This window comes from Hesperophylax consimilis, chromosome 19, assembly GCF_061612785.1.
Source record: "Hesperophylax consimilis isolate HC1 chromosome 19, BYU_Hcon_1.0, whole genome shotgun sequence".
Lineage (NCBI taxonomy): Eukaryota > Metazoa > Arthropoda > Insecta > Trichoptera > Limnephilidae > Hesperophylax > Hesperophylax consimilis.
The window spans coordinates 13894054-13952749 of NC_142854.1; the positions used below are offsets into that span (position 1 = coordinate 13894054).

Below are 58696 nucleotides of genomic sequence, written 5' to 3' on the forward strand. Positions count from 1 at the left end.
CTTGAAAGAATAATGTACAATTATTTTGATATTTACCATAAAAGGTGCATTATTTTTGTATTCAAGGTGTTCCAAATGGTTTTTCTTGACTATCTCCAGATTTCCGAAAAATTCTAGAGAGGGTTTCCAACTACCTATGTAAATCGAAATTGAAATCGCATTTAAAACTGACAAAATGACAGTTGAACATCCTTGAGTGAAATGTATTGATTTGAAAATTGCTATTTAAATTTTTTTTTTAAGTTACAACCTTCGTACAATGTTTATATAATACATACCTAGGTATTATATGCAGTTGCAAAATTGGAGCACCGAAGTTGGGCTGTATTTTTTATAGATCTCCCCAAAATAAATGAAATTAGAATAATTGCAGTTTGGTGCGAATTCATTATGTTTGGTATCCAAATATTATGAATTAAGGTGATTGGCTATTTTCATATAGATGTCTGTTGTCACCATAGAAAACTAGAAGTGTCTTCTGTACTAATTTGGATAGAAAAAAATGTTCCATTTAGCTCAATAGCCCAAGGCTTACGTCTCACTTACACTCGCCTAACATTGTATATCCCCATTCTGTTTGAATTTCGTAAACACGTAAAGTAATAAAAACTTTCTAATGTATTTTTATTTTTCTCAATTCGTGCACATATGTATATGTATATGAAATATTGTTATTTTATTGTGTTGCTATATAAAATTTCTGTTGTATCTCCAAATAGTATAAAATACAATCGCTATCCACGTCTGTCTGTTTGTGCGCTGAGTTCTTCTAAACTACTCAATGGATTTTGATAGGATTTTCACTATCATTTAGATAATTTCTTACGGAAAGTTTATGTACATAAAACATGCATATTATATTTATAAAAAGTAGAGAAAAGTCGTGCAACGCTGAGTACACGTTGGCCAGTTATTTAATATTGTTTAAGTAAGCGACTGCTGACAAACTGCTAGCATGTACAAATTGTGTGAAATAATATTATACAAATAAAAAAATTACTTATATAAATTGTCGGTAGCAATTTCGTGACCAAAAAATACATACTTACATTATTAATATAAGGTTTTACCCAGAGATGTGCTTTATTTCAAATAAATCCATTTCAAATGGAAATGCAAAATGGGTATTTTCCATTTTGCATTTTAAATGCTTTTCTCAATGCATTTTCCATTTTAAATGCTTTTTTGCAACATTCTTCCTACTGTCTCCACTCATCTTTTTTTCATAAGCCCCAAATATCAATCGGTCCTCAACCTCGCTATGAGAGATAATTTACATTTGTCAAGTTGCTCCCTGGTAGGAGCCCTGGCAATTGAGTGATACCATTACAAAAAATACTGAACATGGAGCCATGACGCTGTAACATTAAATGTTAGATAGAAGTTTCTATGTTTTTACGTTGGCAAAATTAGTCCCACGCAAATTTTTTGTGGTTTCATAATCTGTAGTGGTGTTTTTGGATTTACCATCATGTAATATGTTTGTTCTACATTGATGTCCATTATTAAATGACAAAATTGTTTAAAAATTCTATAATTATTTTGATTGTTTGACCTGAGAAATCATTTTGCATTTTCAATGCATTTTGAAAATAGGTATTTTGCATTTGAAATGCTTTTCTAAAAACCATTTTGCATTTTCAAATGGAAAAGTTTTTACCCATTTCCATTTTGCATTTCAAATGGTTTTGGATACCCATTTTGCACATCTCTGGTTTTACCATAGACATCTAAAATGATAGACTAGCCCTTCAGGGAAAGGGGAACCAACCAAGTTGCACGCTACGCAGAGGGGGCGTGACCGTCTCCCTTTGTGTAGTTTGTCAATAATTATTCCGACAGTATGCATGCAACACGCATTGTAATATCAGCATTTAGTCCATGAAATTAAATTTGCCTACGAATTACTAGTCCTTTTTGCAATTGCGCGCAAATTTGCTGGCTGGCTAAAATTGAATATTTTACGCTATTTAGGTAAGACACTTAAAATGTGTTATAATTTACCCACCTCATTCATTTTTAGCGCCGCTACGTAACCCGATTTCAAGGTGGTCGGTTTTTTAACCTTTTTTTACAAACATTAAGGTTCTGCACAGAATTGTCCCACAATGGACTGCTCTGCAAACTGTTGCCGTAATTTGACCTTTGACGAACTTTACTTTTATGTGCAGGGTCTGGGTAATTTCAATGTGCGCTCTTCGGTGTTCAACGTACGACTGATGTCGTAAATTATTTAAAGCATTCTCGAACCCTCCCGGTGAAAAATATGTTCACGTGGTTTTCCTCCAACTCGTCGAAATGATACCCAGATTTTTTGTTAGGGCAAGTCTATCAAGTTGGATGTCTGTGGGTTTTTTTTTTTTTTCAAATTTTTGCACTAATTTTATTTGTAATGCACCCAATCTTTCACACTTCCTGGCGTTTCTAATGAAAAATGTACATAATAATATATGCTAGTTTTGGAAGAAAGGAAGATATCTCGCATGACAGTAATGTGTGGCATTTTGTCCTCTCTGCATACCTCAGCTGGGACTCTTTGAGCATGGTGTTGCCAAATGTACATATTGTGTTGAGGTTCGAATTAACTGATCGTTTATGGTGGAATTCCATTTTTTGTGAATTTATGATTAAAACCTTTATAATATTACTTAGTTCCACTTATTTAATAAGTCTATATACACTTTTTTTTTAAATAGGTATCTCCAAGTAATATTCTTAGTTCCTAAGTTTTCTTAATTTATTTAAATTATGTATATTTATGTTTTAAGTGTTCATAAACATCACAACACAGCCTCCCCACTAAATGCACATTCTCTACGTTATGTTATAATAATGTTAAAACTTTTTTTTATTGTAAATTAAAAGTTATATTATATTTAGGTAGTGCAATTATTGACTGATTTGAATATTACAAATAATGATGTTTTTTGAATTTGTTAGTTGTGAAAAGATTGATCCACATATTTTTTTATATCTTCGAATAAAGGTTTTTAAAATAAAAACGTTGTGTTTTTTCTTTCTTTTGTCGTTCAACAGTGCTGCCATAGACAAGAATAACCTTGTTTGAAAGATTCTCCGGGAGTGGGCGGAATTGTGATCCTGATGGAACATGCGGAGGAGGCTATTAGCTGGAAGTAGGTTGTGTCACATAGTATTCCTTATTCAACTTAGTGTAAGCAAGCCTAGGGTCGTCTCATTCACACCCTTGATGTAGGATGTACTATTCGAAGCAACTTTTAAATACAAAAACGCCGCCCCATTCTATAGGTGTCTATTTCGCTTATACACACCATATTCTTTGAATGTCTGTCTTTGTCATACATGAACAACATTTGAATTAAGAATTTACTATATTTGTTAGTTGCCACATTTTGTTTTTATTTTGTAAGACAACACATCTAGATGTATTGTAATGTCGTTGTAAATAGGGGCTACATTTAACCTTTCATTGGCCAGTTGAGAAGTTACAATCTCTACCCCCTTGTAAATGAAACACCAATAGAACTTGCAACAGAGCTGTCAGCGGCAGGATTTGGAAGTCAATAAAGCATACATTTCACACTGCATTACATTTAATTCCTATATTACGTAGCTTAGATCATTACACACAGTGTAAAAACAGCGCAATGTGTAACATTTTATTCAATTATTATGTAATATACCAGATTTTATATTAATGAACTTTTTACAGCTTTTCTGTAACAATTTTAAAAAGTATAAATATTGATATCTCTGTTTTAATGTTTTGATTAAATTCAGCGCCGAATGTTTTGTACAATGTTACGAAAAACAAATAACACTGAATCGGCTCATGGAGTTATATCTTGCGCAAACAGTTTTAAGTGATATATATATACATATATTTGCTGTTTGTATTTCAACAATCTAGAATCGTATTATATATAAGTTTGTTAAATCAAATTTTAATAACAATATTGTTTAATTCATAACAGAGTGTGTTGCCTGTCTACCACATAAAAAAAGAACACAATATAAAAAGATCGAAATAACAAGACAATTTGAAATGGCAATGCAAAAAGGAAATTGAGTATAAGTGCATATTTAGCAGTTGTATTATGGTGGCCTTAGGGAAATTCTCCATTTATGATGCAGTAGTGCCACTTGGCAACAGCCTGGACGAGAGTTTTCTTGAATTTCCGAAAGATTTTTTTATTTATTTATCGCGTTTTAGACACTTCAATATTTATTCTTCTTGTAACTGCTAGTGAGTTGGTTGTCTTTGTACCCCTGTATGGGTTCGGCCTTGAATGCAGAGCGCTGTATCACGTCGGGAGTGCAATAGGTCACATTCTCAATGCCGTCACAAGTGGACGTGAGATCATTGTAAGCATTACCGATGCCGCAGTTGAACAGGCGTGGCTTGTTGTTGATGCACATATAATATCTCTGGCAGTCTACTGGGGACCTGTAAATGTTTATTATTGTTTTATTTTTTTTTAAAGACGAACATTCCTGGATTACAAATAACCTGACAATATTTGAAAATCTCCTACTACCACCACAGCAGAGATGTGCTTTATTTCAAATAAATCCATTTCAAATGGAAATGCAAAATGCAAAATGCTTTCCTAAAAACCATTTTGCATTTTGCATTTTAAATGCTTTTCTCAATGCATTTTCCATTTTAAATGCTTTTTTGCCACATTCTTCGTACTATCTCCACTCATTTTTTTTCATAAGCTCCAAATATTAGTCGGTCCTCAACCTCGCTATGAGAGATAATTTCCATTTGTCAAGTTGCTCCCTGGTAAGAGCCCTGGCAATTGAGTGATACCATTACAAAAAATACTGAACATGGGGCCATGACGCTGTAATATTAAATGTTAGATAGCAGTTTCTATGTTTTTACATTGGCAACATTTGTCCCGCGCAAATTTTTTGTGGTTTCATAATCTGTAGTCGTGGTGTTTTTGAATTTACCATCATGTAATATGTTTTTTCTACATTGATGTCCATTATTAAATGACAAAATTGTTTAAAAAATCTATAATTATTTTAATTGTTTAACCTGAGAAACCATTTTGCATTTTCAATGCATTTTGAAAATAGGTATTTTGCAATTTGCATTTGAAATGCTTTTCTAAAAACCATTTTGCATTTTGCATTTTCAAATGGAAAAGTTTTGACCCATTTCCATTTTGCATTTCAAATGGTTTTGGGTACCCATTTTGCACATCTCTGCACCACAGTAAGCGGAAAATGTTTCTTGTGTCGTGATAGAGGACTTAGCCAACCGACGGATTGAACTAACGACGCCTGGGTGGGACCCAAACGTGGTGCCAACTCAGCATTTAACCTTCACCTTACGGTGGAAAAAAAATATGTAGCCGTCTTGTAACGCAGCGTTTCTGAGGAGTTTTCAATCTTATCTGTAATTTTTTTTATACGCTTAATATATTATGTAATTTTGTAAAAGCAAAATATTGATTTTAGCATAAAACTTTAAATATAGCCACACAAGTGTCCCAACTTTCCGAAGCCAATGGGAAATGGCAAGGGGAAGAAGAATGTTGGAAAGTTCCCGGCTGTTCAGATCTCTTCACTAAAGATGTCAAAATACATTTCAAGCATTTTTTTTTCACAAAACCATTCTGCATTATATTCTATTACAATAGTAAAGTAATTTATTATCGTTCTGGATATTATTTCGGACATTAGTTAACATGTATGAAAGATAATATAATATCGAAATCTGGGTAAGTAGGTACAAGAGAGTTATAATTGCACGGGAAAATTAAGTTTAGTAGGTACCTGAAATATGTGTACTCTTGTTGTCCGAAGAAGGGATCAACTGTCTCTTGAGGGCACCGGAATCCAAGGAAAGCTGAAAAAACAAAAATATCTTATAATGAAACTGTATTTTAATTTACTGATAATAATTTTTTTAAAGTGCGATGTTTTAGTCCATCCGCTCATGGGGCAACTGAAACCGGTTGGCAACTGCCGATTGCAAACTGGTTGCCAATCAGGCTTATCTCACGGCGCACAGTTGGCTGAAAATCGCCTTTCATAGACATAGAGACTTGAATTTTCAAGGGTATTTGTTTTGGCTAGAAATGGATTCTGCTGATCATTACTATTGCCTCCGGTGATCTGAGGCTCACTTCATTCCCTAGGGTCTTTGGGAGTGTCTCCCCCCCCCCTCCCCCCATTTACATTTCTTCGAGGGTACTCTCGGAAAACTGGCTAAGGGACGCGGGTGCTTGGGATCGTTGTGGCCAGGCCGCTTGCCACGCTCATTCTTGCCGGGACTGCCCCGTGATAGTGGGGTAAACTGCCCTCGATACGCGGCTTGTATATTTTTATGTTACTAATAATCATGCATGCAGGGACATTGGAGGGTCTAGAATCGTTTTTAAATAAATTTAGCTTCTTTTTACAAAAAAATTAGAGTCCTGACGTGTGCGGCTAAGGAGGTTAAACAATCAGTTTCCTCACACAGCCGTCGGGAAAGGGTGGGTCCCTTCCAATGATCATTACTATGCTATAAAATTTCGTACGAAGCAATTGCGTGTACAAATGAAGGAGTTATCATTTTTTTAAGAAAAATTTGTATGGCACTGACATTAAAAATGAGGCTATCTCTGGAATCATAAGGTTGGCCATTCTATCCTTACACACAGATATACTACTATTTATTTGTATTTTTTTGACATACTTCGCATTGTGGCGCAACTTGCGATTTTTTTTATAAAATCGTCTAGTTGAAAAAAAAACTTTTTTATGTTGATGATTCATTTTAATGCGTAAATACATTTTTATTAACCTTTCCGGGAGTATGGACGTTGAATAGACGACCCCTCGTACGTTTGCCAACGGAGTACCTACGGATATCAACTGACATCTTGCACTTTATAGACTTCTTGATTAATTCAGTTTATTTTTTTTAAATGGTAATGATATTTACCTTCGGCATCACAGTCAGGCACCATATCGGGCCAGTCGCACCTGTAGGTGTCCACGCTGAACGCCAGTCCCTCAGGGCAGTCAAAGATGAAGCTGCGGCCATCCACACAGTTGGTGAACTGGCCGCAATCGGCCGCCGTCTCACCGCGCCTGAAGTAGCCATACTGGTGCGGGCAATCCTCGGTCGGGTTGGGCGCCTCTGCAATCACAACACACAATAAGTCAAAGGGGTGGATTCAGTGGCATAGCTATTAGGCCAGTGCAATTAGCGCCAAAAAGGGGGTCGCGATCGTAATTATTCCGGCAGTCCCAATTTTTTTATATGTTTTATAAACTGATCCCCTGATGTAAACTCTGAGTTTAAGACCTTGGCGCACCTGTGCTCGCGCCGCCATTTTGAAAAAAAAACAGCCGAAATCGCGCCAAAATGAAGTTTTTCCAAAATATCTCATTTTCAATGCAAATTTCGGATAAAGTGGCTTATCAAGTATAATAGAACATAAAATTACCTACAACTTTTTTGAAAACAATTTTCTTCTATCTCTAATAAGTACCGAGGTAGAAAGTCGTAAAGGTGTGAATATTTTTTAAAAAACAAGTTTCTTTGCGCGACTAGGTTTGGTTTTTCGTAAACTCGGATATGCTTTGAATTTATGTGTCATTTTCCAAATTGGAACTGATGTGTGAAGAATTCAGACTATACCGTGAATTTCATGGGTCTGCGCTAATATTTTTGTATTTTCATGTAATGAAATCTTTGAGAAGGTACTATTGTCTTTTTGTACTACGGAATTCCGAGGTCGATGGGTGGGTTTTAGACCCCCTAAACCACCCCCCTTATATACGCCCTGGGTGGATCATAATAGGGAGATATTATTTATAGGTTAGGGTTTTTGAAAGAAATTCAAATGGAACATTGTCAATCAAGTCAACCAATCGGCGCCATTTTGTTTTATTTACATTTGACAGATATCATTTGAACGGTGATTATAGGTCCACTTCAGCTTTTAAACAAATTGTGATCAACAGAAAGGCACAACTGTCATGTTGGAATGCTTATCAGCTAATCACGATTTGACAGAATGCTGAAACAGACCTAGAATCAGCGCTTAACGAGGACTTTTCAAATGTTGAAGAAACAAAATGACGCTGATCGACCATTTGATGTCCCCAACTATAGTGAGAGTCAGTTCTAAAAAAGTTAGTATACTCACGTTTGCCCTCCCTTCCTACGCAGTCGACATCAATGGGATACTGGCAAGGGTAGGCGAATACGGAAGCGTTGGCGTTGAATAGGAGACCATCAGGGCACGTCTTCTGTTCTGCTAGTCCATCCTGGAAAACATATAAGCATTGTTTAAATAGATACTAGGTATTATAAACAAAAAGGACAAGCTACGAACCATTAGTAGTATGAATAGGCGTCCTGCTTTTGTTCCTGTACACCAAAGCGTAACATTCATCGCTTAGCCGCTTTGATAGTCCGTGCAGTTTGGTCGTAGCTCGGTGACATACATCCACTTAATACTATTAACTACTATCTGTAACTCGCCACGCGCTGCTGTGCCTCAGTCTGTCTGTGCAGATACAGAAACAATTGCGTTCTTGCTTTTACATCCAAAATGTAAATAAGAATAAGAAGCATGTTTGTTAAGGTGAGTCATTTAAAAAAAATGATAATTTTAGATTCTGTTAGCGATAAAAGGGTACCAAATGGGTTCAAACCGACGTGTTTAAAATTTTTTAAATTTCTGATACGATCTTCTTCCTCCGGATTCACTTCAAAGTTTTGAAAATTTTCATTTTTAGAGGTATTTTTTAGTGTGTATAAAAGTTACTACGAATCCTTTATACTATATTTTTTGTAATATTCTATGGCAAATATGGTACGTTTTTACGAATTCATTTACAAAAAATCCGAGTTTTGATTATTAGTGGCTCGAGGTAAGGGCGGGGGAAGCACCGATTACACTAAGCGCAGCGACTCTGCGCAACCGACGTCAGAGTTCGGAATCAGTATCGCTACGGCTCTTCAGGGGCGTACACAGGCGTACAACTCCCGTCTGACCTTGTAACCCTGATGGGAGGAGTTATTCAATACCCAAATTCTTATAGACAAAGCTGTTGTGGCTGAAAGCTCAGATCTCATTGGCTCAGAGCAAAAATTGTAGTTTGATCTCTCGCTCTCTACCATAGCGACTTGTGTAACAGAAAGAGAAGCTAAGTATGTGTTATGCTGCGATAAAAAATTAACGGTAATTTCCAAGACGCCATTTCGAGGTTAAAGTCAGTTGAAGTTTTTAGCGTAAATATTTTGACTTTTGAAAATCGTCTAACCCATCTAAAAATAATGTTGCGTGCTAGAATTCTTCAAGGTGATAAATTAATGCCGTGTTGTGTTGAAGGTTGCTCAGACGGATTCGATAATCCGGTGCTAGCAAGAAGCAGCAAGAAATACGTTTGTTTGTGGGTGTCATTTCTCAATTGAAAGCAAAAATACGGTTCTTTTGGGATTAAAAAAGAATGCTTGGCAACGCTTAATCTTCCAGTCATCATATAATATCCTGTCTATCTCCACCAACTGAAAGAAGGACCCGAACCCGTTGATAAATACAGGTACTAACCTCTCGTTCTTTGATACAATATTCCTGATTCCTGAATGTACTTCAGTACTTTTGGCTAATAATTTAATTAATTTTCCTTTTCAGACCTATCCGTATTCCGACGCGATACTATACCACGTATAAGGATGCTAAAACTGCTAAAAAAAGCCACGATTACATCAAACAAGGTCATTTAAACCTCTCCAGAATTGCATCATGTAAGTATTCAGATTTAACCAGCATTTTCCATGATGTTTGCTAACGACAAAGCTGTGGAAATTATATGAAACCCTTGCAGGAGAATTTGAATAACTTCTAGTGCTGTGGCAATAATAATTAACACTTAAATTTGTTGAATATGTATTTTGTGTATATATTCTTGTATTTTTGTGCAAGGTCAAATTAAATCCTATTAAGTTGTTGCAGTAAGACTGGGTTCGATTCCTAGTTGAGACCGTTACTTTTTATTTTTCTGTGTCTTGTTCTGTTTCATGTTTTGTTTAGATATATTAGTTTTATCTTCTACTTCAATGATAAATCAATGCTCAATACATCGGTTGTACTGACCCTGTTTTGTATTACTGTCCATTGTCTTTTTGAAAATAAAAAGTAAATTTATGTGTGCATAGCTGTGGGTTTTTTTTATTTATTTTCCTTTTCCTGCATTCCAATATTTTTATTTTTAAAATATAATTTTTGTGGGCTAGTGAATGAACGATGTTAGCTGGGTGCAGTTATATTGTCTATGTTTGCACTTTTTTAAATGGCCTTGAGATTTATTTATGGTCCACAATATATTTACCTGTCTGGACCAAACGACCGTTTTATCTGTGGTCGTCTGTGGTTAAGGGGGTGACAAAATGGGGCCATACAAAAAGCCCGAAGATATCGATCTAGAGAGTGGTTTATTTATGCGGCTCTTTAAGCGGTAGGTCGCGTTGCACAAGTTTTCGCAATGGAACGTACTCGGAATGCGTTAAAAAGTCCCATATTTGGTGAAATTTGTGACGTTAAAGACAATGTTTTACCAACTTATTGTGATGTTATGAAGTTTTTTGAGTGGACCAGGCATCAAATAAAATTAAATCAAGAGACCAAACTAGAACCCAAATTTCAGCAAATAGAGTGTACTGTGACAGCACGAATTGAAGAAATATGGAGAAAGGCTTCTATTCCCATCGTTACACACTCGCGAGTAGCACGCATGTTGAGGTCATATCATTTTAAATGCAAAAACCTTCTTAAGTCACATCCTAAAATACGTACTACACGAAAAATGATAATAGGAAATGTGGATACCGCTACAACAAAACGAATGAAAACTGCGTTGAAAAGAAAACTTCTGAAGCAAAAATCCTTGCGTACGTCCAAAAAGGAAAGCACAGGTAAGCCAACTACCTCTCTAATCGATATTTCCACGTCTTCTGCACCAAATGAATCCGATTGCAATGATGTTTTCAAACCAAATGTTGTATCTCAAATGCCTCAGAAGCAGGCTGCGGTCACTATTGATTATTCTACACTGTCGAAAACTTGTGATAGATATGGAGTTTCGGATAGAGCAGCGGCAGCCATTGCCTCAGCAGTTCTGTATGACATCAAGTCTAATATTCCAGTTATTGACAAAAGTAAACTACGCAGAGAACGAAAAAAAACAAGGGAAAATATTAAGGCACAACACATAGTTTTACAAATACCCGCATTATATTTTGATGGCCGGAAAGATAAAACATTAATTATCAGGGAAAAAGGGGGGAGGCATTACAGAGAACTAATCATTGAAGAGCATATTTCAATGATAAAAGAGCCAGACTCAATATATTTGGGTTATATTGCACCAAACTCTGGCACGTCGAAAGTTATAGAAAGAACAATTGTCGATTATTTTTTAAAGGAAGAAATACCATTTGAACCATTAATGGCTATTGGATGTGACGGAACGAACGTGAGCGTTGGAAAACATGGAGGTATAATACGTTTGCTTGAAAAACGTTTGGATAAACCATTGCAATGGATAATTTGCTTGATTCACATGAACGAGTTACCATTTCGTCATTTGTTCACACATCTTGACGGTAAGACATCTGGACCTCAAACATATTCAGGGACAATAGGACTAGCTTTAGAAAACTGTGAAAAAAAGCCTATTGTTCATTTTCAGAAAATTGACGGAGAGTTGCCTGAATTATTAACCAAAGACCTAAGTACAGATCAGTTATATTTGTATAAAATCGTATATGCAGTTACGGTGGGGGAATTACCTGAAGATTGTGATGAAAGGCTTTAAATCACAGTGAAAAAAAAAAAAAAAACAGATAAACCATAGCTGCAAGAAAATATGCAAATTATTTATGAAAACGGACATGCTAACGACATCTGGCGGAGAAAGAATTGATCCAGCTTGCTTGCAGTAGACACCTGTAATAGTTGAAATTAAATCAAGGTTCCGGGACGAAAGCAGAGAGGTCGTAAAATCGTCTAGGACGACTGGTACTTCCCCTTTCCTAGGCCTAAAAATAAATATTGAATTTTGTCAACCAATAGATCTGAACAAAGAGCTATAAAATTTTGAGTAACCAATCAGTGAACGGAGAGGCGTACACCAAATACAGACAAAGGAATGAACTGTGGATCGGGCAATAAAAAAGATAATTAACGACATTTCGATTCTCACAGAAATTAGAGGTGAACGCACTTTAGGGTCAACATCGACTTTCAAGGTGACAAACTCCTGGGAATGTTTACAATAACTGAGACATTTATGGGGTATCGAACCATTGAAATCGGGTGCTTGGAAGTTTTACAAGTTGTAAAGCGCACACACAAAAATGCAATGAAAAAAATTATAAACGTGATAGTATAAAAAAAAAGGACGGGAAAAGCGAAGGAAAGTTACTGGCGGAATTTCAACTGTAGTGCAATTATTTATGATAGAAGGAGGGTGTCATGTTCGATAAAAATCGTACTAAAGAGAGGAGTGAGTGTTGGAAACAATGGAAATTAATCGTTATCAATTTAAGATGAAACGGACATATTGGTAAATCAATTTTGAATGAAAAATCTCGCAAAAAAAATACACATTTTAGAAAAGTGCGGCGATCGAATGGAAGGATAATACAGAGATTTTGGACTGCTACGAAGGTCCTAGGGACGTGAAAATCGAGTATCAGAAGAAGACAGTAAAACTAAACATATAGCGATAGATTAGATTCAGGAAAAGTAGACATTTTACATAATTATTAGGTTAGATATATATTAGAGTTACCCAATATTACAGAGGGATCGAAACAAGATAAAAGGTTGGCGGTCTCATGTATATTTTGAAGGATAAACAATCAAAATCCGAACATGATTTTTATTTACGTTAAGGTAATAAACGATTAGAAAAGCGATTAACTTTAACGTTGGGCTTATGAAGTATTTAGATTAGGAAAAAGAGATTAAAATTAATAGGTTTGAAATTAAACTAAATTTACGAGTCTAGTACCAAAATTTTAAACGTAAACAGATGTCAATGCATATGTTTTATGTGAATCCTGGTATGAGAAAGATAGAAAATTGGGCGGAGATTGAATAAAACAATAAAAATGACAGATATCCCAGAGTCTAATTAGGTATATCTCCCATAGAAGTGTGGAAAATTATATATTAATTAATAATAGATGAAGTATGAAATTTTCCTGGAGACCACACACATGGGGAAAAGTGGAGAAAAGATAAAAGGAAGGGTAAAGAACGGAGATAAAGAATAATCCAAGTGGAGAAAAGTGATACAATTCAAATTTATCCGTGAAATAAATAAATACGACTTGGAAAATAACTAGTTATAGAGTTATGAGAAATAACAAAAGAATAAAGAAGAAAACTGTGCAGGAAAACGTCGCGAATAATATAAAATTCAAAGTGAAAGGGAAAATTCGAATCTGCGACTTAAAGAAGAGAAAGTGCGGGTGGAAATGGAAAAGCTCATATAAGTGACAATAAAATTAAGTAGAATTTAAACAAATCGAAATTCTAAACTGCATAGTAGGGATTTCAACATGGATTTAGGCATTTTTCGCACGAGATGCATAAAATTGAGATGTATATATATATTATTGAGGACGGACCTATCGCAAATTGAGAAAAAAAAGGAACACAAAATCATGAGAATTTAACTACATTTTGTATGAACACAGGACAAAGGAAGCTTGGGCGATTAACACAGACTTACCCGATTCGGACCCTATCGATTTAGATTTGTGAGATGGAAACTGACCACCGCCTTGAGCCGGAAAGCAGAACATCTTATGGAAGCACAATCGATATTGATGGAAGGGGTGTTTGGATTTACGAGTTGATAGGAGATAGAATTAAGCATCAAGAGAAATTCAGATACGTCTTTTGGAACCTGAGAGGGGTATAAAAGATGGAACACATCAGTCAGGAGACAGTCGCGCCGAGGATTCGAAAAGTTGTTACGTGGCAGTACTACGTCTTTGGTAGGATTAACAGTGAAAAATCTTTAAGTGTTAAATTTTAAATAATCCCCTGGACTTAGGAAAATTTTGTGAAAAGTACAAGTGCTAGAGTCGGTGAAATTTAATAAGTCAGTTAATTTAAATCAAACAGTGAAAATAAATACAGTTTAAACTCAGTGCTTTAAAAGTAAAGTGTGAAGTGCTTAAAAGTGTTAAAAGTGGATAGTGCAAAAAGTGTTAAAAGTGAATTATTAAAATTTAAAAATAATTATTTCATTCAAAGTGAAAACATTAGAATTTAGTGGAGAGTTTTATCGTTAATCTAGAGTGAACGGGTTCGCGGATTGATATTTAAAAATAGATTATAATTTTGCATCAATCAAACACAAAAAAAAAAAGGATTCAATAATAATAATCGCTCAAACCTTTGTTCTAAAAGTAACAATTCGAAAGAAAAAAAAATAATTGTAGATACTTTAAAATATTGGTGAAAACAGTGAAATTTAGAAGAAAGTTTTAAACAGATATTTAATTTATTCAGAATCGAAATATTTAAAAGTTTGCGCAATTCGGGATGAATTTTCTTATAAATTTATATAAAAAAAAAAATAAAAAAAAATTTAAAAAAGAGTGAAAACAACAAAAATAGTTCGACCTAAATAATTTATAATTTTCCGGCACATCTATATCACGAATTTTAAATATCAGCTAATTTATATGAATCGAGCAAGAATAAAATATTAAATAGGAATAAATAGTCGAAAAGATTAATTTTGAAAATATTTGGAAAATACAGTTAATTAGGTAGGATTTCTTTGACAAGATTTGTTGTGTGGCACCCAACTGGAAAAATCTTGGTGGGGGGTAAGTTTTCCTTTTATAAATAATTTTCAGGACCTAGGAGTGAGGAGATACAGCTGATTATGGTATATCAATTAAATTATTAAAAACAACAAAACAAAGCATTACACATTAATATATGTATATTATGTATTTATTTATATAAAATAAAGTAATATATTGTATATAAAGTGTACTGGACACCTACGCCAGTGACATCGACTGTAAATGCCGGTTTCCTCTCGGGGGTACCTTAGGTAAGGATTTTCAAAGAAACACAACTTGCGAATGTCGTCGGACAACTGACTGATTGTGGCAGTTGTTTGCATATTTATTGAGTTCGAATTGAACACGTGTTAATGTACATCAAATATTCTTATCTCTAAACAGGATGCATGAGAGCATTAAGGAACCAAGAAAAATAACCAAATTTTAATTACTACGGTTAAATCCCATTTGACACATGATACGTGTCCGGTGATAAGCTTCAAAAAGGGATTCGGCGTCGTTAGATGCGTGATAACAGTAAATATTCATTTCCTTAATTATTTTAATGATTATGTCCATCCGCCTGCTGTCCGGTACACCCCCAACGTGAAAAAGTATTTTTCACCAAATAGTCTTCTCGGACAGCAAGGTATCGTCTTAAGGGGTTGAAGAACTAAGGTTTTCACAGAAGGTGTGTTGGTATCTTCCAAGTGTAGATATTCGTTGAAGTTTCTGTCGTTGAGAGGTACTGCTATGTTGTCTTCAATGTCAATTAAAAATCCGTATCTTTTGACGGAATGAAGTGATCGTTAAAGTAATCAGCTTTCATATTTCAGCAGAATGAATGAACGAATTGCCTGTTAAGTAACGGGCGGCCTTCGGTTATGTGACCCACATGTCAAGTGTTTACATGTGAGGTATTTGTTTATAATAAACAAATCTTTCATTTGTAGTTCAAGTTCATGAATCAGTGTTATTGTTATTACTGTCTCTCATGTGACTCTTCTTTAATTGAGTTTATCTGAACCTTATCTGGTTCCTTATAATTTATTCCAATCTTTATTTCAATTACGCTGCAATCGCGATTCTTTGTCCGGTATCTAGGAACCAAGTTGACTTTCTCCATTGTTTATATTGGAAGATTTCTTCAACATCTTCTTCAAAACTTATTGTAGGCACAACTGCCGCGTGCGCAATCATGTTATTATTGTTTATTTTTTCATGGCTTGTGTCTTCGGGCGCCGTTATAGGCCTAACATAAACAGTTTGTTCACTTTTTTCTTGTGGAACAAAGGCATTTCCATTCTCTCGTTTGATTAATATTAGGTGTTGATACACTTCTTGTGCCGCTAGTGTTCCGATTTCACATGGATTAATAGGCTGATAAGTATCACTTGGCAGATTTATAAATTTCGCAATTTTCAAAGATGTCACAATTTTCACAGATTTTACTATTTTTACAAATCTTGAATCGTCCTCGTAAATGGTGTTTCCGGGGCTCCATACGTTTCCGGATGATAATGCGGCATCATTAATTTCACTTTCCATCAGCGCCATATTTTGTGCCTGGTTGTCGACCCCTTTCCTTGCGAGTCGTTTCTTTTCGCTAACATTATTTAGCGACAATGTTTCATAATATTCTTCATTTTTATGAAGCTGCCGCGCAGGGGTTAACGGTAGCTGTGGCGTTTCTATCACAGCCGTGGAATCCTCTAGCAGATCCTGAGGCGAGAACGGTGTCTCCGGTTCCTCAGGCAGTAGTGCGAGGGTGGACTTCCAGCCACCCTGACGAGTTGCACCGTGTGCATTTTCATTTTCTTCATTTTTATGAAGATGCCGCACAGAAGTTAACGGTAGCTGTGGCTTTTCTATCACAGCCGTAGAATCTTCTGGCGGATCCTGAGGCGAGAACGGTGTCTCCGGTATATCCTCAGGCAGTAGTGTGAGGGTGGACTTCCAGCCACCCTGACGAGTTGCACCGTGTGCATTTTCATTTTCTTCATTTTTATGAAGCATCTGCTCAGAAGTTGACGGTAACTGTGGAATGTCCATCACAGCCGTGGATCCATCTGGCGTAATCTGCTGAGATGAGAACGAAGTCTGCAGGTTATCCTCAGCCAATATTGTGAGGATGGACTTCCAGCCACCCTGGAAATCTGCAAACAGTGCATCCAAATACCGTGCAGTCTCCTCTTCTTGTAGACGCTGTGGGCGCCCATCTTCTTCTAGTTGACGTTGTAAGCGCCAACCCTCTTCTATTTGGCGTTGTAAGCGCCAATTCTCCTCCTGTAGTACTCTAACTGTTTCCCAAGAAGAGCGTGAGTTGCCGCTGTCTTCGGGTGCCGGCACTAATCCTCTCTTGGAAGCAGGTGCTTCTGCGCCTTTCCAGGAGCGCAGTGACGGTGTCATGTTTCTTAATTTCTGAGGAACATCCGGCTCGAAGGACCATAAATGTACTGGACACTTACGCCAGTGACATCGACTGTAAACGCCGGTTTTCCTCTGGGGGGTACCTTAGGTAAGGATTTTCAAAGAAACACAACTTGCGAATGTCGTCGGACAACTGACTGATTGTGGCAGTTGTTTGCATATTTATTGAGTTCGAATTGAACACGTGTTAATGTACATCAAATATTCTTATCTCTAAACAGGATGCATGAGAGCATTAAGGAACCAAGAAAAATAACCAAATTTTAATTACTACGGTTAAATCCCATTTGACACATGATACGTGTCCGGTGATAAGCTTCAAAAAGGGATTCGGCGTCGTTAGATGCGTGATAACAGTAAATATTCATTTCCTTAATTATTTTAATGATTATGTCCATCCGCCTGCTGTCCGGTACATAAAGAATAAATATATGAGTAATGTAGTTATATATATGTATTTTACTTATTAATCGAAGCATCGAAATGGTAGCGATTTTTAATACCTACCCGAGGACATATCGATATTATTGAAAAAAGAAAATATGTATTTATTAATATTCAAGACTATGTAGAATCATATATCTTATATTTATTTATTAATATATGTAATCTTACTTAACGTATTTTGACAATCGAGATATGTGTACATATATATATTTATATTATTTTCACCTAATTTCTAGTAAATTTACTAAATTCGGGAAATGAAATAAATAGTTTAACTTCAATAAAGGATTTAAAAAATATTTAAATTAACAATGCACAATAAAAGTAAAGAGGCACAAATGACTTCTAAGGAATTTTAAAATAAACAAATCTCACATTTAGGTTAGTGTGTCAGGAGATGGTTATATTATTTGTTTACAAATAAAGACGTACGGGGAACTGGGTCAACTGCATAGTTTGGAAACGACCTTGGCCGTAACTAGATAATTTATCAGAGTTATAAGGATAATCATCAGGATGTTATTGTGCAATGTGCAGCGATTTGGGTCATTCACAAATGCCTATCGTTCGCAAACGACAATTGAAAAATCACGGGTTAGCCAGATTTATATCGAAATATTACATAAAACATTTAAATATCATTGATTAGATAGTCGCATAGATTTTTATTAATTACCCGAAACAGCTGGAAGATGCGTGCTCTCAAATACTTATCATTCACAATCGACAATTGAAAAATCACGGGTTAGTAGGATTATATCGAATAATTATACGAAACATTTGAATATTATTGATTGGGTGCTCATACAGAACCCCATCAGTTGCCTGAGACATTTGAGAGTCGAGTACTCTCTAATGTGGCAACCAAATACTTGAAACAATTGGAAAATCACGGGATAGGATGAACAAAAATTAATGTTGAACCCTGGAGGTAAAATTTAAAACAAATACAGTTCATCAATAGGAGGCAGTGGTCGCTCCTATAACAAGACCATTAACCAAACCAAATAGAGATGGCGATTCTCTTAAATAAAAACGTCAAAACCAAACAAACAAAAGTCTGGAGTTCGATAGCTCTCCAAAACAAACTATCAAATAATATCTTATTCTACTAGTATTTATTAGTATAACCTTATTCTTACGTATATATTCGGTTACCAATCCTAGAGTTTCGCAGAACTCTTCGTGCGAGATCCGAGCTCGGAATGCGAGGTAGATAGCCTCGTATTGCGAGTTATAAACCTTTCCCAAACTGTATGTATACATATATTTATTTGTATGTACTGTTTACTGGAGAATGCGGACCTGCATACAGCTTGCATTTTAGGTCTTATAGACCACTCTCGCATTTTCTTTTAAACGTGGAATGAGGATTCACGACCCGTAAGTCCACACCAACCGTGAGTATATGATTGTATATAGGACGAAACCGGTTCGCCCTAAGTAAATTGTAGTCCAAGGAGGGGTCGGAATTTGGGGGTATCGGGACTCGAGGGGAAACTTGAAGGCAGTACATGATGACGTGGAAGGCTTTTTGGGACGCGATAACTTAGGTATCAATCAAAGAGCCGTGTCAAAGGATTGTGCAAATTTCTTGTTGACTCACGATCATCTCGTTTACTTGCAGGAGGATTTGGAGCCAAATTATGCCAGCAAATGGGCTATTCCGAGTTCGTCAAATATGCAATTAACTAATTACATTAACCTACTAAATCAATCTTTACATGTACCTTATAGCAGCAGAATCAAAAAGGAGTGGCGCCAAACAGACCCAAGAGTTTACCAAAATCAAATTTACTAACAATTAACCATTTGAGTTATATTTAATTACCTGTCCAAATAAACATGTATAATATCTTTTATCAGCGTTTAACTACGACTTTGTTAGGGTGCAGGGAATCAGAATAATTACAATAGGAAAGTTAGCTCATCCAGAGAATTCATTTAAGTCTAGGTTTGCAATGGAAAGACCAATAAAATTGTGAAACTCAACACCTCGATCAGAACCAAGGGGGTTACCACAAAAATGAAGGTAATTAAAATCCTATATCATAAATAAAAAAAATTACACAACGTTTGATGGAATTTAATTACAATATAAATACGGAAATATTTGCGTTCAAGTTCGTAAATAACGTATTAATTAGTTGAGTACATATGTCTATGAAGATATATAGTACAAGAGAGCTTTAAGTAGCTTTCTGTAGATATCAAAGAAAAGGGTCCAATTTTCATGGAGGCTTATGTGTTGTAGGGGAGGAATTTTCCATCCCTGCGAACACATATGCAAAGCCTTAGAGAAAAAATTAAATATCGGTCATAGCCAAGAGAGAAGAAAATTTTATATTGTTTTAAACAAATAAAAATAAAAGAAAATGGTGAAAAGGCGAAAATATTACAAGATTTAGGCCACAAATCTCCTGTAAAAATGTCTCATGCCAGATGGCTTACGCGTGCTAACCGAATTCTTCGTCTTTATGTTGCAACGGAAGCTCCTACAGAGAATCTTATTATTTTAGCAACGTACGTTGTTAAAGTTTATGCTCCGACTTGGTTCAGTATTAAAACTCATCCCACCTGTAAAGATGGAGCACGTCACCTATGGCAGCTAATTTCAGCGTCTAGATACTTATCCCCTGAACTAAAAAATAATTGATCCAGTCATAGAAAGAAACAGTTACTTCGCACACCCCGAAAATTTACTACTTGCAATGTTAACTGACCCTCACAAGCATATCCGGGAATTAGCTGCGCGTCGTGTTCTAAAAGCACGCAGTAAGAAACTAAGTAAAACAAGGCTGTTCCAACTTCCAAACATAAACCTCGATGCACCATATTACTACGACCTTATTAATTGACAGCAAAATGTAACCGAACCCCCAATACTGAAGAATATATCGGATGAAGATCTTCAATTATTTGTAGCACAGGGGGGAGAAGGTAAATTGCCTCTTCTGCGTCTGCCATGTCATACTCAAGCAGTTGAAAGAGCTGTTAAGACTGTTACTGAAGCCTCGACTACTTTATGTACGAAGTCTGCAAGAGAAAGTCTTATTAAGGCAAGGATTGAGTCTCGCAAAATAATGCCGAAATTTGAGAGTAAGAAGGATTTTGCTGGTATTTGAATACACTGTCTTGAGATAATGTTAATTATAATCATATAGCTTTTTAATAAATAAGTCAGAATATTCTCTCTTATTTGTGTTTTATTGAAAAAAAGTTCATTTTTAATTGTTTATCTAATATTTTTTAGAGATTTAACAAGGGTGGGTTTTTCTCTATTTTGTGAAATTTCAAACTCAATCCGGAGGAAGAAGATGATATCCAAATATTATTAAAAAAATTACGTGATCTTACATCTTCATTTAACACCCTTTTATCACTAACAGACAAACCAAAACAAGTTTTTTTTCCCCCATACAATCGTGACCCGCCTTAATGTTTGTCCAAGAGATGGCGCTATTTTTCACAAAAAGCATGTTTTTACCTGTCACAGGTGACATTTATATAATATAGGTATACTAGCTGACTCGGCAAACGTTGTTCTGCCATATAAATTATTTATAGTGAATATTTCGGTTGGTAAATAAAAAATAACGAATGTATTGTAAGTGTGTGGTGATGGGATCTATGGCAGAAAGATGAATGGAGCACTGAAGACGATAACCGCCGATAAAAACAAAAAAACACCGACCATTCATTTTCTGAATTCAATGTGTTTCATTAAAGTAACGGACATATTCATTGTTCGATATTTTAAAAGTTAAATGAAAAGTGCCTCTTGAGATTGAGATTTACACAATTGAGACATACTCACACGCACATTCTCGGTATCTTGTTGGATTTGTATGTCTGTTCTTTCTGCTCTAATATTTCGCAGGTTAGTTGCTTTATTCGTTCGACGCACAGTGGGCTGAAAATCGCCTTTCATAGACATAGAGACTTGAATTTTCAAGGGTATTTTTTTTGGCTAGAAATGGATTCTGCTGATCATTACTATGCTATAAAATTTCGTACGAAGTAATTGCGTGTACAAATGAAGGAGTTATCATTTTTTTAAGAAAAATTTGTATGGCACCAACATTAAAAATGAGGCTATCTCTGGAATCATAAGGTTGGCCATTCTATCCTTACACACAGATATACTACTATTTATTTGTATTTTTTTGACATACTTCGTATTGTGGCGCAACTTGCGATTTTTTTTTAAATCCTCAAAGTTGTAAAAACACTTTTTAATGTTGATGATTCATGTTGATGCTTATATGTTATTACTAGTGTGATGTATGGTAATAAGTTGAGTATTTAAGCGATAGATGGCGCTAGTCATAAAGCTTACTCCAGAGTCCGACAAATGTCGCTAGAGTGGAACAATTACTTACAGGGAACAAGCATCTCGAACCAGAGAATTACCAACCCTCGGGTAGTGAACAGTGTAGCTAAATCCAAACATATTATTTGTAACGTAAATAAACACAATTATAAGTAGAGCCTTTTACTTTTTAACAAATAGTTCCCAACACTTAAATCTGCAAAGTAAGGCAGATATAACAACTAGTGGACTCCGAATGCGTTGCTATTGCATTAACTACTGTAAACCACAATGTTACTGTTAAAAAAACTACATTACATCGACTTTCATTCTACTCCGTATCTCATTATCGTGCAGAGATATTGCGTTAAGTATTTCTCGGGCGTCCCCGACTTCTAATATCATTCAAACCACTATCTAAACACTCCTGACACTAATAAGAACAAACTTTTAAATATTCAGCGATATCGGTCGACTAGATTTCGAGTTTTGCGAGAACAAACATACGCATAATAATATTATTACTTTTACTAAAGCATTGAATTACTCTTATTTGCAAGTTACCATCACAATAAGAGCATTTACCTAGTTTGATTGTTCGATTGCTTAATACCGATATTTTGAAATACATTTCCAAGTGAGAAGGTCAAACTATTGTATGTTAAAAATCGCACACTTTCGCAAGTAAATATCACTTTGTTAATTTGTGTTAGGTATACTCTATACTCGTAGTATACTTGCGGTACGTTTCAGAATGGTAAATACTTTCAGTATCGCCATGATGAAAGACCATAATTGAAAATCGAAACGTAGCTTTAGACGTATTTGGAGACCAAATTTGAATAGTCACTTACTTCCCATCCTAACTCTTCCTCATCTCCTTACCCCCCTACCATAGTCTGGTATATCTAAAGAGAGACCACGAGAGGGCTTATCTCTAAAAGTACTATGGTATAGGTAGGTATATATTTGAAAATTGGCGACATTCATTTGACAAATTTCCTTTGACCACGAGCAAAGGAAACAATCGTAAAATTTCAACGAGTGAGCAAGAATGGAACCTCTTTTTGATTAGAATTAATTAATTTATCAATCTTTAATTATTGAAGACAATATTAGCGATTTCTAAACGAAAATCTGAAACAGAAAAGGATACGGTCACATTTAGGACTCGAACCCAGGACCCTTGCCTTGCCGAGGCACCGCTATACCACTGAGCTAATGGGACCCTATCCCCTTCGGTCACATTTAACTGTATCATACTTCGAATAAGAACTTCCAACATTGTCTTCATTTTTCTTATAGGGTCCTGGGTTTGAGTCCTAGATGTGACCGTATCCTTTTTTGATTTTTCTGTTTCAGATTTTCGTTTAGAAATCGCTAATATTGTCTTCATTAATTAAATATTACAATTTGAGGTTTTACTCAATAAATTTATTCAAAAAAAAAAAAATTTATCAATCTGTATTGTCCCACACATTTTGACTTATAGTGCATGCCCAAACAGTCACAATTTTACCCTGCACTCATAAATATAATAATTTAGTGCTGAAGTTACCTCGCACTCCTGAATACAATATAGTGATAAAGTTACCCTGCACTCCTGAATATAACATAGTGATGAAGTTACCCTGCACTCCTGAATATAACATAGTGATGAAGTTACCCTGCACTCCTGAATATAACATAGTGATGAAGTTACCCTGCACTCCTGAATATAACATAGTGATGAAGTTACCCTGCACTCCTGAATATAATATAGTGATGAAGTTACCCTGCACTCCTGAATATAACATAGTGATGAAGTTACCCTGCACTCCTGAATATAATATAGTGATGAAGTTACCCTGCACTCCTGAATATAACATAGTGATGAAGTTACCCTGCACTCCTGAATATAACATAGTGATGAAGTTACCCTGCACTCCTGAATATAACATAGTGATGAAGTTACCCTGCACCCCTGAATATAACATAGTGATGAAGTTACCCTGCACTCCAGATAGGCGTCGCACTGCCCGCTGACTGGATAGCGCGCGTTGTTCTCCTTGCAACTGCCAACGCCCTGGTTGCGACCCGGTTGCGGCTGCTGCTGGTTGAAGCTGCTCCCGGGCGGAGGAGGGCCTTGGAACCGTTGTGCTAAAACAAACAAACATATATCATCAATTTAGTGATGATTTCTTTAAAGTTAAACCAGCCTTCAGCCTTATACAGCCTTCCGTGTTGTTAGGTACACCCTATGTTGGGACATCCTAGTCACAACCTTTTGCATTGTGTTGATATTGCTATGTAAAGCAATTTAAATGGTTGCAAGACTGTAAGAGAACGTGGGTCAAAACGCATGAAAGAGAAAACTAAGTATAAATGAGATAACATAAAGTGAATATGCTATTAAAGCATATGACTGCTTTGTTCCAGTCTTTACCACACAATCTTCAGAGCTTGATTTACGAATAATAACAGTTAATTTTCGACCCACAAGATTAAATATTACATACTAGGTTATTCTAACAAGAAATTTTTTGATCAATCGCACATATTCTAAAACATGCAAACTGCATGCTGCTCAGATGCAACAACTGTCTGCATACAAGTTACTATGGACACTTCGCTGACAAAACTTTGAACTCAAACCTGGAAAAACTCGTGGTCACTGGTAAAGTGTTAGCAATGAGAAGCAGATGAAGATCATCGATGCATTTAAGTGTTAAGTATCAGGGGGTCCAGAACAGTGAAAACGATAACTATACAATATTGGATCGATAGGCGTGACTACCGACGATTTTATACCGGTTTTTACGAGCAAGGTTGCGATGATTAATACCCAGAGCAACGTTGCTAACAAATTACAAAATAATAACACGAATACAGTAAAATCATAGACATATGAATATTAGTAGACCTGCCCTAAGTGATTAAAAGCGTATTATCCCCACTCCCCATACCGGTTCCATTGGAGCCGGCTGTGCTCGCGTATGGCCTCAAGTGAAATTTGAAAACGTGACGTCATCATTCTTCTGCGAACTATGGTCGAGGCATCATCGGTTCATTTTACGAAATAACACGGCAAAATGTTGACTTGTACTATGAAAAATAGATTTGAAAAAGAGAATAAACCCAATTGTCGTATTACATTCCATATATAAGCATTATTTTACTTTATTTTAAGCATATTCACATCGTATAATATAGATCAGTTTTAGAAACATATACTATCACATCGAGAAACGTCTGGACGCGAAACACAAAGCTGGTTGGTTGCTGGGAAGTAAATTATGAACATTTATAAAAGTGTCTTAACTAAATACTTAAACGAAATATTCGACTCTGAAAATAGAACCGAATTTTTTTGCCGAATTTGGACTTCGCAAATTTGTTCATAACGTGGCGAGTAATTTGCGCTCCCATGTAAAAATGTCTATTCATTCAAAAGCAGATTTTACTTTTAAGAAGTAAATGGTGATATTATAATGCGAAATGCCTATTTACTTTCAGATTGATTTACTGACAAATCACAGTCAGCCTTACTCCCTTCGTTCTTCAACAGTTGATTTTACCCCTCGCCATTATCTTCTCGTCTATTAATTCCTATGTCTGTGAGTAAAATGAAAAATACAGGATTAGACAAAGGTACATGAAAGTAAAGACATAAGGCAGATATAATATAAGAAAATAAAGTGACAAGTCGAATCAAGGGTCAGGACCACAGGACACTTATAATATTCCGTCACTTGTTTAGCGACTGGCAAAAATCATTCAGACTTATCCCAAAAAAGTTAAGTTTTTGACTTGAGTTGACCAGTCTACACATTCTGGACAATGGTGAATAATATCCATAATTTGTCGAATGATGGTTGAGGAAGAGCAGTTCATTATTTCTTTAGAGTCTGTGCGAGGAGATATTGAAGGGAATGAGTTGCAGTAGAGTAGGTGAATCAATAATGACATTTATAATTTTGAAGAAGCAAATGAGGTCATTTCTTTCCCGACGGACTTCAAAAGGAGAGAGGTTTAGAGTTAGTTTAATTTCATCATATGAGTATTTGCCTTTTTCTAATCCTAGCCTCCTAGCAATTCCTCTTAAGGCGATGCACTATGTCGTGTAATATTTTAAATTGAGCCGCTATCAATAACAACCCTTACGTAGATGGCGATAAGGTTTAAATTCCCGCTTAACACCAACCGCCTGTTTTGATTTATGCAAGAAAAAAACATGGCCAAAAAGTGCCTTTTATTTCAGGGATAAATATATAATTTTTTTTCGATCATTTTAAAAAATAACTTAATTTTCCACACTATACAATAAAATCATAACCGAAAATGGGTTCGTAAGTAGGAGATTTTGAACTTTAAAGCAGTTTTCATAGGGCTTTACATTATTTTTTTCTGGGCTTATTAAAAAGACTTATCTAAAAAATACTCGATTATTTCAAAGGCTAAGATGTATTCTACTCGCAGTATTTAATTAAAGCATCTAAAACATTTCTAGGCGACCAAATTTTCAAACCAAAAACACATGATTTTGCATTACTGCGTATGGCATCGCCTTAAGAAAAATACTACATTATCCATATACACTGGCGCATCTCTCTACAAATCTACATTCCTAAATCTCAGACGATAAAAATACTAATAAATTGACAATTTCCACATTTTTAATACCACTTTATTGTATATATTTTCATATATATAACCAACACGATTCAGTTCAACCTGAACCTTCATCAGGGTCAGGTGTACTAAGCCACTGTGCTACGTCAGCTTATTTTTACCGCCAAATAAAGTCCTTGAAATATCTACAAAGATACCTACAAAATGGAATTCGTCATTCTCTCATATAGAAGTGAAGATGATATTAAAATAAATAAAAACAGACCTGTTGTTAAAACGAGTTGAGATCGCAGCAAGACAAAGCCGAAGGTTCTCAGCATTCGCAAATTTAAATGCTACGTAACATGTTTATATTATTTATACTTGCATTTAGGTAGCTGCATTGTGAAGTCATACATTGGTGTTGGGATTCAACCGGAAAAAACTCAAATTCTCTATCCATTGAACGTGTTATTGTAAACTATTCGGATATGAAATAAATCTGGGATAAAATTTTACTTACGACTACCAGACTTAATACGCATTATCATAAAAAATCTTTTTAATAAAACCAATCTATGATCCTGAAAACATATTTAGCGAATTATTCTTAGTTTGGGTTTCACAAAAAAAAGAAATATGGCTGCCACGGACGCCTGCAAGGAAGTGAAATAAGAGTATTGGTTGATAAAAATAAACCCGTAAAAATGAAAAAATATATATTGTTTGGCTGAGGATTAAACCTTCTTTGACAGCGACCGTAGTCAACCGTGCTACCGACCTTGCTAGATGCCGATTGTGTAGGACTGACATTTATTTTGTGTATTAACTGGTGTGTGAACATGATTGACACCAAACTTTGATAAATTGCATTGTCATCTATAACGAGTCTTTCTGCTAAATTTCAGCTCGATCGGATGTCGGGAAGTGGGTTTATTTCCGCTTCTAAGATTTGCATTAATTCATTACTATTAAATTCCATGTACCGACTAGGAACACAAGACAAAATGTAACATTCTTCTGCAATACATACACAACCAACTAGACTAATCAGACACACTCACTAACCAATAGGATGCATGATCTGGGCAACAAGTTTGGGGGTACTATTTATATGTTTACTGACTCAATTTTTATAGAACTAAGCGTAATCTATACCAGCATCAAATTGAATCCTACAAATTAGAGTAGCTTTATAATCCACGTAAAAGTCAAGATGGGCGTAAAACCAAGTAAAATAAAATAAAATTACCGAAAACAAAAGTGAAATACAAATAGAAATCTTTCATGAACCGAAAAAAACGCTCATTGTTGTCACAGAAGGTCCACCTCACTTACGCAATAAATTTAAAATTACACAATTTTTCCGTGTCAAGCTGTACCTACATTTACACACATTCCATATTGGTTAATATAGATATTATTGGGAAATTGCGAGATGCATCCAGTGGCGATGTACCCACGCGACAGACGATACACACCTACACACTTGCAGGCTTCTTGTAGCAGGCGTATACAGTCATTATGTCATGATAATATCTGTGTTCGCGTGCTCAATTAGATTACTCATTACCAGTGTCGGATTATCAAAAAAAATCCCATTCTGATCATATCACACCAATGAGCATTCCTTGCAATATCAGTGTGAAACAATGTTTCACATTCCCGTGCGGGAAGTGGCGGCTGTTGATGTCGCCCGAATCCTTCCGACCTCGAACGAGGTCAACGATCGAGTCAAAGGTGACCGGAGGCCGCGTGCCGCCGTGCTACACGAGTTTTTACGATTAATAAATCAATTTACACGACTACTGATTATGAAAGGTTATACCATGGTTTTCCCTATATTTTCCAGTACCACTTGTACAATATCTCAGCGTGCATGTCGACATTTTGAAGTAGAAGCCGGAGAACTCTGCCCGGCGAGCGCTTTTAACCGACTGATTTCCGAAATATCTCACATCGGACGTTGATCGGATGTGCGTGGACCGTACTTCGAACGCTACGATATCTCAGTGTATCACAAACAGAAAAGCGCCGCAGAGAATTGTTTTCTTAACTCAAACCAAAATACATTCGAATTGAAAGTTATGTGTTTCCATGCAGAAGTTTACGATATGTTTTTATTTATTTTATTTCTTTTTTATTTAGGAAGGAAACAGTCGTACAGTAAAAAATTATAACAATAAACATTCATATGTTCTAGACCAAGGCTGCCCAACCTTTTTAACAGTTGGGCGAAATTGACGATTTTGAATCACTGGCGGGCCACTGAATACCTGACGGTTCCTATTTCCATGGGGGGGGGGGGGGGTGTTAGAGAATTTCTATAAAACATAATTCCCCACAAAAAAAATTCAAAATGAGTGCTCCCCACAAAATATTTGAAATCCATGGGGGGGGGGGTTGTTACGGAACTTCGCTGAGAAAAAATTCCGCGCACTCAAAAACATCATATGTGATTCCCCAAAACAATTTTTCGAATTCCATGGGGGGGAGGGGGTGGCTACAAGATTCCATTTCGGACGCAAAAAATATTATATCAAAAACCGGTGTATTTTTGTTTAAAAAGTAAGTTCAACAGGTTGGATTTTTTCGTCGCTGATTCTCGTTCTGAGTAGCCTAAATAGCGATAAATCGCCTTCGTTGGCAACACTGGTGACCGCGCGCAAGCTGCATTGTTTGTTTTACCGCGGGCCCGCGACACTTTTTAAAATTGGCGGGTTTTTTGAAAATGGTTCACGTGGGCCACTTATAATTCGTTCACGGGCCACGATGTGGCCCGCGGGCCTGGGGTTGGGCAGCCTTGTTCTAGACCAATTAAGTTCCATCGATTTAAATGTTGATTTAGTATTTTTTACCTACACAACATATTAAATGGCAAAACAATAAACATAATAAAGAAATACATAAAATTAAAAACAAATAGAAAAAATACAACTTTTCGCATAGCTATACTATTACGGGTAATAATAATGTTTTTTTCACAACAAAAAAATCGAATAAAATAAAAGTATTTTAATTTATTAATTTATTAAGCTGAATTTTATATGATATAAGTTATGGTTGAAAATGTCAACATCTCTAGAGGCATTGTGAGTTTCACAGATACGTACTATTACAGAGTTTTGCGCGTATTTGGATTTACTATGTGGTATTCTAAATAAATCGTTCGATCTGGTGTTTTGCTTGGGGCAACGAAATGCAATCCTTTCTAACAGATATGATGAATCAACAAGGCAGTTCAAGATTTTTATCGGTTTTATCGGTAAATATCCATGATTAATATGCATAAATTATTTTAAAAACACTTTGCATCAGTTTAATAAGAACGAGAAACATATATTTCAGTCAAAATGGAATTCAATAGTTATTTCGTTAAACTTTATACTGTCTGTTCACTTGGCAGCCATTGTTATTGTCATTTTTTATTGTGAATACCGCCCAAGGGTGCCAACTGCTCCCAACCATCTAGAGCCAATGATTATATAACATCCCTAATAGGGGTATCCTGTGAAGGGAAGGAGTTGGTGAAGAGGAAAGTGGAGGAGTACCTGGCTATTCAGAACTGGCTAACAAACACGGCGATAGACATTTCAAGCCACATTTCAATTCTGAATGGTGGTCTTACACCAGGACGAGACTGAAAGTATCTTCTACTCTGGAACGTACCGTAAATATATTTATGATGTAAATATTATTATTATTATAATTTATTTATTAATTGAACTTTTGCAATAAGATTATAAATTAAATTAAAAACAACAGTAACGAACTCCTAAACTTAACATCATTAAATTAAAAAATAACAATACATGAAAAAGCAGTAGACTTAAAATTAGTTTTAAATAAAATTTTAAATTTTAAATTCAAAATAGTGATACTATAGACCTCTCTGGGAATTTTCGCATAGATTTTGCTCTGTAGGTAAAGTTATAATGAATTACAGTCATCTATGCATTAATCAGCTGGATTCATCCGAATTATATTATTTGACAAAAGAGGTCACCACTATTCCTGTTTGGTCGATTTAAGACTAAAGGATTAAAAATATTTTTGTCACAATAATGTGGCAGTACTTTTGGAATTACAATGTGCTAATTCAATATTATTCTAAATTCTATTCTCTTGAGAGCTTGTCGTGACAGATTATATTATCATGGTGCGAATGCAAGTGTTCTTGTGCTGATTGCCGTCCGTTACCGAATTTTGAGATTAAGGAATCGCTGCAAAACTCAATGCGAGTGATATTTTCGGTGAGTCTTCTGTTTTTATGTATTTGGTGGCTGAATTATAATTTGTTACTTTTCCTGCAGAGTGAATTTTGCAATCAACCCATTTTTTCAAAGGGAATTAATTATTCCCTGATGGTCTGTGTGACTTACAAGCCAGATCATCACCAATACAATGTAAATAAAATTAAATATATAGCATGAAGTGCAAAATACATACTTGGAAAATTACAAGCCCTTTGAAGAACCCTCGAAATAATAAAAAAATATGTATATTAAGAATACTCAAAAGCATATGCATAGAATATGATATGTCGTTATTGACTTTGACTAAAAAGTGATGAACTAATTTGGTTCTAAATGTATCCAAAATAAAAACGAAAATATTAGCAACATGACCGGTCGGTGGCTGAGTGGACATCGCCTTTTGGTACCACCCAGGCGTAGTGTTCAATTCCTCGGCTGGTTAAGTCCTCCATCACAACACAAGCAACATTGTAGTAGGAGATTTTCAAATATTGTCAAGTTATCCTTGGGAATGTTAGTCTTTCTTTAAAAAATATAAAAAAATCTATTAATTCACTCCCAAGTCTGTGAATCCTTTCCATGACAAATTGAACACAAAGTTATTGTTGTGAAACAATATGTTCTATCTAGTAAATTTTAATAAAGAAAGGCGTAATTTTATGGTGTTGAACCTTTCCCTTACAGTGCTAAAAAATCCACGCGTTCCGGTGCTGTGTAGTCAATACACATCTCAAAATAAGCGATATAAAATCGGAAAATTTTGAATATTCATAGCTAATATTATGCTTATGTTTATTATATATTAAAACAAAAGTTTTCAACCGAGGATGTCTGCATGGAGGACAGATAAGCCATATTTTGTTTAAAGTTTTTGTCTTTGTTTTTATTTTCTGTTTTTGTTTATGTATTTTGTTACAGATGACACTCATAAACTTCACTTTGACTTTGGTTCAAGATTTTGCTTATGATAGCCTGCGATAAGCAAGCCCTAAGGGTCTGAGACAGAGGTGTGAAATCGTCGGATCACGACAATAGAAAGAATTATTGGAGCCAGGAAGGAGTCTGAAAGGGTCGAGAGGATGCACTAGGTGGCATGAAAGGCTGGGAGGTGACTGGAGAGACTAAGGTAAACTAGGATGAGGTGATTTTGCACAGCGGTGCTGCCAAGGTCTGTTATCTATGTGAGGATATTGTGTCGGCGCTCTTTATTGGCAGCAGACACATGTCAGCGCTATATTAGCGGCGGACACATGCCTGAACGGATGACGAGCCTCGTGCTGGCACAGTTGGTGGACGGGGTAGTCTCTCTCCCTGCAGCAGCTGGTACAGTTCCTTCGCTACCTAGGACTCTTGCAGCAGAGTCTCCATCTTCTGTCTTCGTCGAGCGTCACAGCGGTGCTGCCAAGGTTTGTTGTCTATGTGAGGATGTTGTGTCAGCGCTCTTTATTGGCAGCAGATACATGTCAGCGCTATATTGGCGGCAGACACATGCCTGAACGGATGACGAACCTCGTGCTGGCACAGTTGGTCTAAATAACAAATGTAGATCCTAGGAAATAAATTGTACAGCGCCCTTGAGGTGATTTTTCACAAAAACGGCGCTATACAAATTATCCAATTATTATTATTATTATTATTATTGATAACAATTGTAATTCAATTGCTGAAAACATAAAAAAAACCATCGGCAGATGTTAAAAAAACGTGCGAGGAGTCAACAGTAAATCTAAAGACAGCCCGCGACCGACTGGCACAACAGGCGCTGGATGGGCGCTGGACGCACACACACAGCTATGCAGTCGTAGGTATCGATGGTCTAAACCAAAATAAAACTGCGGACGTGTGGATTTATCATGTTCCCGCATAGCGAACTAAAGCGGGACATCAATAGCATGTCATTTCCTCACACACTCTTCGCGTAGTAGTGTCACACGGTTGATTGTATTGGTTTATTTGTTCCCGATTTTTAACAAAAATTTCTGATTTTTAATTGAATTTGAAAACAATGTAAAATATTATTTTTTAATTCAGTGCATAAATATATAACGGAGGAATACCTAAAATCTGAACCCAGAATTTTTTGTATTTATAGAGTTATTAAAGTTACGAGTATTAGAAGCAATGTGTAGTAAATACACAAGACAGATAAGGAAAGGTTAAGGCGATGCCATACGTAGTAATGCAAAATCATGTATTTTTGGTTTGAAAATTTGGTCGCCTAGAAATGTTTCAGATTCTTTAATTAAATACTGCGAGTAGAATACATCTTGGCCTTTGAAATATCGAGTATTTTTTATATAAGTTTTTTTTATAAGCGCAGAAAAAAATAATGTATAGGCCTATAAAAACTGCTTTAAAGTTCAAAATCTCCTACTTACGAACCCATTTTCGTTTATGATTTTATTGTATAATGTGGCAAATTAAGTTATTTATAAAATGATCGAAAAAAAATTAAATATTTATGCCTGAACATCCACAAAATAAAATAAAAGGCACTTTTTGGCCATGTTTTTTTCTTGCATAAATCAAAACAGGCGGATGGTGTTAAGCGGGAATTTAAACCTTATCGCCATCTACGTAAGGGTTGTTATTGATAGCGGCTCAATTTAAAATACTACACGACGTAGTGCATCGCCTTAATCCGTTCTCTTGAGCCCCCTAAAGGTGGCGGGCCCATGGGCCGTTGCCTACGCTGTATTGTGTTGATCCGGCACTGGCCATTATCCTTGAACAATCTGAACGTTGTTTACATAAAAGATGCCTCAAACACTAACTGTCTACTTGCTAATGGCAATGTCTCGAATAAAAATAATATATTTACGCTGCCTTTAACTTTAGGTGTAGAGTGTTTGCGAAGTAACTAACTATTCATTTTCATACATTAATAAAATCTTATTTTTAATAGCACGAGATATGAAATCAAAATAGGCAGATATACCTTCCGATATCTTTCTTCGAATAAAGAAATACTTTCAGAGATTTTATTACTGGCCCTAGGGTTTTAGCACAGTGAAATCGATAACTTTAGAATAATCGATCGATAGGCGTAACTGCCGACGATTTTATACCAATTTCCCGATCACGGTCGCACTGTTGATATCCAAACAGATATTGGTAACTCAATAAATAAAAAATTCGACATACGATGGCAACATTGGAGTTACAACATTATGAATTGACATGTAATGAACGACACTATTTAAAATAAATGTGTATATTTATAGTTAGCCGAAGCTTATCTGATACTATGGAAGCCGCGCTAAAATTTGTATACAGGGTGTATCGGCACGTACCCGACAAACTTATACCAGCTATTCCTTAGCACATTTGGAGTAAAAAATGTTATGGGCACTTTGCTGTCCGGTAACATTTTTTTTTAAATAAAAAATTTACTATTCATATTTTCACCACATGTCACCAATGTTTTATCCTTTGTCAAAGTTTGAAAACCCGTCTGGCAATATTTTGTTCGAGTTTCGTTGAATAATGTACGTACGTACCTACGTTGGCGCGCTTTTACAATCACAACGAAATGGCACAGCACCATTCGTCTCATTTTTAACTATTATTATTTAGTGTGTACGAAAGAGCGAGGACACTTTTTGACGCACTTGCTAATAACAGCTGTTGAACGCGAGAAACAAGGCAAATGACAGTGACGGAGTGTGGATTTTTTATTTATTTTTTGTTTTTAATGGAAAAAAATGTTACCGGACAGCAAAGCGCCCATAACATTTTTTACTCCAAATGTGCTGAGGAATAGCTGGTTAAAGTTTGTCGGGTACTTGCCGATACACCCTGTATAGTCGTGCGGTATATTTCTTCTCAATCGTTAACCGTGCTCGCAAATATCGCTAACATGGATTACGGATTTCATCTTTAGTGTATTGACATAGGGCTTTATCGATCTCCCTGCTACCTGATCTCCTAAGGTAAATCATTTCCTTTAGGGCCTATGAAATCTTTGGGGATGATCTGTGAAGGGTAATTTTTGAGGAAAAAACCATATTAAACATGGTCACTCGTAATCGTTAGAAATCATTAAGTTTTTGAACCCGACAGGTAACAGATAAAGTGGGTGACCTCAGTGGTAGACTGGTATCTTCTTGGCCATTGACTATGTATTATCTAGACATGGCTGTGAATATTAACACCGAAACATTTATCAAAAAAGTGCACTTTTTCACAGTCGATGGATCGGAAGAAGCATTGCTTTTTTTGTAGGTCTGCACAAAGCAAATTTGTCTTCAAGCAAGTTAGTTCCAACTCACATTGCTTTAGCTTTGTGAAGATCTTTTTTCAAACACAAAAAATAGAAGCAATCGAAATAGAATAATTTTAGGTAGGAGCTCTCACGGACTTTATCATTTCACATCTATATTTATACACACACATACCTTACAGATAGCTTGTAGATAGCTTAGAACGGCAATTGATAAAAATCTTACAATTCGTTCTAGCACTATACAAATAACCAAAACTATACAAATGTCTCCGAAGTATAGGCGCGCTCGAAAAACGGTACCCATATATATATATATATATATATACCTTGTGGATAGCTTATAGATAGCTTCGAACGGCAATTGATAAAAAATCTCTTTCTAGCGCAAGAAAATTACGACAACACCTTTGCCACAAAATGAATGATCTTCGCTGGTTTCGCGTACGTTTTTAGAAGCTTGTCCAGCAAGAACTTAAAAGTTAGATTGTTTGCTTTTCACGCTCGCTATTGGCCGATAAAATGAACAAATTACAACATGTGATTTCAGAAATAAATTTGTGCTCTGTTTTATATTGTAGGGAACTTTCATTTACATCTATGTTTTCGAAACGAGGCATATGAATGCTATAGGGAGTTTTATTATTAAATGAGTCTAGCGTTGTGTTATTTTCATCTATTGTTATTATGTATGAATGTTCTTGGATCATTTTGTTTTTCAGATATGTTTTCATTAAATGAATCAGTCAGATATTTCTACAGCAACAAAAATATGAATTATTTACGAATATGTTTAGGCTATAAAATTTTAAGAATTAATGTCTTTTGGGTCATTCAGTGAGAAATTAAAGTATGCATAACGTATGCCAATCCATTCATACAAGTTGTGATCATTCAAGGACGATGTTATTTGCATATTATTAACTCCAGCACTTTCAATTGCAGATGCTGCCGTTAAATAACGATCTTCAACGATAACATCACACAAGAAAAAATATAAGATCTCATCTATAACTTGATAACATAATATGTTCTCTGGAACGATTGAAGTAATTCATTTTGTTCTGTGCACCCTCTAACGTAGGGTGGTTATCGTAAGGACAATCTTCACTCTGTAGACTTCGAACTCAAAACCATAATCTCACTGGCTCTTGTGCGATATTCATAAAAAAAACTTGAGCCAGTCACGTAATTTTCTGTCTTCCTCTACCACGTGGAAATTAACCAACTTCCAGAAATCCGATCGAACTGAAACTCGGCAGATATGCTCGTTGTCGATGACAATGCATTAATTTTGGTGGCACTCATGAAAAAACGCGCGCGCACACTCGCATTTTTCTGAAAATGGATAGCATTATAGTTAATAAATAAAATTTTACAGAAGTTCATATACGAAATAAATTTCGGTACTATTCAATTAGAATTTGGGTAAAGTGTTGTTGACTCCAGTTCCTGGGGAGGACGGTTCAATCCTCAGTCAAACCAAAAAAAAAAACAAACGAAAAAAGATGCATTATTGTAAAAAACATCTTTTGTAATTTTTGAGAATGTGCCTATGTACTTATACTGTTTCTATAAATTTAATATTCCGTTTAAAAGCGTGTTAAATTATGATAAACTTTCAATATTATAATATAATGTATTGTTCTTCGCCAGATTATAATGAAACCATGGGGGTAAGTACGCCAGAATCAGTAGCGGATTGTACTCACAAAAATGGGTAGTGCCCTAAAAATATTGCCAATCTATCGCTACCTACTGGAATGATCGGTATGCGAACTGTAAACTAAAGTGGCGCCATCTCACCGAAGAGTTTAAGAGACATTGGCGAGCGCCGCTCATGTTTCGGTGAAATTTCGATACTGTGGTCAACAGCCACGCTCTGGCGTATACATATTGATGTTCTCGGATGACGTTTCTCTACGAGCGGAGTGGAATCCGCACGCACCACGTGACTTATGACACGTGATACAAAGAAAGAAAATTAGAGCCGGTTTAATTAAAGTCGATGCAATACGTCGTGTAATATTTTGAATCGAGTCGCTATCAAAAACACCCTTTACGTAGATGGCGAAAAGGCTTAAATTCCCGCTTAACACCATCCAGCTGTTTTGATAGTTTAATAGTGCCTTTTATTTTATTTTGTGGATGTTCAGGCACAAATATTTAAATATTTTTCGATCATTTTATAAATAACTTAATTTGCCACATTATACAATAAAACCATAACCGAAAATGGGTTCGTAAGTAGGAGATTTTGAACTTTAAAGCAGCTTTCATAGGCCTTATACATTATTTTTTTCTGGGCTTATAAAAAGACTTATCTAAAAAATATTCGATTGTTTCAAAAGCCAGGATGTATTTTACTCGCAGTATTTAATTAAAGCATCTGAAACCTTTTTAAGGTGACCAAATTTTCAAACCAAAAAAACATGATTTTGCATTGCTACGTAGTGCATCGCCTTAACTTAATAATTTTACTACCCTTATTTCCTTCGTTTTTCGATTATTATCGGTTGATTATTATATTTAGATTGCAACACTCCTAAGAGCTAGCCGTCACTGCTTCAGAGTTCAGAGTAACGAAGCTTAGCCTGTTGCTATGCAAAGCACAGAGTACGTACATAGGTAATCATATAATGTCATCCTGTAAAACGAAACATCCTACATCCTTCTGACGTCAGATGTACCCGTCTAGAATAAGTAGTATTTAATTAATGCACAATCCGTATAATTGTACCCAAGTATTATGCCGCTTGTGCAATTCAATGACGCGGCTTTCTGTCTTTCGTATTGTGGCATTACTTACAAATACACAGTCATAGCGGCAGCAGATATTTATTTTAGATACTAGCTATACCCCGCCATGCGTTGCTGTGGCTCAGTCTCTCTGTGCAGATAGAGAAACAATAGCACGTGTTGCTTTTACATCCTATAGACGGCGCTGTTTTTAAAAAGGCATTAATTACCTGTCACAAGTGATATCTATAATATAATATAGGTTTATAAAAACACATGCGTATTCTTAAGTGGATAGGTAACAAAGGGTTCTAACTGCGCGGAGCCAGTGGGACAATTGACAAATTGAGATAGAATGTGAAGATGAAAGGAGTAGGGAGGGGAAGGAGAATGAAATTAAAGTGAATGAATGAAATGGAATCTTGGAAGTAGAAAATAACCCACTTCCCGACATCCGAATTAGCTGAAAGTCGGCAGATATACTCGTTGTCATTGACAATGCATTCTTTTTTGGCACTCATGTAAATTTACAGCCGATAAATGTCGGTACTATTCAATTGGGATTTGGCTTAAGTGTTAACGTTTTTGACTCCAGTTCCTGTGGAGAAAGTTTCAACCATCTTTTTTTTAAAATTATTAAGACATTTAAAAAAAATTAAAAACAAACTAATGTTTGGCGATGCCATACGTAGTAATGCAAAATCATGTGTTTTTGGTTTGAAAATTTGGTCGCCTAGAAATGTTTCAGATGCTTTAATTAAATACTGCGAGTAGAATACATCTTGGCCTTTGAAATAATCGAGTATTTTTTAGAAGTCTTTTTATAAGCGCAAGAAAAAAATAATGTAAAGGCTAATGAAAACTGCTTTAAAGTTCAAAATCTCCTACTTACGAACCCATTTTCCGTTATGATTTTATTGTATAATGTGGAAAATTAAGTTATTTATAAAATGATCGGAAAAAAATTAAAAATTTGCGCCTGAACATCCACAAAATAAAATAAAAGGCACTTTTTGGCCATGTTTTTTCTTGCATAAATCAAAACAGCGGATGGTGTTAAGCGGGAATTTAAACCTTATCGCTATCTACGTAAGGGTTTTTATTGATAGCGGCTCAATTTAAAACATTACACGACATAGTGCATCGCCTTAAGAGACATTTAAAATTTTACAGCAGTTAGTAGCCAGTCCCTGGGGAGGAAGGTTTAATCCTCAGTCAAACACAGAAAAGTGTATTTAAGTGTAATGGATGTCTTATAGCAAAAATACTTTGTTTTCTACGGGTTGATTAGGCTTTTTTTAACATCCTGTACACTGTGCATACTTAGTACCTACTTATACTTCCCAACCTTCATCTTTTCCAGCTTCCTTCCTTCCCCATTTCCTTTAGCCTTACAACACTCCATAGAAATGAGAATGACATGATTTCACTTGCTCTCGAAGTTGCGCGGTAATAAAAATAATAATGATGTTGCTTTACTGTAAACTTTAAAAATAAGTAATTCTAAAGCATGACAGAAAGCCACTGTTCTGGATGAACTTTGTGAGTATTGCTAAGCGACCAAACATTGTGTTTATGTAGACATCGCAAAGGAAACTTGCATATTAATGTTTCTTTACTGTAAACTTTAAAAATAAGTAATTCTACAGCATGACAGAAAGCAACTGCTCTTGATAAACTTTCTGAATATTGCTGATTGACCAAAAATTGTGTTTATGTAGACATCGCAAAGGAAACTGGCATTTTAATGTTCTTTTACAGTAAACATTAAAAATAAGTAATTCTAAAGCATGATAGAAAGCAACTGTTCTCGGTGAACTTTCTGAGTATTGCTTGTGACCAAACATTGTGTTTATGTAGACATCGCAAAGGAAACTGGCATATTAATGTTTCTTTACTGTAAACTTTAAATTAAGTAATTATAAAGCATGGCAGAAAGCAACTGCTCTCGATGAACTTTCCAAGATCAACATCGCAAAGGAAACTGGCATATTATGTCGGTAGATAATACGTTGATAATGGCGTCAGTAATATCGCATTATATAAATCGACGTATTCTGTATTGCACATCGCACTACGATCTTCCTGATGAACTGTTATGAATGAGTCTTGACATTTCCAAGAAAAAATATATACACTCACTGCCTTACTACATATTTGAGAATGAATAAATAAGTGAAAGTTTCTGCTTTTTGAGTGGGCATTTTTATTGTATGCTAATTTTAGTAAAACGTTTGCAGATTTGGGCGGAACGTAACTGCAGAACACGTTATTAGATATATAATATACAGGGCTTTCCAATAAGAGGTGTTATTTTGAATAGCCCGCTATTTCGGTAGATGTTACTTTTGAAGCTATCATTTTTTGACATTTGACAAGTAGAAACTACGCCATTAATAAAAATGGAACGATACACGCTTCAACAACGCATTGAAATTATTAAAATTCACTTGAGTGATGAGGCCCATTTCCACCTCGGTGGCTTCGTCAACAAGCAAAATTGTCGCATCTGGGGCTCGGAAAACCCAAGAGTTATTGTTGAAAAGCCTCTCTATCCTCAACGTGTGACTGTTTGGTGCGGTTTATGGTCCGACGGAGTCATTGGACCGTACTTATTCGAAAATGAGGCTGGAGCAACAGTTACGGTGAATGGATTGCGCTATTGAGAGATGATTAATGATTTTTTATAGCCGGAATTGGATGGTATTATTCTGGACAACGTTTAATTTCAACAAGACGGTGCTACGTGCCACACAAGCAACGAAACCATTCATATTTTACGATTGAATATCAAAATAATACCTCTTATTGGAAAATCCTGTATTTAAATGTATTATTTGGTTCCGAGCTCCAACTGAACACAATGGCAATTCAACATAACTTTATAAAGATATATAAAGTCTGTAACAAAACTAAACCTTAACCTAACTTACGTAAACTATTTAATCTAGTTTTTGTTCACCTTTTACAGGTAGGTTGAATTTTCGTTTTGACGAGTTCCAAGTTTCAAGAATCCCAACTGCTTCCAACCGTCGGGAGCCAGTGAGACTATGGCACCCCCAATAAGATGGGAAGTAGATGGGGTAGAGGAAGGTAAGAGTACCTGGCTATTCAGATCTGGTCCACATACACGGCTTAAGCCATTTCAAGCAAAGTTTCAATTCTGAATGGTGTTCTTACACCAGGATGAAACTGAGAGTATCTTCCAGTCTGGTACGTGCTGCAATTATACTGCATATTATTTTTAATGAATAAATTGTGAAATAACACAAATTTATCAAATTATTTTTACTTGCGCACGCCAAGATTTCAACGCGCGTCCTTCGGATTGCTAGTCAAGAGCTTTACCCCTCAACCATGAAGTCCGTCTTATTAGGGTAATGAGATCACAAGGTGAAGCTTAATGGTAAATCACTATTTTGATTAATCTTTATAACGAATTGGTGTACATTATGAATACCAAAAAAATATGCTTTAGATAAATTGAAGGTTTTCCTAACGTTTCGCTTGAGTAGAAAACAAATAAAAATATAAATTACTCAATAAAAAATATAAATGTAAACTACTAAAAAAAATTTTTTCAATAGAAATGTATGAACGCGTCATGGAAACAACTTTAAAAAATGCATTATTATAGCTAAGATTATCTGTGACAGTTTCACTTGATTAACTTTTTTGCTTTCTTATAAAAATATTAACAAAATAAATAAAAACCAGTTTTGTGCTTGAAATCGAACGTTTCTAGACTCCGTTTGTCAAGCGATTTTAATGCCTATTGCCTACAATATACGGTATATCAAGAATATACACATTTTTGACTTGTAGCTTCCTCTTAACTTGACCATAAACCTGAAATCTGTGTATTTGTTGAAACTGTGAAAACTTTTAAAGGAAGATCGCTTGCTACATGAAATTTGCACAGATTTTGCTGTTTGGAATGTACCTAGGTTATCGCAATTATTTCAGATTACTTGATAATGAAGTTTTGAAAAAGAAAGGGCTATAGTTCTTGTTCCACATTTTTCAATAGAAACTCAGTCCACGGGGAGTAAAGCTGGTATTATTATGAAATAAATGACGTGTATGAATGGTTTTGAGTAAAGTTTTGAGGTTGTCAATAATATTGGATTAGAAAACTGGGTCTGTTTTGCAGATAAAATAATAATATTATTCTAAAAAATTTACTTAGTTTTTGATTAAGTTTATCGTGCCATCTGTTTTAGTTTTAATGTTCTTGTTTTGTCCTGTCCTGCTGTTGTTATTGTTATTCTTTGTTTTGTCATCGCTTTGCATTAACTGTACATTTAGTGTTATATTATAAGATCCGTATTGGGTAAGACACACTGTAGGAATAATTTTAAGATCATGACCACTAATACTAATACTCGTATACCGTTTCTAAGTTTGTTATAGTAAAGCGCACTTGAAGTGAAACGACACTAAAATACGCTATTTAAATGCTATGTTATTCTCATTTCAATGCAAATATAATGCTTTAAGAGGAAGCTACAAGGCAAAAATGAGTATATTCTTGGTATACCTTATATTGTAGGTAATAGGCATTAAAATCGCTTGACAAACGGAGTCTAGAAACGTTCGATTTCAAGCACAAAACTGGTTTTTATTTATTTTGTAAATAATTTTATAAGAAAGCAAAAAAGTTAATCAAATGAAACTGTCACAGATAATCTTAGCTAAAATACTGTATTATTAAACATTAAAAACTATTAAACACCTATTAGAACAGACTTTAAAATTTTCAGCAAAATCGTTCCAGTAGGTTATGAGAGAAGGCAGAAATACTTTCGGCGTCCCGAAGTTTTCTACCATTTTTATTTTTTTTATTTGTTACAATATTTTTTACATTTCAAGGTTTTCCAGTAATGTTGGCCTCACTAGGTGACTTGCCCGACTTGACTCGCCTTCATTTTATAATATGAAAATATAATCTAATAATCTACATAATACATTTAAAGAGAAAATAATACATTTAAAACATGTGTGTTTATATTGGTTTTGTGTGTTACGTGTAGGTTTTATTTTTATTTTATGCTATGACATTTTAGTAATATTGTCTTTTTTGTTCTTTAATCCATTTTGCAATTTTGTGTGTGAATTTATTTTTATTTTCCTCAATTTTAATTACAAGTTTTACACTGTTGAAAGCTTTTATATCATAATATTGGTAGTGTCTTTGTCCAAAGCTTGAATTTACTGTCGGAGTTTTTATGTTTTCTTTGTACGCTTGTCTAACTGGTCTGTTAGTGTTAATTTGTGTATGTTGAAATTTTTTTTTTGTCAAAAATGTAGTTTAGTAGTGTTTTAACGTATAATTGGCGTATATCTAGTACGTCACAGCTGTTGAATATTTGGTCTGTATCAGTCAGTCTATGTTTTTTTAGTATTACCTTTAAGATCGTTTTCTGCGCGGTTTCTATGTAATTGATAGCCGAGTTTGTTGCTCCTCCCCAAGCAATAATTCCATTTTCTATTATTGATTGGCAGAGTGCAAAATATAATGTTTTCAACCTAACCACTCCTCATAAGAACCTTTGAAATTATCAGCGAAATCGGTCCAGTAGTTTTACAGTCTATAGGGAACAAATAAAGAAAGATTTATTTTCTAAATTAACAATTAAACCTTTTTTAATTTGGTAGGCCATATACAGTCGATATATTTGCTTACATTTTTATAAAAATGCACCATAGATTGCAAAATGAATTCAATAAATAATTTCTTCTAACTCAGCAAACTTATTTTGTGGCACCATTTTAATTAAAAATTAATAAAATACTTCGTTTTAACCACTTTTAAAAGTGGTTAAAACGAAGTATTTTATTAATTTTCAATAAATAATTCATCCATTTGATTTTACCTCACTCAATGCGATAATGACGGAAGATACACTTGTATCAAGGTAAACGGACTGCCTTGAATGTTCATGTTTCACTTTAATTCTAAAATGCGAAATATGATGACAGATCAAAAAAAGACTAGTTTCCCTTGTTTGTCCGTCTTTAACTCTGCTACAATCAACTTTAGAACTCGGATTTGCTTTGAATTTACGTGTAATTTTCAAAATTGGAACTGATGGAAAAAAAGATAAATCGATAAAGTAGGTACTTACCTATGATTAATTATTTTTTACCACGGGATTGCAGGCCCTTATCGAATGAATTAATAGGTTTCCTGATATTTTAGTAAAATGCGAACGTATTATCACGATGTCGGAAAGACAAATACAGGTACATGAACACGTGTTCCGATTTATTAGGACTTTACTAAAAGTTTGTCAGGAAACCTTCAATCTCGCTTTTAACTGTATTACCGATAATTTATTAGAGATACGCAATACTCATTTTTCTCCGTGTATTAGAAGCTTGCTATTTGTTTGAAAACCTTTACAAACATGGAGTCCATATTTTGCGAAAGATATACAGATAACATATATTGGCAATGTGAAATAATTAAATACCTTTTCAATCCAATCCTAGGAAACATTTCATAGCATTAAGGCGATGCACTACGTCGTGTAATATTTTAAATTGAGCCGCTATCAATAACACCCCTTACGTAGATGGCGATAAGGTTTAAATTCCCGCTTAACATCATCCACCTGTTTTGATTTATGCAAGAAAAAAACGTGGCCAAAAAGTGCCTTTTATTAAGTAAGGCACAAATATTTAATTTTTTTTCCTATCATTTTATAAATAAGTTAATTTGCCACATTATACAATAAAACCATAACCGAAAATGGGTTCGTAAGAAGGAGATTTTGAACTTTAAAGCAGTTTTCATAGGCCTTATACATTATTTTTTTCTGGGCTTATAAAAAGACTTATCTAAAAAATACTCGATTATTTCAAAGGCCAAGATGTATTCTACTCGCAGTATTTAATTAAAGCATCTGAAACATTTCTAGGCGACCAAATTTTCAAACCAAAAACACATGATTTCGCATTACTACGTGGTAAACCTGTTCATTATATAGTATTTAAAAAAAAAATAGATCTCAAGCTCTCAACGATAGAAAGCTCTTTTACTATAGATTCGGAGATTGTGAACGTTGAGTGGAAGCTACAAGCCAAAAATGTGTATATTCTTGGTATACCTTATATTGCAGGTAATAGGAATCAAATCGCTTCACAAAAGGAGTCTAGAATCGTTCGATTTCAAGCACAAAACTGGTTATTATTTATTTTGTAAATAATTTTATAAGAAATCAAAAAACTTAATCAAGTGAAACTGTCACAGATAATCTTAGCTATAATACTGTATTTTTTTAAAGTTGTTTTATTTACACGTTCATACATTTCTATTGAATCAAAAAAAAAATCGTAGTTTACATTTATATTTTTTATCGAGTAATTTTTTTTAAAAATTTGTATTCTACTCAAGCGAACGATAGGAAAACCTTATATTTATCTAAAACATATTTTTTGGTATCCATAATGGACACCAATTCGTTATAAAGATTAATCAAAATAGTGATTTAGCACTAGAATTCTTAATATCACAACAAAACATACTTTTTTAATATTATTTATGTAAAAAACAGCTTCAAGGTCTTGTGAACACATCTTTACATGTTTTTGACCTTAGCTAAAAGTAATGTTTCAAAAATATAATTAACAACATTTTGTGTACAAGGATTTCAGTTTTGTATTCTAGAATCAAATTTCTAAAATTTCATAAATTCGAATTATTAATAATGAAATCTTTATTTGAAAGATTTATTCCACATTCGTATACATATCAAGTAGATTGTGACGCAATCAAATTAACATTTTTCATGAAAACTGGTTCAGATTTGTCAATAGTTGAATTGATATACAAATTATGTGCAATTTCAGTAAATTTGAGGTAGTAATTAGTAGGTGTTGCGCTAACTCCTTCTTTAGCCAACGTTTCGGACAACGTTACAGTGTCCATCATCAGGGCAAATGTGTGATGTGCTCCCCAAAAACAGATATACTTTTGGCCGTGAAAATCTTTAATCACGTATTTATTGGTAGGTGGTTGATTATATTTTTCCTTGTAAAATTAAATATGAAATAATTATTGAGGCATGAATACGAAAGAAGTAGTTTTTCTCGCCGTATGTTTTGAATACACTTGAATTTTATTATTATTATTATTTTGATTTTTGTGGCATGATTCCTTTTTTACATTCAACCCTTAAAAATCTTTTTTTTTTAAGGGTTGAATGTAAAAAAAAAAGATTTTTTTACATTCAACCCTTAAAAATCTTTTTTTTACTATGATACCTATATATTTTTTTACTAAATGTATTTAAAAAAAACATTTTTTTGCTGAGGATTAAACCTTCCTCCCCAAGGACTGGCTCTTATCTGCTGTGAACTTTTAAAATGTTACATTTAATTTAAATTCAATTTTAGATAAATGCTTATATATTCGCGTGTGTATGTGCGATTGCCACCAAAAGTTAATACAATGGATTGTCATTAAAAACGAGTCTATCTGCCAAGTTTCAACTAGATCAGATATCGGGAAGTGGGTTAATTTACACTTCCAAGATTTGCATTCATTCATTTTCAAAACCGAAAAAATAGATGTATTTAAAAAGTCATTTTCAAAAAACTTGAGGGTTGCTGCCTTTTTCCTAAGCACAATCGATATTAAATTGTACGTAAAAAATAAAAGTATCAAAATAAACAAAATTGAATAAATTCTAATTTAATGATTGGTAGGTACTTACCATTAACAGCATAGACCAGGACGATCGCAGCGATGGCGCACAAAATTCTCTTCATCCTTGCTGTTTAGTTGATAATTCACTTGGGCTATGGGATTATTTAACCGAGGTGCTAATGTACTTGGTATGACCTACTAGGACCGCTGTCGAAGACGTACTGTGTTGGGAGATGTCGCGTTCGAGATGAGCGGCAGATGAGATGCTGTAAGACACATGGACTGATGGATGAACCGGTGGTGTAGTGAGAAAAGAAACACAAAATTTATTTATATTTATACAAAGCAAAAATTATACAGTTTTATAAATAACTGAACTGTCTCTGTAACAATCTGTTGTATATATTTAGTGGGAAATATGGAATACATGTGTTAGTTGGTCGACTTCCAATATTACGTAGAGAAATTCGAGAGCTTACCAATGCAAGCAATTCTGGAATATCAATTTGCATAATTAAAAATTGTTTATAGAAACACAAAGTCAATGAAAATATTTCTGTCCGATAATATAGGCATGATCATACTATTTAAAAATGTTTTAATTCAAAAAAATTGCTGATATCCATTTTAAAATTTAGAAAGCGTAAGAATTTCATTCAGTATTCTTACAATAGCTTGTGCATGAATATTGTAATGTGGGTTCCAGATGGGAGAACTGTACTTAAACATGCATCTAAAATACGAGTAGAAAAAAAACAATACACATAAATAAAATAAAAACAATACAGGTTAATCGAATAAAAATAATACAGGTGAATAAAAACAATACAAGAAAATGGAAAAAAAACAGGTAAATAGAATAAAAACAACACAGGTAAATAGAATAAATACAATACAGGTAAAAATTTCATTCCGTTTCTTTACATTTCATTATTTTCCAAACACGTTGTATTATGTAACCCTCTATTCAATAAAAAAATATCTATACACGGTGTACAGAAACTCGTAGTATGAGTGGGAACATAGCCGGACCTACGCTTCAATATCCATTTTAAAGTATTTGTATGCCTTACTTGAAATAATTGAGTTTTAATGCGGACCAAACTATTTATTTATATTCATAGTACGTATGTACGGGCGCAAACAAATAATTCATCTTAATATTTTAAAGCATAAATCGCAAAAACTGTATTTTAATAAATAAAAAATTTACACCATGTACGAAAGAGCAGATTATGAATACTTTTGGGTTTAACCTTAACAGCTGTTTTTTTTGTTAAATGGTAACATAAAGGATTTATGACAATGTACGTGGATTGTTCTACTTATTTTATATATATGGTTTCGGTGTAAGGCACTTCCAGTATTTTTAGCATTAACCATTTTGCATTGTACATTTGCCATACCCGGAATTTTTTGGGATACACCATGTGACACACCTGCGATCGAATCACAAATACTTGAGGAGTTCAAATCGAAGCAGCATTTATTCCTTGTTCAACAGCCAAGAGCAGTAGGCATCCTTGTTGCCGGTGATCGTCGGATCCGCCCATTATCCGGAAGCGGAACCGCTCCTGCGGTGATCTTCTCGCGTATGTGTCTCATGTTTGGGGGCGGTGCCTGGAACGTCACGGTGAGACCCAAACAGTCGCACTAGACATATCCAAGGCCTTTGACCGGGTCTGGCACCGAGGACTTGTCAACAAATTGCCTTCTTACGGACTTCCCGCATCCCTGTGTACGTGGATTGCTGACTTTTTAAGGGATAGGTCGATTCAGGCGGTTGCTGACGGTTTCACCTCTTCCTCACACTTCATAAATGCTGGCGTCCCACAGGGATCGGTTCTGTCTCCGACTTTGTTTTTGTTGCACATCAATGACCTTTTGACATGTGCACCGATTCATTGTTACGCGGATGACAGTACAGTTCATGATAGCTTTTTGTTTGACAAGCCCCCAAAGGGCACACAAACTCCAACGGCTCGGAGGGCTTTGAAGCAGAGAATGGACGGTTATCTCGAGAGTATTTCCTCCTGGGGTAAAAATAATCTCGTCGAATTTAATGTTTCAAAGACCCAATCCTGTCTGATTACGTCTAAAAGGGATCCAAATGATAATCTAGTCTCCTTCAACGGAAGCAATCTTCCGAACAGGCCTTCCATTGATATGCTTGGTGTAACTATAAGTGACCAGCTCAGGTACGGGGGCTCCATCGAAGCCAGAGTAAAGTTGACCTCTCAGAAGCTGGGCGTACTGTACACACTGTACAGGGCCCGCAGATACACAACTGCTGACCCTGTACAAATCGCAAGTGCGCCCTACTGTCGAATTTGGCAGCCATCTCTGGTCCGGAGTCCCTAAATACCTGAAAAAAACCCTTGACTCTGTGCAAAAACGGGCGGTCCGTTTGATAGATTCCCCAATCTTAACAAACGGACTGCAATCTTTAGAGCACAGGCGTCAGGAAGGTATGCTGTCTTTGTTCTATCGGTATTACAATGGAAGATGCTCTGAGGAACTTGCGTCATTGATCCCTTGGGCACCGGTGCGTAGTCGGGATACACGCCAAACGCGCGCCCAACATCTGTACACGGTTGACATTTGTCACATGAGAACGGGTCGCTTCTACGATTCGTTCTTAAGTTCAACAGCTCGGCTGTGGAACGAACTGCCGGCCTCTGTGTTTCCTCCCTCCTACAACATGGGACTCTTCAAGACCAATGTTCACTCCTTCCTCTCCACAAAAAGACCCTCCACACAGACTCCCCAAAGATGACATAGGCCCTGAGGGAAATTATTTTCTTCCGGGCCTCCTGTGTGAGTTAATACAAAAAAATAAAAATAAAATTATCGTCATCATTCATTTCCAACAACTGGAGTCTTCATCCTTGGACAGTGAGTAATCAAAAAGCATCTTCCGATCCTGCACTTTCACGAGCTTAATCTTAGGAACAAGAATGACAAGGCGATTCTAGAACTGACAAGAAACTTATTTGTTGCATTGAGTTGCTGCCACAAAATTTCTTCAACTCTTCATCACAATCTGTATCACACCATTCCATATTTAAGCAAGCTCCTTTTTACCAGACAGTTTAATTTAGAATGCAATTTTATTGAATATAAATCTTAGCACAAAACACGATCACAAAATCAAATACACTTATCATCTGCTGTCATCTACTTACACGACTAAATTTGGAATTAACTCCTTACAATACATTGCACAGAAGCAATACAACGCATTACCTAGTAATCTAAAACTTCCGGCAACGAACAAAAAAACATTGGCAAAAGCTCTTAAAAGCTATTTCCTCAGCAGTTTTATTAATGACTGACACATTCTTTCAGATCTTCAGACTGACACATTCTTTCAGAACCTCATCCTTTACAAAATATTAGTTTGTATTTCACAATTTAAATTGATTAATTGTTGGAAGCTTATCCCGCGGTAACTCAATTCCAACTTCAGACTCGATTTTATATGAAAACGACGGCTCAAATACAAAATAAGTTATTCCACAAATTCGTCTCCAAACATCGACTTAAAAACCTGGACATTAGCGCGATTTTGTATGAATGACATTGAAGCAAAATCTAGGGTAATTAATTTACTGGACTATTTGTATGGCGCCCCTTTTGTGAGATATCATCTCAGGGGCGCTTTACAGTTAATGCAGGTATTACAAAAAATATTAATATTGCAAAAATAAAGTGAGGTTAAATTAATTAAAATGAAGAACAGGAACAGGTGACACGAAGATAGAAGATGGAGACTCTGCAGCAAGGTAAGGGGAATTGCCTGACAGCCATTTAGTATAACAAACTTTTGAAATGATTTTTATGCAAAGTGGTGCATAATGAAATATTATAATTCTATTTGTGTGTTTTAATGCAGTTATAAAGGCTTATAATTTTTTGATATGTCATCCCTCACCACGCGGCTTCAAATTGTTCTCAGATAATTCCGTCCGGGGCTTTTCAGGTCTCCAAATGTGGTGTCGATCCACCACTTTCCCACTTGAATCACGAGTTTCCGGACACAGTGTATAGTAAAATAAAGTACAATATACAGGGTGTATCGGCAAGTACCCGACAAACTTTAACCAGCTATTCCTCAGCACATTTGGAGTAAAAAATGTTATGGGCACTTTGCTGTCCGGTAACATTTTTTTCCATTAAAAACAAAAAATAAATAAAAAAATCCACACTCCGTCACTGTCATTTGCATTGTATCTCGTGTTTAACAGCTGTTATTAGCAAGTGTGTCCAAAAGTGTCCTCGCTCTTTCGTACACACTAAATAATAATAGTTAAAAATGAGACGAATAGTGCTGTGCCATTTCGTTGTGATAGTAAAAGCGCGCCAACGTAGGTACGTACGTACATTATTCAGCGAAACTCGAACAAAATATCGCTAGACGGGTTTTCAAACTTTGACAAAGGATAAAACATTGGTGACATGTGGTGAAAATATGAATAATAAATTTTTCATTAAAAAAAATGTTACCGGACAGCAAAGTGCCTATAACATTTTTTACTCCAAATGTGCTAAGGAATAGCTGGTTAAAGTTTGTCGGGTACGTGCCGATACACTCTGTATAAATATTTAATAAACACCAAATGGTTGCAGTGCAATACTTGTTTATGTGAGTAAGTAAATTGCGTAGTGATCACCAAAGGTCAGTTGGTTCTGTGTGTTTTTCTAGAAACAAATCTACCACTGTTGGAACAGAGGTCACATACACGGCACAGCACATTCCTCCCACCTCTAGCACTCAGCGGGTCTTTGGAAATGTCCAAAAGCATTTGGCAACTCTGACCCGTCATAGTTATATTGCCTGAAAGGTCAATACCTATAGTACCTCTTTTCTCGTTCTACTCTGTACCTACACCATTCATTACAATATTCCGTGGAAAGCGAATGTGAACGTTTGTCCTTGTTAGGTCATGGAATCTTATACATACAGTATAATCAGTAATCATTGTCGGATATGTTTTCAGATTTGCGCGGATCTCATTGTTTTAGGTATGTAGACGTAGTCATACAAATATTTGGATGATTTGTATCGCGCAGTTTAAAAAAAAACTTATGCCTTATAACTAATACTAGTGACTTATGTCTACGATTAATAGCTATTATTATTGACTAACAACTAAGACTTATAGTTATAAAGCAACTCTGTACTGAGAGTTATAACTAGTGACTTACAATTAAGACTTATGTTGGTAGTGGCTTACAGCTTAAACGTATACCAGTTAATTGAATAATCATACAAACTATACTATGTAAAATGTACTTGACCAATCAACGTGATGCTACGTTAAAATGTGCATTACATTTATTAGATACGTTAATGTTATGAAGTCGACGAATTAAAATCTCTAAATAATATAAAAATAAAGTCTGTTTGTCTGTTTGTGCGTTTAGTTCTTCTAAACCACGCAACGAATTTTGATAATGTTTTTACTATCATTTAGAGAATTTCTTCTGTAAGGTTTTAATATATAATACATGCATATTATATTTGTAAAAAGTAGAGAAAAATTGATGTTTTATAATCATGTCGTAAAAATATGTTTTCGGACACACATTGTTAATGTTGGCTAAACCTTATGAGATACATCAAAATAATGTACTACGGAATTGTATGTCTTTAAAAGGGCTGTAAAAAAGTCCAGGATGGTATATATCTATCTCCTAACGATAACCCACAGCAACTAGAAAATTTATATTAAGGCGATGCCATACGTAGTAATGCAAAATCATGTGTTTTTGGTTTGAAAATTTGGTCGCCTAGAAATGTTTCAGATGCTTTAATTAAATTCTGCGAGTAGAATACATCTTGACAAGTCTTTTTATAAGTCCAGAAAAAAATAATGTATAGGCCTATGAAAACTGCTTTAAAGTTCAAAATCTCCTACTTACGAACCCATTTTCGGTTATGATTTTATTGTATAATGTGGCAAATTAAGTTATTTATAAAATGATCGGAAAAAATTAAATATTTATGCCTGAACATCCACAAAATAAAATAAAAGGAACTTTTTGGCCATGATTTTTTCATGCATAAATCAAAACAGGCGGATGGTGTTAAGCGGGAATTTAAACCTTATCGCCATCTACGTAAGGGTTGTTATTGATAGCAGCTCAATTTAAAATATTACACGATGTAGTGCATCGCCTTAATATATTTGTATTTTTATGCCCTTGTCTCCCCAGTTCGGAATCTAGTGCGGTATTCACATTAAAAAATCTTCACTGATTTTATTCTTTACGATTTTTATATAAATAAGCCTTAATTTACATTGCGCCCGTAAAATAATAAATAAATAAATTGCTATAGCCGTTCTAGGTCCCTGGGAATGACTTACTCACGAAAATTACCCCGGTGACGCATTCAATTTCGTATAATTTCTACGTAGGGCGTTTTAATACAGTCTTTTTTTCTTATTGGCTTCAGAGGAATTTTACCTTGTGATCAGAATTCCGGCTATTTTATAAAGGTAAAGGTCATCGTTGTTAGTTATTCAAAATACAGTCAGAACTGTGTGGAATCTCCTAAAAACCGATCTGTGACCTTTCTGTCTGTAGTCAAGCTGCGGATAGCCGCACTGGATGACCCTGAAGCGACAAACGATAGTTGATTTGCAGCATCCTCCATGTATCACCTATCTATGAATCTACATTTCCTGGGAATATTCTATTAATGGACAGAGTATAAGAACTCTCGCGATCGAGCTACATTATTTTATACTAACTCCACACAGATAGAATTGAGAAAAGAATTTCCCTCGGGTTATCTAGCACGGACCATTGTTAAAGAATTTATCGATAGTGTCGATAACTTGTATTCGTTCCCGAACATACTGCAGATATAACAACGACTGTTCACGTCCAATAAATTAAGAACAACCTTTAATTTCAGCTTCATTTTGTTTTTTTTTTAACATTTATAAGGTCCCCGCTAAACGACGACGTTTCTACAGGGTTTTCCAATAAGAGGTGTTATTTTGAATAGCCCGCTATTTCGGTAGATGTTACTTTTGAAGCTGTCATTTTTTGACATTTGACAAGTAGAAACTACGCTATTAATAAAAATGGAACGATACACGCTTCAACAACGCATTGAAATTATTAAAATTCACTTGAGTGAATCAAATGCAAATCATCTTGAGTGATGAGGCCCATTTCCACCTCGGTGGCTTCGAAACAAAATTGTCGCATCTGGGGCTCGGAAAACCCAACAGTTATTGTTGAAAAGCCTCTCTATCCTCAACGTGTGACTGTTGCACCTTACTTTTTTGAAAATGAGGCTGGAGCAACAGTTACGGTGAATGGATTGCGCTATCGAGAGATGATTAATTGAGATGCCGGAATTGGATGGTATTGATTTGGAAAGCGTTTACTTTCAACAAGACGGCGCTACGTGCTACACAAGCAACGAAACCATTGATCTTTTACGATTGAATATCAAAATAACACCTCTTATTGGAAAACCCTGTATGTGCGTTTCAGCTTTTAATAAAATTGTAATTAGCTGACAAGCTTAACAACATGATAGTTGTCCTTCAAAAGGTGAAACCGACATTTTCAATTGTCGGAAAAACAATATGACAATTTTACATTTGATTTTTTTTTTAAACAACCTGTTATCAGTCGTGAATTGTTGTTAGTTTATTGGCGATCTGCAACGACAATTTACCGACATTATCGATAAAAAAAACCTTTTATCGTTAGACCGTTCTAGTTATGTGGACCTATACCGTCTCGAGGATTTCAATTCAAGTCAATTAATTATTCCAAAAACATTACAAAATTAAACACAATTTGTAAATGAGAATTACTTTAATATAAAAGTGGGTATCAACTACAATACCACTAATAATAATAATAGTATTCGGATGATTTGTATAGCGCCGTTTTCGTGCAAAATCACCTCAAGGGCGTTGCAAAAATATATAATATATTTCTACAAATGTACATATTTTATTATTCTTCTATATTTATATTTTGTACATACGGATACAGTACCAAACTTACCTGTTAGATCACTTGAGATTAACACTGTTTATTGTATATTAGATGAATTTAAATACGGCTCGCACGCACAGGACATTATTGGACTTTCCGGTATTTATTTTGATAATAATATCTATATGTTTGGGAAAGTAAAAGCTAATTTTTTGCTGGGCGGTACTACAGCACAAGGTTTTGATCAGAATTCATCTTCCTAAACGAGATTCTTCGTCCCTCGGTATAAGACAGATTTTATAAAATGTAAATCCAATAAGAAAAGTGTGATTAAGATGTAACAGAGCATCCCTTTTGGCAGCTTCATTGATACTAAATATGTCGATATCCGAATTGATTCTGTCCAACAGCAAGATTGCTCTCCCATCGACATGACCATTGGTAAGATAGTCCTGCAGCCGGGAGATGGAACAGACTATACTGTCGATGACTTCATGATAGCCGAGTCATCGAACTATCCACGAATCTGTCTAAAGAAATGATGGTCTGTATTGGGTCTGTGTATTATGTGTTCTGCTGTGTGTAATGTATTTTTGGTGTCAGGAAGGAATGAACCTCAGTATTGAAAAGACTCGTGTTAAAGGAGGGAGGTAACACAGAGACCGCAAATCATCATAGATTGTGGACAAAATATGCCAAACTGAAGTAGTGAACTTTTAGTTGAAAGTTTTGCTTTCGAACTATGGAGGTAGTTACATAATATCATCGATCAAGTATAAGAATAAAATATTTATAATAAAATATTTGATAAAATCGAATTGTTTTTCATTATTATTGCAACACCGAGTAAACCGATTTTTGAACAAATTTTAGAAAATTCTGAAGTGAGTTTATGTTTGATTCTCAAATTTGGTATTTGATTAGAAACATTTTTGTTAAACGTTTTTATTTTGAATAAAATAATACAAAAAATTATTTTGTTACCTATTTGAGTACAAAAAAGATAAAGAAAAACCAAAAACTATTTTTAAATTGCAGATGGCAATAAAATAATATAAAATAGTAATTTAGTTTAATAATGTGTAATTTATAGTTAATTCATAAAACATAATTTACAATATATTATACAATTTTTTTTAATATCTTCGTACTACATCATTTTAAATATAATTACAATAATATTAATATATTTTATTAAATGAGATAAAAAGAATTTGGCATTCTCAGACTATCAAAATATTACCATTCGTTATTTCGGCTATTTCATTAAAATTTAGGCATATTAGATCTATCAAAAAATTTATATATAAAAATGCAAAAATCAGTCATTTTAAATACATGTAGGATAACGAAAGATTTTTTAAATATCTATGTTGAGGGATCAGTAGGATTTATAGACCCCAAAGATATTAGAAGATTAGTAAATAAATTAGTTCTTCTAATATCATTCATAGACCCTGTTAGGAGTTCTACCGAGCCGAACCCTCTAATAATAATAATTGGATAATTTGTAGAGCGCCGTTTTTGTGAAAAATCACCTCAAGGGCGCTGTACAATTTATTTCCTAGGATCTACATTTGTTATTTCAAAAGATACCAAAACATACTTACCTGGCAAGTCACTTCCGACAAACACACTTATATTAAAAAGTTTATGCTTATAAAAGATAAAACTGCACGCAGAGGACACTATATCAAAAAACACTGGTCATCGCATGACCTTAAGTCTGCTATAGTTTTTATTTTAATTTAACTGTATTTTAACTGTCTTAAAAAGCCTACAAATTGTTAGTTGTTATCATTTTTATTTATTTATTTTTAATTATTATTTTTATTTATTTTATTTTATTTTTAGTATTTTTTACATTTTGTTAATTTAAATTGCCGTCGACTGTGAAAATGGAGGTTTCTGAAATTATGGATACGACTGTCTGAAAAGGTGCGTTTTAAGATTAGACCTAAATTCTGTCGAGTCTGCGATCATTCTCAAATCATGTGGCAGTCCATTCCAGGCTTTAGGTCCTGACACGGCGAAAGCACGCTCACCGAACTTAGTATCTGGTGTGCGCTTTGGTTCCTTCAACCTTCCGATAGCTGATGACGTTGCTGACCTAAGGGTTGACTGTCGGGAATTGGAATCTTATGGAATACACAATTCTGATAAGTAAGCCGGAGCCATTCCGTTAAGTGACTTAAATACCATCCAGCATACCTTGAACTGGATTCTTTCAGGACATTTGAGCCAGTGCAGATTTTTGAGATGCTCTGAAATGTGGGAGTATTTAAATACTCCGGTGATAATGACTCTCTGATATGAAAATATCTGGAGTCGGTGAATTATTTTCCAATTTAATCTCTGGTGAATTGACGTGTTGTTCTTGTATTTTTTTGTATTTATTTTTCTTATATAATGCACTTGCATAATGTTGATTGACTAGATGATGATTTGTGGAAAAGTGTGTGGAAGGGTTTAGTTTTCCTATGGGGAAGATTTAACCCGGACATAAAATCGGAAAAGATACACAATTTATGATGTATTCATATTAGGGGGAAGTCCCGTAACGCCGGACGGCACCTAGCCCCGGACACTCGTACTATCTCGGCAAGTTACAACCCTGGCGATTCAAAGATGGCGACAGGGGTGCGGTGACGCAAAAGGCCGCGGTGGGAGCTGGCGATTGCTGTTTTTGGTGGGAGAACGATGTGTCACTTAAGATCCAAGTTAGTGTTACTGCTAAGTTTTAATAAAGTTAATAAAGATAGTAGTCCATTATTATTTGTAGATTGTGAAAGTTTTTGCTGATTTACAAACCAGTTTTGATAATAAACACGTAATTTTGGCGATTCCTTGTCCCTTAGTAACGGACATAAATGTGTCCCTTATCACCGGACAAGGAAAAGGTTTTTTTTTCACGTATGTACACTTTTTATAATAATTACTTTTCAAAACTATAATGGCCGATAAGGGAAAACAAACCAAGGGCTTGATGGTCAAAGGAAAAAGTGGAAAGAAAAAGGAACCATTAACTCCAATACTTGAACATGACACAGAAAAAACGACTTGCGTAGTTTGCTTAAGGCCGAGTGTAGTTTTTTATTAATTTAAAATAATGATAATATTATTAAGCAAATCGATAATGATAGTGTTTTCAACAAGTAAAATTTTTTTTATACATTTTTTAAATTAACATAGGCTTAGTAATTATCAAAATCAAATCGAAAATATGACCTTTTTCAGACCGTAATACGTGCGTTTTAAAAAATAATATTAAAGGCTGAATATCGTCAAAAAATACCTGAAGGGGTTTTCTTTAAACGTACGAAAAAAAAACTAAAAAATAAATAAAATAGGTTCGTAGTTTAATTTTTTCATAAACACTAATTGTTCTTGTTTTTAAAATGCAGATTATAAAACTTTGGATACGTTTATTTAACAAAACTAAACGATAAATTATTGGTATTATATTTTTCCATTTTTTAAAGTTAATTTAATATTTTTTATACTATAATTTAAGAAAGAACACTTAGATTTTTAAGTTACTTTTAAAATAGGCCGTCTGGTGGCGCCTATTTGAAAATTTTAATACGGTAGAACATCGAACTAAAAGCTTCTTTTAAATATCCCAACAGATGGCGCTATCATGGTCGGAGTCTTGGTTATTGTTTATTTTTCAAACCGATTATATTATTAAGTTATTATTTATTAAATTATATGATAATTATTAAAATATATATTATAATTAAAATATTATTATTATTAAATTATATGATATTATACCATATTTAAAAAAAAAAATATTAATAATATGATAATATTTTGTAATCCTACATGTATTTAAAATGACTGACTTTTGCATTTTTATATATAAATTTTTTGATAGATCTAATACGCCTAAATTTTTTATAAGAGAGCTAGGTATAATGCCATTAGCCGAAATTACAAATGGTAATATTTTTATAGTCTGAGAATGTCAAATTCTTTTGAACTCATTTCAATGCAGAATCAAAGAAAAGACTGCGATTGACTTGTACGAGGAAAGATACAAGGTAAAAGTGTCGCCATGTGGTATTTTTGTGAGAAAGGAATGGCCATACTTGGGGGCAAGTCCAGATGGATTGTTTGGAGAAAATGGTATAGTGGAAGTAAAATGCCTGCCCTCAATCGGAAACAAAACTATTTTCGACGCAGCTCTGGAAGATAATATCTTCGTTGCCGTGCAGAATGGAATACTTGTGTTGAAGAAGTCACATAATTATTC

General features: G+C 34.9%; 1 protein-coding gene across 1 annotated transcript; it reads right to left on the reverse strand.

Moving 5' to 3' along the window:
* Window positions 1-3554: 3554 nt before the first annotated feature.
* Window positions 3555-46701, reverse strand: LOC149414855 (protein obstructor-E-like). The gene is made up of 6 exons (XM_089643545.1): window positions 46535-46701; window positions 23998-24146; window positions 8142-8262; window positions 6929-7126; window positions 5773-5845; window positions 3555-4426 (listed from the first exon to the last, which is right to left on the reverse strand). The coding sequence occupies exons 1-6, from the start codon at window positions 46587-46589 to the stop codon at window positions 4198-4200; spliced, it is 825 nt and encodes a 274-aa protein (XP_089499671.1). The 5' UTR covers window positions 46590-46701; the 3' UTR covers window positions 3555-4197.
* Between the last annotated feature and the right edge of the window lie 11995 nt (window positions 46702-58696).

Bases quoted from the DNA above. Each gene is read 5' to 3' on its own strand.
- LOC149414855 (XM_089643545.1), bottom strand. From the start codon at position 46,589: ATGAAGAGAATTTTGTGCGCCATCGCTGCGATCGTCCTGGTCTATGCT. The intron at 8,263-23,997 runs GTAACTTCATCA...TATGTTTTCCAG, and splicing joins ACGCCTATCTGGAGTGCAGG to GATGGACTAGCAGAACAGAA. The intron at 5,846-6,928 runs GTAAATATCATT...TTGTTTTTTCAG, and splicing joins GCCTGACTGTGATGCCGAAG to CTTTCCTTGGATTCCGGTGC.